This window comes from Malus domestica, chromosome 13 (genome assembly GCF_042453785.1).
Source record: "Malus domestica chromosome 13, GDT2T_hap1".
Taxonomy (NCBI): Eukaryota; Viridiplantae; Streptophyta; class Magnoliopsida; order Rosales; family Rosaceae; genus Malus; species Malus domestica.
Genome location: NC_091673.1, coordinates 13,705,648 through 13,765,484, shown reverse-complemented (window position 1 = coordinate 13,765,484; position 59,837 = coordinate 13,705,648). Strand labels below are relative to the sequence as shown.

At 37.3% G+C, this 59,837-nt stretch overlaps 4 protein-coding genes across 6 annotated transcripts; 2 read left to right on the top strand and 2 right to left on the bottom strand.

Annotated features, from left to right (window-relative positions):
- The first annotated feature begins 22,864 nt into the window (after nt 1-22,864).
- On the top strand, nt 22,865-24,225 carry LOC108175110 (uncharacterized). Of its 2 annotated transcripts, none has more exons than XM_029091393.2 (2): nt 22,865-23,593; nt 23,867-24,225. In XM_029091393.2, exons 1-2 carry the CDS (start codon nt 22,999-23,001, stop codon nt 23,998-24,000), a joined length of 729 nt encoding a protein of 242 aa, XP_028947226.1. In that variant the 5' UTR covers nt 22,865-22,998; the 3' UTR covers nt 24,001-24,225. The 2 variants fall into 2 exon arrangements, with proteins under 2 accessions (XP_028947226.1, XP_017192428.2); XM_017336939.3 differs by having other exon boundaries at nt 23,861-24,225.
- A 519-nt stretch (nt 24,226-24,744) lies between these two features.
- LOC103453028 (lipase-like) lies at nt 24,745-28,998 on the bottom strand. Of its 2 annotated transcripts, none has more exons than XM_008392559.3 (11): nt 28,821-28,998; nt 28,636-28,705; nt 27,868-27,947; nt 27,446-27,511; nt 27,320-27,367; nt 27,167-27,234; nt 26,843-26,915; nt 26,597-26,758; nt 26,051-26,245; nt 25,454-25,542; nt 24,745-25,267 (listed from the first exon to the last, which is right to left on the bottom strand). In XM_008392559.3, exons 2-11 carry the CDS (start codon nt 28,700-28,702, stop codon nt 25,054-25,056), a joined length of 1,062 nt encoding a protein of 353 aa, XP_008390781.2. In that variant the 5' UTR covers nt 28,703-28,705; nt 28,821-28,998; the 3' UTR covers nt 24,745-25,053. The 2 variants fall into 2 exon arrangements, with proteins under 2 accessions (XP_008390781.2, XP_028947225.1); XM_029091392.2 differs by having other exon boundaries at nt 28,793-28,979.
- Nucleotides 28,999-40,110: 11,112 nt separating this feature from the next.
- Nucleotides 40,111-47,011, top strand: LOC103452980 (ISWI chromatin-remodeling complex ATPase CHR11). The gene is made up of 25 exons (XM_008392502.4): nt 40,111-40,515; nt 40,854-40,988; nt 41,096-41,202; nt 41,441-41,553; nt 41,671-41,768; nt 41,887-42,066; nt 42,155-42,376; nt 42,603-42,737; nt 42,831-43,113; nt 43,205-43,278; nt 43,402-43,622; nt 43,726-43,813; nt 43,905-43,998; nt 44,081-44,269; nt 44,384-44,415; nt 44,541-44,614; nt 44,700-44,789; nt 44,900-44,969; nt 45,061-45,115; nt 45,203-45,261; nt 45,338-45,503; nt 45,887-46,065; nt 46,159-46,374; nt 46,511-46,612; nt 46,711-47,011. The coding sequence occupies exons 1-25, from the start codon at nt 40,276-40,278 to the stop codon at nt 46,726-46,728; spliced, it is 3,240 nt and encodes a 1,079-aa protein (XP_008390724.3). The 5' UTR covers nt 40,111-40,275; the 3' UTR covers nt 46,729-47,011.
- Nucleotides 47,012-47,493: 482 nt separating this feature from the next.
- LOC103452981 (serine/threonine-protein kinase PBL27-like) lies at nt 47,494-52,894 on the bottom strand. The gene is made up of 5 exons (XM_008392503.4): nt 52,365-52,894; nt 51,439-51,635; nt 50,975-51,164; nt 48,770-49,161; nt 47,494-48,643 (listed from the first exon to the last, which is right to left on the bottom strand). Exons 1-5 carry the CDS (start codon nt 52,510-52,512, stop codon nt 48,014-48,016), a joined length of 1,557 nt encoding a protein of 518 aa, XP_008390725.1. The 5' UTR covers nt 52,513-52,894; the 3' UTR covers nt 47,494-48,013.
- Between the last annotated feature and the right edge of the window lie 6,943 nt (nt 52,895-59,837).

Here is a 59,837-nt window from a genome sequence, read left to right as displayed (position 1 = left end):
ATTTACATAAGTGGATACCACAAAATCTTATGTTATACTTAATGAAAGTATAAATAAACTCTAAGTGTTAGTGAATCTATCGTTTTGATGGGATACGAATTCTATTAAACTAATTTCAACGATCCAACCATCAATCTTGTTTGTATATGCTTTGAGATCGCATACGCCAAAAATCACAAAAAACAAACATTCAGAGATCAAGTAATGAGACAAAACTTTTCGACGGTTATAAAACAAAAAATCACGATTTAACGGTTATTTTAACTTCGATTTTGATAATTTTTTACAACTACACTTGTTGACCCTATACGAATACAATGAATGAATTCGATCGTCAATTTAAAATATTTACACAAGTGGATACCACAAAATCTTATTTTATACTTAATAAAAGTATAAATAAAGTGTTAGTGAATCTATCGTTTTGATGGGATACAAATTCTATGAAACTAATTTCAACGATCAAACCGTCAAACTTGTTTGTATATGCTTCGAGATCGCATACACCAAAAATCACAAAAAACAAACATTTAGAGATCAAATAATGAGACGAAACTTTTCGACGGTTATAAAACAAAAAATCACTATTTAACGGTTATTTTAACTTCGATTTTGATTATTTTTTACAAGTACACTTTTTGACCCTATACGAATACAATGAATGAATTCGATCGTCAATTTAAAATATTTACACAAGTGGATACCACAAAATCTTATGTTATACTTAATGAAAGTATAAATAAACTCTAAGTGTTAGTGAATCTATCGTTTTGATGGGATACGAATTCTATTAAACTAATTTCAACGATCCAACCATCAATCTTGTTTGTATATGCTTCGAGATCGCATACGCCAAAAATCACAAAAAACAAACATTCAGAGATCAAGTAATGAGACAAAACTTTTCGACGGTTATAAAACAAAAAATCACGATTTAACGGTTATTTTAACTTCGATTTTGATAATTTTTTACAACTACACTTGTTGACCCTATACGAATACAATGAATGAATTCGATCGTCAATTTAAAATATTTACACAAGTGGATACCACAAAATCTTATTTTATACTTAATAAAAGTATAAATAAAGTGTTAGTGAATCTATCGTTTTGATGGGATACAAATTCTATGAAACTAATTTCAACGATCAAACCGTCAAACTTGTTTGTATATGCTTCGAGATCGCATACACCAAAAATCACAAAAAACAAACATTTAGAGATCAAATAATGAGACGAAACTTTTCGACGGTTATAAAACAAAAAATCACTATTTAACGGTTATTTTAACTTCGATTTTGATTATTTTTTACAAGTACACTTTTTGACCCTATACGAATACAATGAATGAATTCGATCGTCAATTTAAAATATTTACACAAGTGGATACCACAAAATCTTATGTTATACTTAATGAAAGTATAAATAAACTCTAAGTGTTAGTGAATCTATCGTTTTGATGGGATACGAATTCTATTAAACTAATTTCAACGATCCAACCATCAATCTTGTTTGTATATGCTTCGAGATCGCATACGCCAAAAATCACAAAAAACAAACATTCAGAGATCAAGTAATGAGACAAAACTTTTCGACGGTTATAAAACAAAAAATCACGATTTAACGGTTATTTTAACTTCGATTTTGATAATTTTTTACAACTACACTTGTTGACCCTATACGAATACAATGAATGAATTCGATCGTCAATTTAAAATATTTACACAAGTGGATACCACAAAATCTTATTTTATACTTAATAAAAGTATAAATAAAGTGTTAGTGAATCTATCGTTTTGATGGGATACAAATTCTATGAAACTAATTTCAACGATCAAACCGTCAAACTTGTTTGTATATGCTTCGAGATCGCATACACCAAAAATCACAAAAAACAAACATTTAGAGATCAAGTAATGAGACGAAACTTTTCGACGGTTATAAAACAAAAAATCACTATTTAACGGTTATTTTAACTTCGATTTTGATTATTTTTTACAAGTACACTTTTTGACCCTATACGAATACAATGAATGAATTCGATCGTCAATTTAAAATATTTACACAAGTGGATACCACAAAATCTTATGTTATACTTGATGAAAGTATAAATAAACTCTAAGTGTTAGTGAATCTATCGTTTTGATGGGATACGAATTCTATGAAACTAATTTCAATGATCCAACCGTCAAACTTGTTTGTATATGCTTCGAGATCGCATACGCCAAAAATCACAAAAAACAAACATTCAGAGATCAATTAATGAAACAAAACTTTTCGACGGTTATAAAACAAAAAATCACGATTTAACGGTTATTTTAATTCCGATTTTGATGATTTTTTACAACTACACTTGTTGACCTTATACGAATACAATGAATGAATTCGATCGTCAATTTAAAATATTTACACAAGTGGATACCACTAAATCTTATGTTATACTTAATGAAAGTATAAATAAACTATAAGTGTTAGTAAATCTATCGTTTTGATGGGATACGAATTCTATGAAACTAATTTCAACGATCCAACCGTCAAACTTATTTGTATATGCTTCGAGATCGCATACGCCAAAAATCACAAAAAACAAACATTCAGAGATAAAGTAATGAGACAAAGTTTTTCGACGGTTATAAAACAAAAAATCACGATTTAACGGTTATTTTAACTCCGATTTTGATGATTTTTTACAACTACACTTGTTGACCCTATACGAATACAATGAATGAATTCGATCGTCAATTTAAAATATTTACACAAGTGGATACCACAAAATCTTATTTTATACTTAATGAAAGTATAAATAAACTCTAAGTGTTAGTGAATCTATCGTTTTGATGGATACAAATTCTATGAAACTAATTTCAACGATCAAACCGTCAAACTTGTTTGTATATGCTTCGAGATCGCATACGCCAAAAATCACAAAAAAAAACATTCAGAGATCAAGTAATGAGACAAAACGTTTCGACGGTTATAAAACAAAAAATCACGATTTAACGGTTATTTTAACTTCGATTTTGATGATTTTTTACAAGTACACTTTTTGACCCTATACGAATACAATGAATGAATTCGATCGTCAATTTAAAATATTTACACAAGTGGATACCACAAAATCTTATGTTATACTTAATGAAAGTATAAATAAAGTTTAAGTATCTATCGTTTGGATGGGATACGAATTCTATGAAACTAATTTCAACGATCCAACCGTCAAACTTGTTTGTATATGCTTCGAGATCGCATATGCCAAAAATCACAAAAAACAAACATTCAGAGATCAAGTAATGAGACAAAACTTTTCGACGGTGATAAAACAAAAAATCACGATTTAACGGTTATTTTAATTCCGATTTTGATGATTTTTTACAACTACACTTGTTGACCTTATACGAATACAATGAATGAATTCGATCGTCAATTTAAAATATTTACACAAGTGGATACCACTAAATCTTATGTTATACTTAATGAAAGTATAAATAAACTCTAAGTGTTAGTGAATTTATCGTTTTGATGTGATACGAATTCTATGAAACTAATTTCAACGATCCAACCGTCAAACTTATTTGTATATGCTTCGAGATCGCATACGCCAAAAATCACAAAAAACAAACATTCAGAGATCAAATAATGAGACAAAGTTTTTCGACGGTTATAAAACAAAAAATCACGATTTAACGGTTATTTTAACTCCGATTTTGATGATTTTTTACAACTACACTTGTTGACCCTATACGAATACAATGAATGAATTCGATCGTCAATTTAAAATATTTACACAAGTAGATACCACAAAATCTTATGTTATACTTAATGAAAGTATAAATAAAGTCTAAGTATCTATGGTTTGGATGAGATACGAATTCTATGAAACTAATTTCAATGATCCAACCGTCAATCTTGTTTGTATAATTTGAATGGTTTTTAATGTTTGGTTTTTCTATACTTAGTTTATGCGGAAGAGAGTTCTGACGTGGAAAACCTTACCGAACATAACTCTTGAAGGCAATTGATCAAGCCAAAGTTCCAATACGATTTCCCTATGATGGTCGATGAAAATTGAGGATTTTGTAAAAGAAATAACATTCAAACTTTGAGTTCTATTGGCAAGGTTTAAACTTTTGAGAAAGACTTCACAACCTTGAAAACAAAAACTCTTTCATTTTGCATATCCTTGCACATTTAATATTTTGTAATAGACTAGTGTATGAATGTTTTTTTATTAGGCTCTTATTTTCAAGTGTAGATGTAGTACTTAAATGACAAATATATTTTAATGTTTTGAAGTAATATTTATGTGGTAATGTGTGGTATATGCAAATTTAAGAAAAAAATATATTTTTCTTAACGGGTCATAACGGGTCATAACCTGTTAAGGACACGTTAAGATAACAGGTGTGACACGACACGACCCGTTAAGATAACAGGTGTTACACGAAAACGACACGAACACGACATACACGACCCGTTTGCCAGGCCTAGTGAGAAAGAGTTGAATGGTTGGAGTTTAAATATTGGGTAAATTACACTTTACCACCTCAGGTTTGAGGTCTATTATAACCTCATATAACATCTTCAAAACATTTTACTTTTATACCACACGTTCTATTTTATTTCAATATAATACATCCTGTTTGTACCATACTTGACCAATCCCGAAACTACTGAGTATCGGTCAACGTTATACCGTCAAGGATCCAGAAGAGTTTCCCTCCAACCAGGAGGCCAATCACAGCGCGACACGTGTCGACATCAGAAGCCAATCATAGCACGACACGTGTCAACATCAGAAGCCAATCACAACACGACACGTGTCAATGTCAGAATGAAACTAGAAACCTCTTCTATAAATAAATATCATTCTCTCACAATATTTCCTAATGTTATTTGTACTAAATCATTCACTAGTACTCACTAAAGGAGAGCTTGAACCTATGTACTTATGTAAACCCTTCACAATTAATGAGAACTCCTCTACTTCGTGGACGTAGCCAATATGGGTGAACCACGTACATCTTGTGTTTGCTTCCTTGTCCCTATCCATTTACTTACTTATCCACACTAGTGACTGGAGCAATCTAGCGAAGGTCACAAACTTGACATTTTCTGTTGTATCAAAGTCCTCGCTGATTTTGTGATCAACATTTGGCGCCGTCTGTGGGAACGACACTTATTCCCACTCTCTTCAGCTTTGCCAAGCTGGTTTCCACCATTCGTACACTCTCTTTTGACCAGGCATCCCTCTCCAACATGGGGAGCAAATGAAGCCACAACACACAGAATAACACCCATCTTGTACCTAGTGCAAAGGAACAAAAGAATGAAGGAAAAAGGGTTGTTCTTCAAGCTAAAGTTGATGAGCTAGAAGCTCAGAACAACAAGATAGCAATGAAGAATGAGGCCCTCCAGGAGCAGTATGAGAAGCTCTTTGAAACGCTCCACGAAACTAGGCGTACTCAAACATGCGAGCTCGTTGCCCTTATGGACATCAACCATCATCTGGATGCCCCCCAACACGGAGGGTCACCTCCCTTTGACATGGGTATCCCTGATGAGGAGCGAACTAATCATCAAAACATTGATCAACAGGAGACTTCTCTCAACCCAGATGCTTCGACCCGAAGTAGAAAAAGTGGAGGAAGACACCTCCTTGCAGAAAGGTTGGAAGGATCGAAAGCCGTTTATCGTGACTACCGAGACTTCCTAAAACAACGTCGAGAGAATCCCCTTCACATATGCTCGAAGATCAATGACCCAAGGGTTTCTGAAAGACTCAATCGCCTCCCATGACCCAGGCCAACTGCCAATCTAGGGAAGGAACGATAGGTCCCAGAGGAACATGAAGGTACGGGGGACTCTGAGGTATTCCGACAAACTCACCTTAGAAATCAGTACGGCGAGTCCAAGAAAAAACCACACGCCCTTGCTCAAACTTTCCTACTTCCAAGAGGCGATGGAGACTTAGGAAAGAAAATTTCAGTGGTACATGACTTCACTCAAGACCCCCTTGTCCTATAGCTCCTTAAGGAAGTAAACAAGTTGAAGGCCGAACGTCAAGCCGAGATACCTGATTGGAACTAATCCAGGCCTGGCCCTCTCACAATAAGGATTTTCGACACCCCATTCAAGCGAAGACAAAACAAAAGCTTGGTTTACAACTCTATACTGGAAGGGATGACCCAATTGAACACCTTAACCTCTTTGAGTCCACCATGGCATATCAGATGCACACCGACGAAGAGCGATGTCTTCTCTTCCCCTCCACCCTCTCTGGTGGAGCTATAAACTGGTATTGCCGTCTTCCACCTGAGACAGTAGACTCATTTGAGGAATTGAAGAAACTGTTTGTCTCTCAACACATCTTCCAGACCGATCACTTGCATTCTGCAGATGACTTATACACTATTTTCCAGAAGCCGGGCGAGTCACTATGAGAGTATGCCGGTTGCTTCAGCCAGGAGTATTCTCGCTGCACTGAGGCAGATGACAAGACCGTCCTCAAGGCCTTAACGGCAGGCCTACATAATTGTTTCTTCAAGTACATGATCAATGCCAACACTTGGAAGACTTACTCTGAAGTGATGGCACAGGCTTACAACCACGCCTCTGCCGAAACAAGGACATACCAAGGGAACCCCCATATGGTTAACCCCTATCAACAAATGGGAAGTGGAAGTCAAGTTTTACCAAGTGAGGAGATATTGGCCATTCAGACACCCATTGCATCATCTCCTGCCTCATTTAACTACACACTAAGTCACCAAACATATCTGTCTCTTGGTAAGAGGAAGGATTTTTACTCTCAGCAAGCCCATTACAACAAGAGGGATAAAAGTTCGTATCAAGACAACCAGGGGTGAACGTACCGTCGACTATTATGACTATAGGGCCAAGCCTCACTCTTTCAAAGTGAAAGACTAGGTACTGAAGGAAAGGCTATTATAAGAAGGCATACACATTACAAATGTTTTGACTCTCAACCGTTTGAGATCTTTTGTCACACAAGCCATTCGGCAAATATTTAAAGAAGAGGGAATTCAGACAACTTCTTCTGAGTCTTTTGCGTTCCTAGCACTGGAACACTTGGTCTACGTTGACCTACCCTTATACTCCAACTCAGAGCTTCAACATGCGTACTTTGACATAAAATATGTGATACTAAGTGTTACAACCAACATGGTTCACATATCAAAAGCATGTATCCCTTCATGCATAGCAAAACATTCATAAGCATCACTCATATCAATCAACATATAAGCATCACTCATATCAATCAACATAAACATTATACATTCCAACACATTCATACATAAACATCATATATTCCAACACATTCATACATAAACATCATACATTCCAACACATTCATACATAAACATTATACCTTCCAACACATCCATACATAAGCCAACTATGCTTCGAAAGGGTTCAACATACTTTGTGTCTTCGACACTTGCTACAATGTGCATCGACAGCTTGCCCTTATTCTCACCAACCAAGTGATGAAATGTGAAGAATGAACTCATCTTCATGCCACCAACCAGGTGATGAAATGTACAACCCATACTCTAATATCATTTGGCAATTTGTCACTCATGTCACCAACCAGGTGAAGAATGAACTCATCTTCATGCCACAAACCAGGTGATGAAATGTATAACCCGTACTCTTCTTCATGCCACCAACCATGTAATGAAATGTACAATCCGTACTCTAATATCATTTGGCAACTTGCCACTCATTCCACCAACCAGGTGAAAAAGGAACTCATCTTCGTGCCACCAACCAGGTGATAAAATGTACAACCCGTACTCTAATATCATTTGGCAACTTGCCACTCATACCACCAACCAGGTGAAGAATGAACTCATCTTCATGCCATTAACCAGGTGATGAAAGGTCTATACGAATACCGGAGTCACTACAATGACATATACGGCACTATACTACTCTCACATAATAGCTGGGCGATAAATCGCTAGTCACCTACAAGTCGGAACCATAGTAAAGGTCTGTACGACAAGACTGTGCACCTAAATTGGATCCAATATGAGCATATGGTGCGGGAGGTGACATTATAAACAGGCATGTGCCATATCTCTGGCTAAATCACAATCACCCTAGGTGCAGTTTTATGAGCTCAATGTTATTCAATCACTTATCACATCATCGATAATTCACATAACCAAACATAACTCACCTGAGCTTACCTGAGCGTCCACAGCACCACAATTATATATAATGCATCATATACCAATTCATATACGAATTATAAACTTATATGCATGGCATTCAAGGCATAATCTCATTTAAACATTTTTTCTGGGAAAATATCAAGTATATAAATATATACTGAAAACCAAAATCCCACTCACTAGTATGTCGAATGATCGTAGCCCCCGAGTCGCCCTTGAACGCGCTTGTCCTTGGGATAAGTCTCACCTATATGCAAATTAACTATAAAAACGTTATTTAAAGCACATAGACAAAACTAGCTAATAACTTCTCGCAATGCTCAAATGGGGTGTTTGAATATACCAATGTGATCTACACAACTCCACGAACATCCCCATATTTTTAGAAAAACTTTATGACCACTCACGCGCCACCCACGCGCGGGCACGTGCCTGGCACACCAACGGCAACAGTGACGCCGTTAGGAATATTTTGTTAAATAGTAACGGAATCCGTTAAAGTTAACTAACGCCGTTGGAATATTCCGTCAAAGTTAACAGAATATTTTGTCATCCCTAACCTCAAACCTTTGGCAACCGTCATCGGCGTCAGAAACTGGGTAAAACTTAAAACCTTGATATCTTGGTTTTTCTTCTCCGAGCTTCGTAGAGATAGTCCGGTACAACAAACGCACCCTAATAGTTTTTCAATGCTATTCACTAGCTAATTTAGCAAAAATTTAAACTCTTGAAGATGATCTGAACATTGTTTTATGTAAAGAAAGAATTAAACATCTCCTTCTACCTTTCTTGCAGATTCACGGTCGAATTTACGTTGTTCCAAGACCTCCGGCTTTGTGCATCAACATTTGGCGCCGTCTGTGGGAATCGACAAGAAAAGTTATGTCGGTTCTCTCTCAATTTTTCACCTCCGCCGTGAATCTGCAAAATCACAAAAACCCAGAAGCATAAAAGATTCAAATCTCAAACACTCCTCACAAGCCCACAGGAAAGATAAAGGTCTTTGCTTTTTGGGTTTTGGGTTCGTATTCAGGAAACCAGATAATCAAATCTCTTTCTCCTCAGCTCTCGGTCCTCTTACTACATTAGTAACTTATCATGTTTCACGGTGCGGCGTCGTCTCATGGCGAAAGAGATCGGAGAGGTTCCACCTCTCACCCCCGTTGACTTCAGAAGAAGCTCATGTGCTCGCCGTCGACAACATCCTCCCGTAAAGTGACAGTTGTTGATAGCGGAAGAAGAACTTTGCAGTCCCTCAGCCATGACACTGAAATATAGGAGAAGAAGATATGGAAGCATCGCTCTCGAACCTGACGGAGGGGACCAATGGGTCCGGTCATGAACCGGGTCTTGGCGACATACCCGAGAGCTGTGTGGCCTGCATGTTCACGTACCTGACTCCTCCTGAGATTTGCAATCTTCCTAGCCTCAACATGGCGTTTCGCGGTGCGGCGTCGTCTGATTCGGCTTGGAAATCTAAGCTACCCCTAAATTACCATGATCTACTCAATTTGGTGCCTCTTCAGAGATACCAAAACCGTTCGAAGAAGGATATCTTTGCTATACTGGAACTGGGCTGTACCGCCATGCCCATGTTCCTCAAATCTCTGAGTACTGCGAAGCTCAAACTGCCCTAAAACTTCAAAACCCTTCGAAACCCTGTAACCCCATCATAGAGCTATGGTGGTTCTTCGCCATCTCTGCCTGCGTAAAGCTACTTCTGATCCCAGCCTACAAAAGCACAGACTTTAAGGTCCACTGCCACTGGTTAGCCAAACTCACTCTCTCCCTCTCTCCCAAAGGTACTCCGACGAGACGAGCATTTGGACCCTCGACTACCCGCCATTCTTTACCTACTTCGAGCGATTCCTTTCCGTTTTCGCAATCTCATTGACCCACAAATCATTCACCTCCAAAAGGGCTTGAACTACAGCTCAAACACAGTTCTTTACTTCCAAAGAATCTCTGTAATCTTATCGGATTTGTGCCTTTTGTATAGGTTTTTCGATTGATTAGGAATTCGAATTCGATGAAGCAAAAGATGATCTGGGTATTGGTGATTTGGTCGCCAATGCTTGTGATTGTGGACCATTTGCATTTCCAATACAATGGGTTTTTGCTTGGGATTTTATTGATCTCGCTTTCATGTTTGGAGGAAGGGTGGGCTTATTTTTGCTGTGCTATTGTGCTTCAAGCATTTGTTTGCGGTCGCGGCGCCTGTTTATTATTACTGGTTGAGGCATTATTGCTAGAGAGTCTTGAAGAAGGGTTTCTAGCCAAGATACTGGTACTTGAAGGTTCAAAAGATATGCCGGTGGGACAGCCTATTGCAATAACGGTTGAAGATGCAGATGATATCCAAAACCTCCCTGCTAATGTGGTAAGTGGCTCTGAGGTCAAAGAGAATATACCAGCACCTCAGAATGTCAAGAATGAAAAGGGGGTACAAGATACAAGTTATGTGGGCATAAACACATCAGAACTTCCTTCTCACATTGTCGTTGAAATGCCAGCTCTATCACCGACAATGAGCCAGGGAAACATTTTTAAGTGGAGAAAGAAAGAAGGAGATAAGATAGAAGTGGGTGATATAATATGTGAGATAGAGACAGACAAAGCAACCATTGAATATGAATTTCTTGAAGAGGGGTGCAGGCAAGCACATATAGGTTGATGACCTCCAAAGAAAGTGGTCGCGGAGCTCATGAGTGATGACATCCAAAAGATGCTCTTTACAAAATGGACAGCAGCGCAGAGACAGAGACAGAAAGATGTGCGGTGGAAAAGAGAAAGCAGAAAGCAAAAGAGAAAGCAAAAGTGAGGAATAAACACCCCACCAGAATGATGTGATTTACTTTTCTTGTTTCAGACTGATGTAAATTATTTTTCTTATCTTTCGGAGACATCTGTATAAACCCCATCAGAGGGTAATAATAAAAAAAATAAAATAAAAAAAACGGCAAAGCCCAAAATAAATGGGCTGGAATGTTGTGTAAATGGCGAAGGCCCATAAGCCCAAAATAGCTCCAACCAGGTGACCAAAAGTACGCCCAGTACTCCAAAATTATTCGGCAACCTGCCGCTATTACCACCAACCAGGTGATGAAATGTACAACCCGTACTCTCCTTCATGCCACCAACCAGGTGATCAAAAGTACGCCCAATACTCCAAATCATACATGAGCATTACTCATGTCATTCATACATAAACATTCATGAGCATCACTCATGACAATCATACATAAACATTCATGACCATCATTCATGTCAACATTCATAAGCATCACTCATGCTAACATTCATGATCATCACTCATGACAACATCCATGAGCATCACTCATATCAATCAACATAAACATTCATGAGCATCACTCATGTCAATCAGCTTCAAAAGCTTCATTTGCAGAGCTCTAGCTTCAAAAGCTTCATTTACAAAAGTTTTAGCTTCGAAAGCCTCATTTACAGAGCTCTAGCTTCAAAGCTTCACTTGCAAAGCTTCAACTATAAAGCTTCAGTGCAGGGTATACAAATACCGCATCCGAACAACCGCCACTTCGGCCTATACATGGATTCAATTTGAAGTCTCCAGCCAACAGACTCTATTGACCGAAGACTTGTAGGACTACATTATGTACCATATATTGGGCCTCAACTGGGCCTCATAAAAAATACTTGGAGGACTCTAGCCCATCATTCATGTATTGAGGAGCAAGCCCTTATTTTATAAAAGGGACTCCCTCACCACCATTAGAGAGCAGCAACTCTAGCCCATATTTATGTATTGATGAGCAAACCCTTATTCTATAAAAGGGACTCCCTCACCATCATTAGAGAACATCGCCGCCTACTGAGCAACCGCATCGCCGTTATCATCAACTCTAGCCCATATTTATGTATTGAGGAGCGAACCCTTATTCTATAAAGGAACTGTCTTACCATCATTAGAGAACATTGCCGCCAACTGAGCAACCGCATCGCCGCGAGTATCAACTCTAGCCCATCATTTATGTATTAAGGAGTGAGCCCTTATTCTATAAAAGGGACTCATTTACCTTCAAACGCCACAAACCGAGCTAACCAAGGCAACATAAGTCACAAACCGAGCAGCCTCGCAACATGTGCTACATCTAGTTGAGCCTCATTTCAGATTGAGCATCGCCTCATATTGAACATCAGTTCAAGATAACATCTAGTTATTTCGGCCCACACATGGACTGAATTTCAAGTCTCCAGCCAAAAGACTTTCTTGACTGAAGACTTGGGGGACTACTATTTATACCATATTCAAGGCCTCGTATTTAGATCTTGTACAAATACTCGGGGGACTTAAATGTAATTATGTAATAAAGGAATGGGCAAATATGTAATAAGTAATGAACCCTTCTTCTATAAAATGACTCTTCACCCTCCTCATTAGGGGAGGCCAATTCCTAGGCCATCAGAGACCTCACTCTCTCCCTCAGAGGCTCTGAATCTCTCTCCCTCACTTCTTAGATAAATACATAATCAGTGTGGACGTAGCCCAAACCTTGGGGTGAACCACGATACATCTTGTGTTATTTACATTTCTTGCAGATTCACGATCGGATTTACGTTGTTCCAAGACCTCCAGTTTTGTACATCAACACACCTAATTTGGATCAAAAGACCAATAGGAATTTCTTCTTGTTCCTCAAAGCAGAAATAGCTCTCTTTTTTCACAAAAATCCCAAATCAAAGTAATAGATTTCTTGGTTTCTGGAGAAGAGCACTGCAGATTTCTGGAGGTTTTTCGTTTTTTGCCTGGGATTTTTGGAGAAGAGCATAGCAACCCAAGGTAATATATTTTTGGATTTATTGCAGATTCTGATATTTTCTATATTTGGGATTTATAAGGTTTAATCTTCTAATTGAAATGTTGTTTATGGTGTGGATTAAGCTTATTGGAAGCTTAACTGAATGAATTCATCGCTAAAGCAAGAAGCGGTTGAGTTCGCAGGACGGAGATTGGCAAGAGCCGTTTCAAATTTGGAGACTGGAGAAAGGGGCGGAAGGCATGATTTGGTGACTGGGTTCGTGGGAAGAAGGAGATCAGAAATGCATGCTTGCAGATGATGCGGGCACTAGAAACGAAATTAGCAATCCACCAGTTTTCCAAGGGACTCGCTAAGAACAGCTAGTGAAACTTTTAGTCAGAGCGAGTTCAACTTAGTCTCATTAAAGGCAGTCTTTGTTTGGGCCAAATACGGGCTAGGACTCCAATCTAAGGCAATGTAATCCAGTGAGACTTAAAAGGCCAAACAAACGTGCCCTTATAGTTAGTGAGTTTAACTTTACATCTTCAACAACAATCTCTATTTTAATAAATTTAATATTTTATGAATTTTCCAAGAGAGTGAGAAAGAGTTGAACGGTGGAGTTTTAATATTTAGCAAATGTTAAAAGGTGATGCTATCCACATATCTCTTTTACCTTTCGCACACTTCTTCTCAATTTTCAGGCGTCAGATCGAATGAATTGGGAATGATTAAACACCATAAATTAATAAGAAGTGTGTAAAAGGTAAAAATAAGTATGTAAATAACAACAAAGGGTGAGGCCACATTCTACATCATATAAATTTTTATCACCATATTAATCAAATTCCAACTAGGATTAAAGGAATCCGGATCCTCTTTGTAATGATCCCAGGAATCCATCAATTTTGTCCATTCATCGTACATCATGCAGTAAAAAAATATTTTAAATATTTTTATTTAAAATTAAACACAAACATTACTTGACAAAAACTGATCGCATGATGTACGATGAACGAACATGATTCACGGATCCCCAGGATCCTCACCAAAATGATCTGGAGATAACCTGTTGGGAATTAAAGGACAAATTTAATTGTGGTGCCAGTCATTTGATGCACAAATTTGATGTGCCTAAAATTGTTCTATATATTTTTAATTTTTTAACTCCATTTATGGACAACGTCATCGTCATCCCAACAACAGTTTCCAATATAATCTATATAAAGCCAATGGAAAAGGTGAATAGTGATTTTGGTATCACCAAGCTTCAACAAAAACACTTGGAGAAAAATGCCCCCAAGACAAAAAACTTCAAAGGCATCCTAAAATAATGCATCAAATAAGCCATGAGCATTTTCATCATTTTAACAGTATTTTTTTTAATAATTAATTTTTTTTGTGCTTTTTTATTTATTTTTAATTTGTGCCTCGTAATAGGCTAGCAATAATGTAATTCAATTTCTTTATTTTTAAATACGTTCAAAACATCTTTAGAGGCGTGTAATGTCGGTTATAAAAAAAAGGTCTTTCGCAGATAATATTGTGATTAAATTTGTCACATCCCGGCCAGGGACGGACCACTTTCCGGGCCCACTCCACCACCGTAGCACGATATTGTCCACTTTGGGCCCCAACGACGCCCTCACGGTTTTGTTTCTGGGAACTCACAAGTAACTTCCTAGTGGGTCACCCATTATGGGAGTGCTCTGGCCACCTTCTCGCTTAACTTCGGAGTTCCGACAGAACCCGAAGCAGTGAGCTCCCAAAAGGCCTTGTGCTAGATAGTGATGGGAATATACATATAAGGCTTACAAGATCCACTTCCTTAGGCGACATGGGATCTTACAATCCACCCCCCTTAAGGGCCCGACGTCCTCATCGGCACACTTCCAGCCAAGGATTGGCTCTGATACCAAATGTCACATCCAGGCCTGGGGCATACCACTTCCCAAGCCCGCTCCACCACCGTAGCACAATATTGTCCGTTTTGGGCCCCGACCACGCCCTCACAGTTTTGTTTCTAAGAACTCACAAGCAAATTTCCAATGGGTCACCCATCATGGGAATGCTCTGGCCACCTTCTCGCTTAACTTCGGAGTTCCGACGGAACCCAAAGCCAATGAGCCCCCAAAAGGCCTCGTGCTAAGTAAGGATGGGAATATACATTTAAGGATCACTCCCATGGGCGATGTGAGATGCTACAATCCACCCCCCTTAGGGGCTCGACATCCTCGTCGACACACTTCCGACAAGAGATTAGCTCTGGTACCATTTGTCACATCCTGACCCGGGGTGGACCACTTCCCGGGCCCGCTCCACCACCGTAGCACGATATTGTTCGCTTTGGGCTCCGACCATGCCCTCATGATTTTGTTTCTGGGAACTCACGAGCAACTTCCTAGTGGGTCACCCATCATATGAGTGCTCTGGCCACCTTCTCGCTTAACTTCGAAGTTCCGACAGAACCTGAAGCCAATGAGCTCCCAAAAGGCCTTGTGCTAGGTAGAGATGGGAATATACATATAAGGCTTACATGATCCACTCCCCTAGGCGATGTGGGATCTTAAAATCCACCCTTCTTAGGGGCCCGATGTCCTCGTCGGCACACTTCCGGCCAAGGATTGGCTCTAGTACCAAATGTCACATCCTGGCCCGGGGCGGACCACTTCCCGAGCCCGCCCTACCACCGTAGGACGATATTATCCACTTTGGGCCCCGACCACGCCCTCACAATTTTGTTTCTAGGAACTCACGAGCAACTTCCTAGTGGGTCACCCATCATAGGAGTGCTCTGGCCACCTTCTTGCTTAACTTCAGAGTTTCGACGAAACGTAAAGCCAGTGAGCTCCCAAAATGCCTCATGCTAGGTAGGGATGGGAATATAACATTTAAAGATCACTCCCCTGGGCGATGTGAGATGTTTCAATTTTAAACTTAGACCATACCACCACATAACTCGATTATATCTCAACATATAAGGGTAATTCAGTAATTTCTACACCATCGATAATTCATTTCTGGACGGGCTGTGACAATTATTGTAACATACCACATCGCCGAGGGGAGTGATACTTAAATGTATATTCTCATCCCTACCTAACACAAGGCCTTTTGGGAGCTCACTAGCTTCGGGTTCCTTCGGAACTCTGAAGTTAAGCGATAAGGTGGCCAAAGGACTCTCATGATGAGTGACCCACTGAGAAGTTGTTCGTGAGTTCCCAGAAACAAAACCGTGAGGGCATGGTCGGGTCCCAAAGCGGACAATATCGTGATACGGTGGTGGAGCGGGCCCGGGAAGTGGTCCACCCTGGGCCGGGATGTGACAAATGGTATCAGAGCCAATCCTTAGCCGGAAGTGTGCCGACGAGGACGTCGGGCCCCTAAGGGGGGTGGATTGTAAGATCCCACATCGCCTAGGGGAGTGATCCTTAAATGTGTATTCTCATCTTTACCTAGCACGAGGCTTTTTGGGAGCTCACTGGCTTCGGGTTCCGTCAAAACTCTGAAGTTAAGCGAGAAGGTGGCCAGAGCACTCTCATGATGGGTGACCCACTGGGAAGTTGCCCGTGAGTTCCCAGAAACAAAACCGTGAGGGCGTGGTAGGGGCCCAAAGCGAACAATATCGTGTTACGGTGGTGGAGCTCCCGAGCGGGGATGTGACAAAATTAGTTGTCAAATAAATTTTTTTTAACAAACGATATTATCTACACTAAGGGAGAGGGGGTGAGCTTAACCTCACAATGGGCTAGCAATAATGTGATTAAATTAGTTGTCAAATGATTTTTTTTTTAACAAACAATATTATCTACACTAAGGGAGAGGGGGTGAGCTTAACCTCACAATGGGCTACCAATAATGTGATTAAATTAGTTGTCAAATGATTTTTTTTTAACAAATGATATTATCTACACTAAGAGGGAGGGGGTGGGCTTAGCACACAATGAGCTAGCAATAATGTGATTCAATCAGTTGTTCGTTCAATATTATTTTCTATTTTTAAACACATTCAAAACATCTTAAGAGGTGTATAATGCCGGTTATAAAAAAGGTCTTTCACATGTGGATAATAATGTGATTAAATTAGTTGTCAAATGATTTTTTTTTTAACAAACGATATTATATACACTAAGGGGAAGGGGGTTGGCTTAGCCTCACAATGGGCTAGTAATAATGTAATTCAATCAATTGTTCATTAAATATTATTTTCTCTATTCTTATTGTAAATTCTATAGAGACCGATTTTATTATGTGAATTCAACTGCTTTAATTGGTTTATGAGGGGTTTCTTCTAACATGATCTAAGATTATTCATTTACTTCAAATATTTGACTTTCATTTTGTCAATTTTCGCATATAAATGCATTTAAAACGTGTAAGTTGTAGCACGCCATGATTCAAAAAATACACACGTATGAAGGCTAGTTACTAATTGGGGTAGTTGTTGCTCACTAATTTTTTTCTTATAGTGCTGCAGTTGCGTTGAGTGTGTGCTGTCATCTTAATTCATCGACAACAAGCAATTTTCCACTAATGTTATTGGAGAATTTCCGTACAATACCTTCAACACCATATCAAATAGCTAACTATACCCATCTAATAATAAGGACATGTTGTCAATATATAAGATGAAATACAACAGTAAATGGTGATTATATTAATTGTTTTATATAAAACAAAATATTAATCCACCTAATATAAGATGTGGTATTGATATATGTTATTTGTCCTACATAGACCGTTTCATTTTCTCCTCCTCATCTAGCTATTATAAATCTTACATCTCGCATTCATCCACATAGAGTATTGGCATCATCTCAATTAGCTCATCTAATTCTCATATGTTACGATTGGAACTAAGAGAGAAAAAGATTACTAGAAGAGTGGAGAGATTTCCTCTCCTCTCTAGAGAATAGAGAATTGTCTCTCTTAGTATGTCTTCTCTCTTCCCCAAAGCCCTCTACATATAGTGGCTAGGAGGGCAAGAGAAAATAAAGCGGTTGATGTGGGACAAAGAACACATATCAATACCACACCCTATGTTGGGTGGATTACTATTGTGTTTGGTCCTTGTGCATTGGCACAAGGTACGTAGGCAATCTAGTTAGGGTAGATACAACTAAATCCTCCTCTAGTGACGTCCTTATTTGTGCTTCGAGCAACGGTTCGTAAAAACGAGACGGTGATCCAAAATTCTTCATTATGCTTGGTATGTCCTATATCGAATTCCTTTATATTATTTGCATATATTCCAACAAAAACAGTATAAATGATGCATGCTATTTGGCGCAATGTAGGTGTTTCCCAAATAGGTCAAACTAAACCAATCCAAACTAATTGTAGTTTGTCTCACCTTAATCCAAGTTTACTCTTTTTTTTTCTTGATACGAAAATATTCTAATCCTTTAGAGATTTGAGATAAGTCACACAATGGACCAACACAATAATTATATGTAAAACTTATCAGTAAAATGTTTCCTTATAATCACTAACCTATAGCTAGCCTAGCTACCACTTTACATTATCTATACACTAAAACTCAGTTCGGTCGGCACTGTTTTTCATTGTTCGTGAACAGTGAAATGGCGGAAATACCCTTTCTTTCTTCTCACTCCCATGTTCTGTTGTCTTGGTACAACAAAATTCCAGTTTTACCCATTTTGGCCACGGGTCACTCATCATTTAACCCTCTGTTTTTGTTCCTTTTCACGATCCTTCTTTCAGTTTTCGTTTCTTTCTTTCTTTCTTGGCCACGCGTCGATCATTGTCGAAGGTTCCCTGGGACTTTCTTCCCGACTTTTCCTTCCGTTTCCATTTTTCTCTCTATGGTCTTCTCTTTTCTCCTTTCCTCATCTGTCACTCTTCCTCTGATTCTTATCCTCCACTGAAACGTCAGAGACCAAAGCTTAAATATGGTTCTTGACACCGTTTGGACCTCGCAAGCTCGCACGTTCTCCTCTCTCTCTCTCTCTCTCTCTCTCTCTCTCTCTCTCTCTCTCTCTCTCTCTCTCTCTCTCTCTCTCTCTCTCCCTTCCTCCACTTCTATTTGGCTTCTGTGGTGGTGGGATATGACGATCAATGGTGAGTTTTTTCATCTGGGTTTTGCCTCATTGTGGATGAATTTTGTCTTTTGCTATGAAATTTGATTCGATTTTTTGAAAAGTTTAATGCTTGATGTAAATCTGCATCTGGGTTTTGTGTGGTAGATTGACTTAACCTCTTATATTGTCAAGGTTTTCTTGGCATTAAAGGTATGGATTTTTCTGTGTAGTAAATTGAACCTGGTTTGTAAAAATTTCAAAAGTTTGATGGATTAGGAATAAATTTTAAATCTTTGTCATGGTTTGATATACAAATGGATGATCATGATTAATTTTTGGGTTTAATTTAGCTGTTGATTATTGTGGATGAGTTGTAAAACTTCTTTTCTATTATGTGATATGTGCCTGTTATGTTTTTCTTATCTTGATTATATTTGATTGAGGTCATGATGATTTATGGGTATTTTTAAATATGATCCAGGTCTGAGCACTCTGGTTAGCAAGCCCACTTAGTTGAATCAGCTAAGTTTCATGTCTGACATCGACGTATAGCTTCCCACTGCCTTTGGTATGTTTTCTATTAATTCATAACTCAATTGAGTGTGTTTGTGCACTTGAATGCATGCATGTGTACCTAGATGCCCGAGAGATCATTTTTTAAATTGAATTCAATTGGATAACGTTTTTTAATCGAAAACATGGGTACCTAGATGCTCTAAAGATCATTTCAGTCATCAATATAGTACTGTTGTAATTTAATAGTTGTGCAGTTTGAGAATTGGTGTGTAGTTGTTTGTGGAATTCAAACAATTTATAGGTTACCACATTCACATCTCATAAGGAGATATTGACATAGATAAATGCAGTAGATTAATGTGACCATCTAAAAATCTGCACTGCATTCTATCACAACTCATTTTAATAACATTTATAATCTCATTTGTCATGCTAAAATTTTGGGCCTTTTTCTTTTAAAATTTTATGCGTACCGAGTGTAAACATTGTTGATAATGTCGTTGTTTACAATTCACAGTCAATGGACAGAACCTAGGGAAATAGTGAAAGAGTATGCAGGTATTTCCTCTGTTTTGGGTGAGTCTCAATTAACCAATGCATATAGTTTGCTTCATTCTATCACTACTCATTCTAATAACATTTATAATCTCATCTGTCATGCTAAAATTTTGGGCCTCTTTCTTTTAATTTTTTTTGCGTACCGAGGGTAAACATTGTTTATAATGTTGTTGTTTACAATTCACAGTCAATAGACAGAACCTAGGGAAAGAGTGAAAGAGTATGCATGTATTTCCTCTATTTTGCATGAGTCTCAATTGCCCAGTGCACCTATATTTGATAATAAAATTTAATACATAATTTGAATGGATCAAAGATTTTTTATTGTTGAAATGTTTGACTAAAGCTTTTAGACTCAATCAAATAACCGTTTATAAGAGATAACACACATGTAGGACCTATTGTAAAAGAAAAATAAACAAGGGTGAAATCATTGCTACAACTATAATTTGGTTTTGTCATTTATAGATGATATTCCTTGATAATTATCTAATAAAACTTAAATTTGAAATGTCTGCCACTTGCATTGTACTGAAATGTCTTTAATCTTTCACTTTTATACCATTACTCCAATATTTTCTAATGTAGATCCATGTGGCGTTTAGGAAACTAGAGTTTATGAGGTTTGAATATTTTCCATTTTTAGCTTAGTTTGGGTAGGGAATTTTGATGAATTTATGTTTTTTTTCCCTCTATTTTTCGATGTTTTCAGGTGGCTGGAGCTGAATATGGAGAAGGTTTTGAGACTTCTAGACCTATTGGACCTCTCAAGGTTTATGTGGTAAGGAATTTATGGAGTTTTATGTATGGTAGTGAAATTGTTTCTTTGTTATGTTGAATTTAATTTAATGGTTATACTTTATGTTGTTATGAATTACTGTTGTTGATTTTTACTCTTGAGTTGGATTTTTTGAACGACAAACTGCAAGGAGATTTTCATAAACTGATACGATATGCCATGAAACTGGATGAAGCTTATGGTCGTATATTCTCTTTTGACAATTTCGTGGTAAGTTTCTATAACACTCATTAGTTATGTGTTCCAGGTTCTGATGGCTAGAGGAATATCGTAGCTATCATGCTTTAACTGTGCAATTATTAAAAGATATCTAAATGCTTATCAGTGAGTTTTTCCGGCAAGTGTTTTCGAGTTTTTCGGTGAATTTTCTATCTTCATTTTATTTTTTAAGTTGCATGTAATAGTTTATGCTCAATGTAATTAGATCATGTAGGAAGACTAGCAAGTAGCAATGATGCTTCTTTTTAAGTTAGTTACTCTTCTTATTGCAGACAAAACCATTGAGATAATAACCTTGCATTTACATTCTTTCGAAGCAATCCATATGTCCATATTGGTAAGCATCATTTTCCTATTTTTCTTTTATTAAATATTTGATCAAATTGTAGTGTTTAAACCAACAATTTGTTACTATAAAGGTATTAGCTTCATTTATTCAAAGCCTAATTAGTTAATTTATAAATTTATCTTTGTAAAGTTTTCATGCTTGGATTTTAAATATCTTAGCAATTACCTCAAAATCTCTAATAAATTTACCCTTTTTTTTCTGTTGGAATTTTTGGAATTTTGGGTCATTGGAGAAAGAGGAAGAGTTTAGAGATCCCAAGAAGGAACATGGAAACTGCATCAGAGACTGTAGCTAAACTGAAACCAAATCCCCACCCAAAAGGTCAATTTTATTTATAGACTTTCAGAGACACTTCCATTGCCCTACCTTTGTCTCAGCTTCCCCCACACTGTTAAGTTTTGTTGCTTCTCCTTATCCTTCATTTATTACTGTAATTTTTCATGTTTTACAAATTATTTGAATTTTGGATATTTGATTTTTGTTTCATTATGTATTGGGGTTTGTTTGATTAATGTGTTCTGTTGTGTTGTGTGAAATTGCATTCTTTGTTTTGATGTGTTTTATTGGATATGTCAGAGTTATACAAATGCATGAACAACATATTACAATTTTGTGTTTAAAAGATATCCAGTTTACGATGTTTTTGAGTTTTTCAGCTACTTTGTTTTTTATTTTCAACCCAAATAATTAACTTGCACCATGTTGTTGCCTCTTTTTTGTATGCATTTTTCTGTGCACGCTTCATGCCGAAAGAAGAACGAGCAAGCCACTTTCTTGGAGGATTTGAAGGATCACATTGATGATTTTGTTAATGCATACTTGCTTCAAGATCACCGTGGAAAAGGTTTGTTCCCCTTTCGCATTTAATACTTATACGGCATGTCTGCAAATGTTTTCATTGTTCAATCGGTTTGCTTAGAATTTTGATTAGGTAATTTTGCATTTGTTTTTAGTTCTTTGGAATGTCCAAGAGTTGTCGCAGAGATGAGCAATGATACCAAGGTAATTGGAGTGAATTACCTTTGTAAAGTAACAAAATAAGAATTTTTTTGCAGCAAATAAAAATCTTTCCTATCATGAGATATTTTTATTTAGATTAATTAATGTTATTCTAACATATATTATTAGCTCAAATTCATATATTGCAGCCGATTTCTAATCCCGCAGCAACGCGGGCATTACTATCTAGTATATATCTAAAAATACACTAAGCCACATTGTTGTGTTAATGATGATGAGCTGCCAAGATATAAACCCATCTCCACCTTCAAAACACAACGACTAAAACGGTTGTATATATAAGCTACGTACACATCACATATGCACGCCACCAAATTACACCCGTGCAAACCACAGCTCCAACACAAACAAATAACAATTTTTTTTTTTTTTAAACAGCTTCCATTTCTTCCATTTGTCACATCTCTCTCCGCCTCATATTATTAAAGGGAGCTCGAGACATTAATTATTCTGTCTCGGTCTCTCTTGATCTGCCAATCTTTACATCTCCGAGACCTAACAACACACAAAATATAGAAAAATGGGTTGCGGGGAATCAAAGCTGGCGGTTGCCACCACCAACACCATCCTCCGCCGCAAGAAATCGAGTGTTGCCGATCCTTCCAAGAAGAGCAAAGACATAGAAATCGTCCTTGAAAACAATGACAGCGCCGCAAACTCATCGGTGCAACACCAACAACAACATGACCAACAAGAAGAACAAGTCAAGGAGGACAATGCGATTGCCAATAATGTTGGTGGTGGCGAGACGTCTGCGGTGGCCGATGATGTGAATGTGAATGTAAAGGACATAAAGGTAAATAACAAGGACGGAGAAGATGGTGGTAAGGAAGTATTGGAAAAAGGTGACAAAGAAGAGCACGACGGGGCCGCGGGGAGATTGATTTCGCATGGTTCTCCGAATCGTTTCTTTTCGTCGAGGAAATTGGATGAGGAGGGAATTGACGCGATTATTTCTGAGGGACGGTCTGGGACGTCGGACTATTATACTCCACGCCATGGAAGTAAGGGAAACTTGCACTTCAAGGTAGATGATGATATTGCAGAGGACGATAACGAATTAGATCTGCCGGCTGCAGAAACAAAAGCTCCAGTGGTGGAGACACAAAATAAGGGTTTGTAAACCTCAATGTTGCTTTATTTCAACATTTTAAAAAAAAACTATACATATTTGCATGCATACATGAACACGTCGAGTAGGTCTTATTTCTGAAAGGAATCATTCTCTTGCCGAACTGTGAATCTGACCTATTGATTGTGTCCAATTTAGCTACAAACGTATCAAGCAAATATGCCTAGTCTGACAATATAAACATACGTTTGGAAACGTGTATATTACCATCTAATGTAATGTCTGCTAATTTAATTTGTTTATTGTGTAGGTACAGAAGAGCCTGTAAACAAACCGGAGGAGAATTCGGTGAAGGAAACAGAAGTGGCAGTTACAATCACTGTTGAAGCCGAAGTGGCTGAAGCCGCTGAACCTGAAGTTTCAATCCCTGCTGAAGAAGTGAAGAATTAATCTGAATCTACAAATGCATGAGTGCAGGAACAATATGTGTGTGATTCCCCAGCCAAGGATGAGAAGACAAGCTAAGTGCGAAGGGCAGTTAAATTAGGAAATCTAAAGCTTCTCACTTAGCTTTTGCGTTTGTAATTGATCAATCACCTAGTTTCTATAGGTTTTCTGCTGTCCTACAAAGCTGATCTTGCTAATATGCATATAACATGTTACTTGAACAGAGAATATGTAGTAGTACGGTCTGTTGTATTCTTGGAATTACTTTCTGTTTCAAAATTTGTTCAATTTCGCTTTTATAGACCAAATTTGACCAAATTCAACCACTATTAATTAATGTAATAGGTAGACATGAATTAGACCGGTTAGCCATGACAGTATGTCAACCTCCTTGCACCTATATACTTGAATCTGCCTCCATGTAAATTAGAGTAATTTATAAAATCGTCTTACAGTAAAAATGAAGAAAATTTGACGGGAAGGCATTTCCTGGTGGTTTCCTATGCTTGAACCAGAAATGACATTTGAATTTTGGACCATCTTACTTGGTTAATTGATTAAGCCGCTTGAATTATAAGGGATGCTCGGTAGGTTAATTGATTAAACCCACTGGAAATGATCAGGTAATGTAGCGTCATTTGAGCAGCGTTACGTCAATGTGGTCTCGTTATAAAACCCGGTTGCACCTAAGATCTTCTCCTGGGTTGACAACCGAGCTAAACCGGTGAGCCCAAAGATCCAAAAGTATTTGATCTAATAAGTAATTGGTATGCTTATTATTACCAGGAGAAGGGGCAAAGTATAGCATTTCTGCGTAGGGAACAACCATTATATACACAACACAATGTCAGCATTCAAATCCCAAAGAATGAAGATGAGCACATTCATATATACACAAGTCATCCGCAGCCCCATCGCAACCCACGATATTCATCAGCTATGGCTTCTGAAAAGCAAGAGCTTTTAGGCATACAACGAAACAGCTTTCCCAGGACATATACCTAGGCTACAACTGACCTCTCTTAGATTTTTCCAAGCAAAAACATGACCAGCAATCTACAGAGGTTTTGCCCCAGTGTCTGGCGCTACGTTCAACTTGAGAACAGAAGTTGCAGGATCTCTGGACAGTATAAAATTTCCTCCAAGATCTGTTCTGCTGTACTCTGCTACACCAGTACCCATCACAATTTTGCACCGTCTCCATGTCTTGGCCATTAAGTCAACACCATAATAAACTAAATGGTCCGAAATGCTGTTCCCACTCACTGACCTGCAAAAGCGTCCCAAGAACTTGTATCATATTTTTGGGATCAGAATATTCTTTTTTACTTCGTTATTTTATTATTATTCTAACCATAGAAGACTGCACCAGCGAGCTACTATGTGCTGAAACATGATGAAAGAACAGAATCAAAGAGACAACTCTCAATGCTATCACAACGAAAAATTGGATTACCTGCTGCACGTTGGGTCCTCGCCTGAATCATCACAGATTTTCTCAACTTCATAAACAAGACTTTCAACTTCAAGGTTATAAAGCCACACCTAGAATCAGAATAAGGCTTTCATTGGTCTGAAGAGAAAGAAACTCCCAAAAAAAAGTCCTAAATATACGAAATTATGATCCAAGTGCCGTGTGCAAGTGTATATCAAGTAGTCGTATTCGATAATATTCATCCACCTATTCAAAATATGACCAGAACAATTTGGATATCGTCTGACAATATTCTCATGACTTACAAATATTTCATATAATCTTAAGCTATTCAGAAATAATTGGTTGTATATAAAGAGCATAAAAATTGAAACCTTAGCCACAAACAGACATTTTACAAGAAACTACTTAATCAGTTTATTTTCTGATTGATCTTAAAGGCTTTGAATTGAATGTGTAACTAATCCACCTCTGTGGGCTAGAAAAACATAAAATACTGAAAATTTGCCACAGATAGATTTGTTAGAAGAAACTAATGAATCAGTTTATTTTCTAATAGATCTTATAGGTTTCAAAGTCAAGGAATAAGTAATCCAGCAATGCCAGCTAAGAGAATACCTCTCGTGGAAAGTGGTGGTATGTCTTCTGAGGAAAATAAGTATAGTATGGAGGTAAATGAGGCACCATATCATGTGCATTTGTTACTCGAATACTATTTGGTACAAGTGTACTATAGTATGATGCAAAAGCTGCATTACCGATACGAGGTTGTCCAAATGTCATAACTTGAACATTTTTCTCTTTCTGATTGACCTGGGAATTAAAAAAAAAAACATTAAATGTTGCAGGTTTGAAGAACATGCTTCCAGAATAGACTATAATTTCAGCAAGCAGTGAATGCAATTAAACTATTCAAACACCCTTCTGGAACAAGTTCAACATTTTATGCCATTCAAGAAATGTTGTTGGCATACTACCATATCTTGATCAGTTAAAATGAAAGGGAAAAAAAACCAATCAAAGCTCAATTGGCAATAACCAAGTTTATAAAACACATGAATCAGGCTCTGACAGGTATACTGAAAACCGAAAACAAGATGAACAATGGTGAAAGAAAAACTCAAACATATCTTGCAAAATGGAGACTGGCTTAATTATGATTACCCTTAGATCAAGAGCACAAAATGAAGCCATTGCCCCTCCCATTGAATGTCCTGTAACTATGATGCCGATATCTCCATAATATTCCCTGGCTCTTTCCACAGCATTTAGAATTCCAGGGCGTATGGTTGTGTTGTGGTAAGCACTATAAAACCCGTGGTGCACCTAAAACAGAAAAAGAATGAGAACTGATACTTTACATTCCAGCAAGCAACAAAGTAGAGAAACTTTACTGCAATACCATATTACCATTGCATCAGGCATGCCAGGGTAATCTAGATCAAGTTGTTTCCAAAATAAGTCTTCAATCCAATTCTGTATGCTGTACACATAAAGTAAATCCACTAATCAACAAATTCTGGGAAAAGGGCAAATCAGATTGCCCATAGAGATACATATAGTTATATTTAAAGGAAAAGCAAACGAATGTAGATATAATTTTCCATTACGTTCTGAATCCACATCCTTATTCATGTATTTTTCAATTTTCTCTTCACCTATGTCATAGTTTAGGCTCAATAAATAATTCAGCAGAAACTTTAATTGAGAATGATAAATACTCTAGCACCGCACCTGTGTTCCTGAGTCCCTCTAAATGCAATTATAATAGCATTGGGATCTTGTGCCACTCCAACAAAAGCCTAGAAAAAGTAATGACTATGTCATACAGAGGCAACAAAGAAATAACTTTAACACATAAAACCAGGCTGAACTATGAAATCGCACCTGTAAGCAATGCTGGACATCAACAATAATCTCTATCATTTCAAACCCCTGTTCCATTGAAATGAGGAATAAGGGCAACGATTTTCAAGCCTAAGAATTTCAAATTAATCAGAAACGCCTCAGTACCTTAATCAAATCATTACAGCATGAGCATGTCCAAGTAAACAGCTCTGACAAATCTGACAAATAAACCTACAAGAGCAGAAATTGATTTCAATTGTTAAGGACCTTATAGCAGGTACATACTAATAATTCAAATCTTGACATATAATCCAGAAAATCTCCATTTGGTTTCCTCATTGTTTAGACGGATTCAATACTTCCCATAAACCAACCTTTTTCTATGTCACAATTACAACATACCATGACTGACAAGTGACAACGCATATGGTAAAGATTTGCAAGGGAAATGGTGAGGCTAAATGTTTCTGTAACATAAATTTCTAAATGTTTCTGTAACATAAATTTCTAAATGTTTCTGTAACATATATTTTTACAAACCAAATCCCCATAAATGGTGACACAAGCAAAAATCTGATGAAACTTACTGTAGAAGCATATCGCACTAGTATAGTGGCAAGCGTATGATTGTATATGGGGCCACAATCGTTGTGCTTAATTTTCAGTTCTGCATTTGTAAGAAGAAATTACTCCCGTTAAAATGGGTCCGAGAAGTTCAAAACAACTAAATTCTGCTTCCAACTATTTTGATCTATAATTCTGCACACCAAAAACAAAACAAAAATACACAAAGAATCTGCAGTACACCACCAGTTTATAATGGTACAGTTCTCATCACATATTATCTTCTCCTAAGTGAATATAGAACCTCTTTAGTCCCTAACAGACTGATACCAAATCATCCTTTAGTAATCTATGAGAAGGTAAAACCAACAAGCACCACATTGTTGCAAAGGCATTCATAGACAGTTTGCAAATTCTTTTCTAAATAGCACTTCTATTCATAAGCGCTTTTACTGAAAGTGCTTCTATTAAATGGATTTCATAAATCACCACTCCAGGAAGCACTTTCACTTTCAAAACTGCGAAGCACTTTTAACTTTCTCTACCAAACCTTGTCATAAGGGTTTTTGGTTTGCTTAGCTATTCTAAAAGCACTTCCAAACTAGAATAATGACTCTAATGACCCATTGAATCCCCTGAACTAATTCTTCTCCAACCATCAAATTCCCTTCAAACCCAATTTACAATTTCGATATACGCAACGAAAAAGCCTCTAATCAACCGCCATGAACTTAAACCTGTTTAATAAAACATAAAAGATAAAACTTTTGATGCAAAAATTGAAATATTACCTCTCCCAGCAGAGAAAACAAACATCCACGTTAATATTACCAATACCAGCCATCTTCTTTTCTCCATGGCCTGATAATTTCACAGCAAAGAAAAACAAATTAGGGCACAATTCAGCAATTATTAGTTTCAAGCAATCCGAAAATTAGAGAAACCGACCAACGCCACGACGTCCCACTCCACTCACCCCAACCCGGCGGCGGCTTCGGAGCTCCGAAGACTATCGAATATAGGCGGATTTTGCGACCGTGCAACCGTGGCGTGCTATGATCGCGACGCACCGTTTCGAAGCTCTTGCGGTGGTGGTTGGCAACGCGGTAAGATTGTAGAGGGAGACCGAAGAAAAGCAGTTGACGAGGCAAAAGAGAAAACTAGTTTGTTTTTTTTGTGTAGACTTCCGAAATTATCCTTTACTTATCTGTTCTTTAGCCGTTGATCTTGTCTCTATGTGTCTTTGAGGGCCACGATTGGAGGGTAATTACGGTAAGTTGCCGGTATTTGAAGCGTGTGGAATTGCACGTGCTGATGTGTAATTTAATTTCGTATAGGATTGGGTTTGGATCACATGAATTTTCACCCTTGCTAATTATTATATCTTTTAATTTGTTGACCAATTTGATCATTTCAACATATCTTTTGATCGTGAAATTATTTTGTTCTTCGATCGAATCGATATTTTATTTTAAAATACAGAAATGAAGTTTTGAACGGGGAAAACACACTTGCTCTAAGTAATGTATTTATGTTTACGCCTCCATATGTAAATCGGATTTGGATCCTCTCCTGAGCTCAACTTGTTGAGCCTCCTGAGTACATCATAAGGGCCGTTGAATTTTGATTCAACAGCTACAAATATGGAGTTCCTTTAAAAGTTATAATAATTGTAGCCGTTTGATCAAAATCCAACGACCCGTGTAATTTGCTCAGACTAAGCTCGAGAGATGATCCAAATCCATTTAAATCAATTAGAAGCAAACGACGTCCAAAATAAGTCTAGATTGTACAGACTACCTATTGGCCTTACGATTCTTAACTTCCCAATATTGAAAAACATCTCTTTAATTCGATTCCTCATTTTATTAAATAAGGAAATAGTTAAGTCAAGATTTTGATAAATGAAACTCAATTGTATCTAAATCAAATTGAGAAGCGTAGCGGTACTATTTTATTAAAGGAATAAATTTTGTATGGATACTTTGGAGAAAGGGAATTTTTTGAAATGTCAAATGAATTTATACACTTTTTTCAATTTGTCATATGAATTAAAATTTTAAATGATCCGTCATATCAACATTCTAAAATATTTAATTTTATATCTTACCTTAACTTCGTTAAGCTTTCCATCTAACACAAAAAGGGGTTGGGATGTGATGATTTGATGGTTTTTTGTTCAAAAAAGGGAACAATATGCACACTTTTTTATGTGTTTCGAATTGAAGATGGCTAAAAAATAGTCATTAAGGACCATCCAATCTATGGTAAAGTTGGATGAAATTTTTCATGTTGCCTTTGTTTGTGACAATGAGATTTTGATTCTTCTGCTTGTGGACTAATATTTTTTTTATTATCGTCGCAATGAAATAAAAGAGATTGCCATGATTGATTATGACCATTTTATGGACATCATGGACCACGTTGAATTCGCAAATCTTTCAATTAACCACAACTCCACATTAGTAAGTCTAATGTGTTGTAGGCATAATTTATTTGAACAATTATAGAGGGCATAGAGAGAAGGGTGCGACAATAGTAGAGAGAAAGAGAGAGGTGTAATTATGAGGTGTGTTCTATTCCACCCCATTGTGCATTTATTTATAGTAGTAGAGAAGGTTAATTCCTTACCCTAATAGGATTACAACTTTAATAGGATAATATATAGTCTAAGAGATATGGTAGAATCCCATAAGGATATCCTATATATGTTAGGATTTACACAATCACATTCCTAATCTAATAGGACTGCAACACTCCCCCTTGAGTGTGTAAATATTCAAACAATGGCGCATTAAGTCTTAAGTGATGAAGTAAGTACAGTTGATGAAGTCGTCCGCACAATGAGCGAATGCGAGTCTCAAAACAACAGAATAATGCATAAAATGTATAACTCACAAAACCTCGCTATGGTAAAACCCAATGTGGGAGAAAAACTCATAGACTAATGAGAAAAGTGAGAAGTTGCATTAAGTTAAAACTATACGTCTTCTGGACACAAGTAGAAGAGTTCACAAAGGTATGATTAGCCTAGGATGGATGCCTCGTCAAAACCTAGATAGATAGCAAAAACCTAGTGTGAAAAATGCTCCTAATTGTAGGGAAAAAAAGTACATTAAGATCAAGTGAGTATACTTCTGGATACCCCTCCTGAGTTTGACAGAACTTCCAAATGACAACTACAAGCATTGCATATGAATAATTAGGCATACCAATTCATCGGACAAGCTTCTGGAAGGTTGACTTCATCAGTGACGTAGTGTAGAGGTCAGCAAGGTTGTCTAGGATCGACTTGCATGACTTCAATATCATGATGCTTTACTGATGTGATGTAGATTTCATTGATATATCATGTCTTGGTCGGGTGGATACATGTGACATAGTCTTTATGGATCGTCGTTGGGACTCAACGATGGATGAAAAACAACAAGTACTTCGAATATGCTCAACAAGAACTCCTAAACATGTCTCACGTGTGGCATAGTGAAGTGAGGTGAGTCTTGGAACGATTCGAAGATTTCGCAACTAAGGTCATATCATAGACCTCCAAGATATTGCGATATCCCTTAATGGTAAAGACATAACCATTTGGGGATTTTGCCTTGTGCATGTTTGATAAGTAACCAGCGTTAGCATAACAAACAAGGCAAGCATCATTTCGATGATCAGGGGGGTTGGATCCGTTTAAGATGCGTTGAGATTTGCCCAAATTCGTTGTACCTTCAGGGTACGTCTTTAATACCAATTCAGTGGTTACGTGTAGGCGCGGTGCTGCATCTTTACCAATAGATCAACAGCGAAATAGATGTCTTGTCTATTACAATGAGCTAAGTACAACAAAGCACAAAGTTGAACTCATACATGGAATTTCGGATTCCATAACCTCTTCAAGGGTCTCATTTGCATATAACGTATGGACGATCACATGTATACTCAAAAGTAACACCTTCAGAGTGTAGTTTGACTGGTAGACCAAAGTACCATCAGAACAATACTTGAACTTCAAGTCAAGGTATAAACAAGTTTTCCCAAGATCCTTCATCTTAAATTTCATCTTCAGGTGCGAGGCAGTTTTCTCAAGCTCTTCTAGAGTCTTAATGATATTCGTGTCGACGACATAAACTGAAACTCTAGCAATTTAAAATAAGACTTCATAGTTTAACACACAAGGGTATTCATTCATATCCCTTACTGATTAAATAATCATTTAGACGGGTATACGACATCCGTCAGATTGTTTCAATCTGTAAGTGAACGCCTCAAACAAGTTATGTTCCGTGGTTTGGAACTATTTGAACTAGTCCATGTAATTATTCGGGAACTTACATGTAAATCTCTATATCTATATCCCCATGGAGAAAACACTAACCACATTCATAATGCTGCTATCAATCACTGGCATTTGAGAGAAACCTTACGTCGTAAGGTGTGCATCATATCACATTATTTCATTCATCTCATTATGCTTCATTTCCCACTTGTAACACAACATGGTTACCTTGGGCAGTGTAGGAACGATAAGTCAAAAACACACTTTGGTAAAGAATTTGATATGGATTGTAATTTCGATTGTCCAATCAGTTCTACATTGTCACTTAATCAACGGAACACGGTTCAATATCGTCGTTTTTCATTTATGTTGGTAGCTACCATATAAGTGAAAACATCATCAGTGGTAATCTCATTTCAATTCCATTAACTCATCCAAACTAGTATACTAGACCAAGAACTTCAAGTCTCGGGAGTAATCCGAATTAATCTCATAAGATGGAAATGATTTGAGACATTGATCAATTATAGATTCATTTTGTGTAGTGTCTTCCTCTTCTAAAGAAGTGAATCCTATGAACTGAGTGATATGTCGTGCTTCAGGCCATGACATATTGATTGGCTATCCGTCGGTGTACCAGACAATCCAATAAGGGCGTCCAAACCGTACAACAGATGCGGCATACCTTCCTGTGATGTTGACTCGACGTCCGTTAAGTACATCTATCCTTCCATACATGTTTGCAGCTGGTATATGATTTCATCACTTTAGCTAGATCAGAGGAATGCATCTGGATCAACATTCTGAAAGTTAAAATTCATCGTACTTGCTTATCCCACTTGTGCGGTATGGGGATCGAGATGAGACATAGTGGACAACATCCACACAAATTCGCGCCGTTCTATAGGAACGTTGACGTTCTTATATCCTCCTAACAGCTGGAAAAATGTCTCATTGAAGTGACAATCCGCAAATGAACTGTAAAGAGATCACATGCAAAGGCTCTGAGAGAGCTAGTGTGAAGGAGAATCTTAATTAACAAAGATTCACATCCTTCTTTTGATGACTCATATTGGTACATTGCGGCGGCACAACTTGACATGTGGAATGCACACCCAAAACGCATAAATATGAAGCATCAAGTTCGTAACCAATAACCAACTGTAATGTTGAATAGGTTGGGTGGCAATGGCTTCAAGGCAAACCAACATAGCTGCGTACAAGATTGCATAACCCTAGGCAGAAACCGAAAACTTGGTATGTTCACCAAGGTCCAGGCGATCATTTAAATTACGCTTTATGATCATTATGCGAGGTTATTTAGGGTGAACATGGGAATTCGATATTCAATTACAAACCCAAAAGACATGTAATACTTTATAAAAAACCATCAATATAAACTCTCCAATATTATCCAATCTCCTACACTTTAAGGGATAAGTAGGGTGGTGAACCCTTAAAATCGGCCTGGAGGTTTAGCAGCAATGTGTGTGGACAAGCATGTGACCAGTTTGTTGATTCATCAACCAAAATCATAAGTATTTATATGGTCTGCATTTTGGTTGGATTAGTCCACATATATTCCCTTGAATCCACTGTGAAAAAGGGTCGTTTCGTATCTTTGCGATGGATGATTTAGAAAATCAATTTCCCTAATGAGCAAGCTTGGTAAAGTGTGCTTGTAGGCACGAGATCTTTATTTCAAGTAAGGAGATGCGTTGTATCATCATTGTTCGACATAAGTGTCCCAAAATGTTGTGCCAAAACAAGTAAACTACTCAAATCACCTGGCTCCAGGCCGGCCACATGTGGTGTGTTCCCAGTTGGGAGGTAGCCTATTAGCCCTAAATCAAAGCTTTAGGCTCATTTTTGGATGTGGTGCAAAGATATTTTACTCTAATTTCTTCAGTGGTTTCATTTATGATCATTGTCATCTCGAATATCCTTTAAAACTCAATGACGTTCTTCCGGAACGGGAAGAATATAAGGTCTCTGACATGGTAATTCAGTATCATTCATATAACGAGGAGCGTGCTAATGCTCTTAACCAGGTTGGATGGACCTGAAGTCATTGTTAAAGATGTGATTTAGGTGTAAAGTTAGTGTGCGTAGTATCGCATTCATCTAAACAACTAACTTTCCCACATTCCTACATAATCACGTGTTTAATTGAATTCGGTCACATGTATACAAGAAACACGATTCAATTAACTCGTATTCGAGGGCAATATCACTAAGATTATCCATAACGAAAAACAAACACCAAACTTGAATCCAAGAATATGGAAAAATGTTCACAAAGTAAATGGTTTACTAAAGGGATTCGGCCAACAAGGTCATCCATGTCAAAATTTTGCTCTTCCAACAGTGTTCGGTGAAGCCAAATTAGTCTCACATATTGACTACGAGAATGGTACTCCTTAACGACATTGGTAGGGGCATAAACAGGTACATAACTAATGATATATTTCATCGAGACGGAAGTAGATTCTGTAGGGTTAAGGTTTGGAAATATTATCCCTTATTCTTCAAGTTTTAGGTCTTAGATGCCGAGTATCATGCTTCGGGCATGATGCCACACCTTGGTAGGCCCTGATTCTACCATAGGTTGTAAAAACAAACTCGAAATTGGATTGTGAGAGAGACATACTCAAAATTGGATTCGGTAGGCTCTAGCCAAAGTTAGAGGGGTCTGTTCGGTAGGCCTCTACCGAAACAGAGTAGTATCGTTTGGTACATCTCTGCCAAAGCAGAGCATGCCATTCGATGCATCCCTACTAAAGCAAGGCACACCATTCAATAGGCTTTGACCGAAATGGGTTCAGCCATTCGGTAAACTCCAGCCGAACTGGGTCTATACCGTTCAGTAGACTCGAGCCGAAGCTGGGTTTATATCTTTCTCTCGTGTTTATGGTAGTAATCAGATCCGAGAATTTGGTAAACTTCCGTTCTTTACACAGCTGCCTCAGGAGCGAATGACAAGAAAAAATATTCTCTAGTCGAAATTCTATCGGATTTATAAATTTTAGAATCGTACTCATTTATGGATGGAATCATGGTGTGCTTCAGGCAATATCTTTCATGATTAGACGGTCCGTAGTAGTAAGCCAAAAAGCCATGGAATCCTCGTTCGGGAGGTATTTTCATTTGTAATGCTTCGGGCATAAGTCTTCGAATGAAGATCATGGTGAAGGCTTATTCAATGGTTTCTCAGCTTCTTAATAGTTAAGTGAAGATTCACGTCTTGTACCACACATAAAGTGGTTTCTCTTAGAAACGTCCAAATCAATGAGATCGAACTTGTGATGGTTCGATAAACCATTGAATGAAGGGAACAAGATTGTGATTGGTGCTATGAGAATGAATCATTCATAAGCATCAAAGTTAGAACATTCGAGTTCTAAGACATGGTTTTCATGAAAAATGTTGAGTTTTCATGGGTGTATTTGTTTTATGAAAACTTTAGGTTTCAAATGCACTAAATTTGAAACTACATGTTCAATTTAGTTTATGAATGTTTAGTTCATAAAAGAGAGGTTCCTGAAAGAACAAAGAATGTAATATGCTAATTTAAGTGTAGTGGATTTGAGTTGCTTCAGGAACTCAAGTGTGAGAGTTTCGGGACTATGAAATGATGTCAATGGTTTAAAGAAGAGAAATAAATTATTGAATCTTTAATGTCCAAAAGTGATCTTTAGGTCAATAATTTTAGATTTCTTGTCAGATTAATGGAATGTTGGGCACTTTTAAATAATTCAATAGATCGGGACCATACGGAGTCAATCGTGGAAGCAAAATAATGGCATTTGGGTCTTATTAGCTTCAATTGGTAGCGAGCTAAGTGACAAGTGAATTATAGCTTAATTAGCATTAACCAATAATGTCCCAAAAATATTTGGGTATGGTTAAAAAGCGGGAGGTGCCAATACTTGGCGTCGGGTCAAAGAAAAAAAAAACATAAAACGACACAGCCCAACATAGTTGGGTTGGCTGCAAAGTCATGGGTCAAGTCCCTACAGTTATTGGGCCTCGAAAACATGGTTGCAAAGCAACCCAACCTGACTGTAGGTCAACTCCATTGATTAAAAAACAAACTCTCTTTAGTGCAACGTCAATAGCGTGCTGTAACGTATTGTAAGCATAATTTACTTGGACAATTATGGAGGTCATAGAGTGAGGGGTGCAACAATAGTAGAGAGAAAGAGAGAGAGGTGTGTAATTGTGAGGTGTGTTCTATTCCACCCCATTGTGCCTTTATTTATAGTAGTAGGGAAGGTTAATTCCTTACTCTAATAGGATTACAACTCTAAAAGGATAATATATAGTCTAAGAGATATGATAGAATCTCATAAGGATATCCTAGATATGTTAGAATTTACACAATCACATTCCTAATTTAATAGGACCGCAACATAATGTATATTTTTGGTAGTTCACAATAAGTTTTTCAAACAAATACAACATGTTTTTTAATTAGTCAAAATTTAAGGGTTTAGAATATAAAGAAGTCAAGAATTTATGAAAAGAAAGTCTGAAAGAACTTTGAACAAATTAATGATTTCAAAAAATTAATATGACAAATCGCTTAAACTTAAGTTCATATGACAAATTGAAAAATGGTGTATAAGTTCATTCGATATTGATGAAATTGAGGTTCCACCATAAAACCAATTGGCAATATGGGGAGTAGCCCAATACCATATAAGCACATAGCAAACCTTGTCCCTCACCGATGTGGGACAACTCTCAACACGCCCCCACACATGTTGCGGATTTTCAAGCCTACTCGTGGACAACAATTGGGTGACGTGGAGCACGTGTGGCCGTTTGGCTTCACACGAGGACAACCCGCTTTGATACCATGATGAAATTGAGGTTCCACCAGAAAACTAATTGGCAATATGAGGAATAGCCCAAAATCATATAAACACGTAACAAATCATATCCCACATCGGTGAGGGACAAAGTTTGCTATGTACTTATATGGTCTTGGGCTACTCCCCATATTGCCAATTGATTTTATGGTGGAACCTCAATTTCATCATGGTATCAGAGCAAGGTTGTCCACGTGTGAAGCTCAATGGCCACACGCGCTCCACGTCACCCAGTTGTTGTCCACGTGTAGGCTTGAAAATTCGCCACAAGTGTGAGGGCATGTTGAAAGTTGTCTCACATCGGTGAGGGACAGAGTTTGCTATGTGCTTATATGATCTTGGGCTACTCCCCATATTCCCAATTGGTTTTATGGTGGAACCTCAATTTCATCAGATATTACAAAATAAAAATCTCATTAAAAAAAGAGAGTTTCTCTCTGTACTCTAGCATTCCAGAATTTTACAAGGTGACTGTTCATGATTCCTTAACCTATCACTTCCGCTGTATCAAGAATTCAGTGCACTAATACCTCACTTGATCACAAGGAAGCTGTAACATCAAATAAAGTTGATCGATTACCGTCGACTGTTGTTGTAACTTGTAAATGTAACAATGGAAGGTATAGATGCACGTTTGACTCACAACGCGATACAAGTTTTAGGTGTTGGTGTGAATGTGCAAAATTTCTTATGGTACCGCAGTTGGGAAATGGTTCGGGGCATCACTTTGCTAATTAATTACAGATGCATGTCCACTTCGATTGATCGATCCCAAATCGGCTGATGAGGGAAAGGAAATAAAGCCTATATAATTTCGATGCTCAAGGTGTGGGCTGTGTGTTCAGTATTGGTTTTATAACTTTTATTTCATCATTCTCCCCTTTTGTTGTCTCTTCTAATTAGGATTGGTTTTCTTTCTCCGTTTCTACTTAGTTTTCTATTGTAGTCTATTTTAACCAACTTAATGGAGTTGGTATAGTGGAAAACGAGTAACGATTTGGAACTCCAATCCAAGTTTCAATCCTTACGAATGCATTTTTTCAGGATTACGAACTCTGTTTTGATGTATCATTTGCCTCGGGGACAAAATATATTACCTTCTGATGTGGTATTAGAACTGTATAGAAAGGACATTGGTGTATTATCTATGGGTAATGGAATACCTCCTATATTTTTTTTCTTTTTTATATTATTTTAAAAACCATATATAAATCATATATATTGCTTTCATATGAAGAATAAGACATGACTGAGAATTTGTATAATTTGTTAACTTGGTATCAAAGCAATTACGCACCTGTGATGTATATGTTTAGCATTTGAATTGTCAACACTAATTAATTTTTGTAGACAATTGTTTAGATGTTATAAGAAAGTAAACTCAATAATTTGAATCGACAAATCACTGCCTCCTAAAATAGAATAACGTTTCTAATAAGAAGAATAAACTCTAAATTTTGAGTTGACAGATCGTCGCTTCCTAGTATTAAAAAAATGGTTAATCTTAGTTTACTATCATAAAGTTTCTTAGTTTTCAACATTTGGTACATGAAGTTTTTTTTCATCTCAGAGTGGTACGTAAAGTTATAATTTTGGGATACTTTCATACATCCGTTAAGGTTGCTGTTAAATTTGCCATTAACTGACGACGTGGCATCCACTTGGACAATGACTGGGCGGCACGTGGATATTAAAAAGTAAAAAAATAAATTAATAAAATAATAAAAACTAAAAATAAAATTAAAAAAATAAAATAAAATTTGGGCGCCTTCTCCCTCACCCCTTCCAACCCCCCTCCCTTCTCTCTTCTGCACCTATCCTTCCCCCTCCATCTTTGACTCCACCCACTCCATTTATCTCTCTCTCTCCCTCCCACATCTCTCTCCGTCAATGGCCTCCAAGTCCACTTTACTAATCACCACCTCATTCTTCTTCTTCTTCTTCTTCTTCTCTCCCACAACCACCACCATTTGATTAAGCTCGGCCCAAGTCCCCATACCCTTTCTCCCTTCTCTCATTTGCACCCACCCTCCCCCTTCATCTTTGACTCCACCCACCCAACCCCACTATCCTTTTCGACGGCCCCATGAGCTTGAACCTCTGAACCCTATTTACCATATTTGATGACGGTGGAGATACTGATATTTTGATTCCATGAATTTGGGTCGTCTTGAGTCAAAAACTCAAACAAATTGAGGCCATGCTCAGAGCAGGAATTCTAATCGAGGTCGTAAAGGTAGCGGAGGGAATCGATGCTGGTGTAGTAGAGGAGGTAGACGACGTTAGCGAGAGTCGTCGAATAGAGGGTAGCCGAAGCAGTTGGAGAAAAGATTAAAGTTGAAGGCTGACAGGAATTGTCGGATGTGGATCCAATGATTAGTGCATTTGAAATCCGACGATGGTTGAGATTGTTTTTGGGGACTTGGGCCGAGCTTAATTGGATGGTGGTGGTTGTGGAAGAGAAAAAAAAAAGAGGAGGAATTAGGTGGTGATTAGTAAAGTAGACTTGGAGGAGGCCATTGACGGAGAGAGATGTGGAAGGGAGAGAAAGAGAGAAATGGAGTGGGTGGAGTCGAAGCGGGAAGGGGGAAGGGTGGGTGTAGAGGAGAGAAGGGAAGTTTTTTTATTTTTATTTTATTTTAAATTTTTTTAGTTTTTATTTTTTAATATTCATGTGACGCCCAATCATTGTCTACGTGGATGCCACGTCATCAGTTAACGGCAAATTTAACAGCAATCATAACGGATATATAAAAGTGTCCCAAAATTAGAACTTTATATACCACTCTGAGATGGAAAAAAATTCATGTATCAGATGATGAAAATAAAAAAACTTTAAAGTAATAAATTGAGTTAATCCTAGAAAATATTGAGCCCGTAAACCCAAAAGGGCACCCAAACAAAAAAAAAAAGAAGTTTTTTGAGCAGATGATCCGGGAACCCGTTCCATGAGGAACAGAACCAACGACCCAATTACACAGGAGCGGGAAATCACACTTTCCAATTGGCGGGAAATTCTGATGTTTCCCACCGAACGCTTTTCTAAACCGCACATCTCAGTTTCCAAATCGGACGGCTGTAAACGCATCTATTTAATAACCTCCTCCGCCCCGAAGCACCCCCACTCTCGCTAAATTTTCAAAGTTTTCAAGTTTTCATTATTTTCGCCCAGGGGCTTCAAAAATCCAAAATTTAAAGCCACCCCCCTCTCTCTCTCTTCTCTTTTTATCTCTCACTCTTCTCCTCTTTCATTACGAAACCCTCGATCTGAGAAATTAACAACCGCCATGGCGAGAGCTTCGAAGCCTCAGGTTTCGTCCGACGAAGCCCTATCCAACGGCTCCAATTCGTCCGACGAAGAGCCGATCAACGACCAGGAGGAGGACGAGGTCGATGAGGAGGAGCTCGAAGCCGTGGCTCGCCCCGCTGACTCCGACGACGACGAGGTCGCCGCCGACGAGAACTCCCCTGGCTCCGACGATGACGTGCCGGTCGATGAGAACGATGATGGTTTGGATGGAGAAGAGGTATAACATTTATGATTTTGCCATCGCGGTAGTGTCTACGGTTTTGCTTTGTTCGTTCTTTTCACCGGATCTGAGCTGTGAGGTGTTACTGCGCTTGGGTTGTTGCAAATTGAAATTTGGGAATTTGTTGAGCTAGGGTTTTGGCGGTCTAGGGATCGGTTACTCCTACTCTTTTTTGGGATAGAAGAATCATAACTTCTCAAAATTATTTATTTTTTGGTGGATAATAGTTGTCAATTGCATATTGTACTTGGGTTTGAGCCTTTAAGATTTGCTGGTTTAAGTGCCAAAGCATTTCGGCACACCTTTTCTGACCAAAGGTTCTGTTTTTCATGCAGGATGATGAAGCTAATTTAAGTAATGCTGAAATTGGAAAACGTGAGAAGGCGAGGCTCAGAGACATGCAAAATATGAAGAGACAAAAGGTTCAGGAAATATTGGATGCACAAAATGCAGCCATTGAGGCTGACATGGTGAGTGCATTGGAAAGGTTAATACAGTGCTGCGTTTGTACTTGTTATTGGATATATAGTCCTTTTTATAAGGTAGCTGATTTTTTTTGGTGTTGGTTTAATTGCAGAACAATAAGGGGAAGGGACGGTTGAAGTATCTTCTGCAGCAAACAGAGTTATTTGCCCATTTTGCTAAAGGTGACCCATCTGCATCTCAGAAGAAAGTGAAGGGAAAGTAAGTTCAATAATCATTGAAGAGTCTTGCGTATTCAATCTAAACTATCATGTCATTGATTATTGTCTTCGGAAATTTATTTGCCTTGAAGAGATAAATAGGAATTGAATTTTTGAGCTAGAATTTCTTTTGTTTAAAAAAGTAGGATGAATGCCTATGATTGGTTATGATATTTGCAATAGTGAAGTAAGATTTTTAAAGTTCTTACTGGTGCTTACATGTTTAATCACAAATTTAGAGGTCGCCATGCTTCCAAAATAACTGAAGAGGAAGAGGATGAAGAATGCCTTAAGGAGGAAGAAGATGGTTTGGCTGGGGCTGGAACCACACGGCTTTTGACACAACCTTCTTGTGAGAGATTTTTCTTCAATCTAGTTGATTTTCTCTAACTTTTAGAAGGCTGTATTCAAATGATGTACTTCACAGTTTAAAGTTTAAGACTTGCCTTTCCTTTTTCCCTTTGTGCAGGTATTCAGGGGAAGATGAGGGATTACCAACTGGCTGGATTGAACTGGCTCATACGACTCTATGAAAATGGTATAAATGGAATCCTTGCAGATGAAATGGTAAGCATCGATTTGCGGCTAATAGGGTTAAATCTTTCCTTTCTTCCATATATTGAATTGTGTATTTACTTTGTGTGAGCTGTCTTAATGATGAATATGTTTTGTTCTCTTCCATCAGGGGCTTGGTAAAACATTGCAAACCATCTCCTTATTGGGATACCTGCATGAGTTTAGAGGAATAACTGGCCCTCATATGGTAGTTGCTCCAAAGTCTACTCTTGGAAACTGGATGAATGAGATTCGGCGTTTCTGCCCCATCTTGCGTGCTGTGAAGTTTCTTGGTAATCCTGATGAAAGAGTAAGTCATTCTGGTGTGATTTGTATGGGTGAGTTATTTATGTTTTGGATACTCTGTTCAAGATTTCATTACTTTCTATATCTTGCAGAAGCATATACGTGAGGACCTGCTGGTTGCCGGGAATTTTGATGTATGTGTTACAAGTTTTGAAATGGCCATCAAAGAGAAGACCTGCTTACGCCGTTTTAGCTGGCGTTATATAATAATTGATGAAGCTCATCGTATCAAGAATGAGAATTCACTGCTTTCAAAAACAATGAGGCTGTATAATACTAACTTCCGCCTCCTAATTACGGGTACACCACTTCAGGTATGAATTCTGATCTTTCTTTGATTTTTGGGACATGCTACATGCTGGATTAATTTTGTTTGATGATGTTTTATTTATGCTTATCTAGCATGACACTTGAAAGTTTACAATCTTTTCTGCCTGGATGTAATTTTTGGAGGGTAACCTATGTTAAATTTAATTTTAAAGTAGCAAGAATATTCCTTTTAAGCATGCTTGATTTTTTTTTTCCGCGGTTTACTTGCAGAATAATCTTCACGAACTATGGTCTCTGCTTAACTTTCTCCTGCCAGAGATATTTAGTTCTGCTGAAACTTTTGATGAATGGTTTCAAATATCTGGTGAGAACGACCAGCAAGAGGTTGTTCAACAGCTTCACAAGGTAGGCTTAACGGCATCTCAACTGTTGAGTACAGTATTTGGTCCTCCCTGCTTTATGATTGCAATATCTCACTTTGATTTATTCTTCTTTAAGGTCCTCCGGCCATTTCTTCTTAGAAGGTTGAAGTCAGATGTTGAGAAAGGTTTGCCTCCGAAAAAAGAAACAATACTCAAAGTAGGCATGTCACAAATGCAGAAACAGTACTACAGGGCTTTATTACAAAAAGATCTTGAAGTTGTTAATGCTGGTGGAGAACGTAAGCGCCTTCTGAACATAGCAATGCAGCTTCGTAAGTGCTGTAATCATCCTTATCTTTTTCAAGGTGCTGAGCCCGGGCCTCCTTATACGACTGGAGACCATCTCATCACAAATGCTGGTAAGCTTGACATTTTAAAATTCACTGACTTCGTTGATGCATATTGTTTGTTTGATCATCGAACTCATCCTTGTTAAATTTTCAATTGTAGGTAAAATGGTTCTTTTGGATAAGTTGCTTCCAAAGTTAAAGGAGCGTGATTCTAGGGTCCTAATATTTTCACAGGTTAGTTCTGTTCTGTGAAATCATTATACTTTCATTTGAGTGTAAGCAAATACGTTGCAAGTTGCAATGCATGCCCAGAGATGTATCTCAATTGTGTTATATGGTCCTTGGTTTAAATGTCAGATGACTAGGCTGCTAGATATCCTGGAAGATTATTTAATGTTACGGGGGTACCTGTATTGTCGGATTGATGGCAATACTGGTGGAGAAGATCGTGATGCTTCTATTGATGCCTTCAACAAGCCTGGAAGTGAGAAATTTGTATTTTTGCTATCAACCAGAGCTGGAGGACTTGGTATTAATCTTGCCACTGCAGATGTTGTCATCCTTTATGACAGTGATTGGTGAGCATCTTTATCATTTTCTTTATACTGATAGTCATTGTTGTTCTGTCTGCATGTCTATGCCTCAGCTGTTTGATATGCTTTAATATGTGATGTGTTGTAGGAACCCTCAAGTTGATTTGCAAGCACAAGATCGTGCTCACAGGATTGGTCAAAAGAAAGAAGTTCAAGTGTTCCGGTTCTGCACCGAGGTATGAATGTGTTCTGATCTGAAACATTTCAAACCAAGTAATTTTGGTATATGGGTAGTTCCTCACTGTGAATCGTTTACATTTGAAACAGTATACTATTGAAGAAAAAGTTATTGAGAGGGCTTATAAAAAGCTTGCTCTTGATGCTTTGGTGATTCAACAAGGGCGCTTAGCAGAGCAAAAAAGTAAGCAACACAATTTTTTCTAAGATCTTTAAAATAAGCGTATACACAAATTTATTCCCTTTAATTTTGTTATTGTATGCAGCTGTTAATAAAGATGAGTTACTTCAAATGGTGAGGTTTGGTGCTGAAATGGTCTTCAGTTCCAAGGATAGCACCATTACAGATGAGGACATAGATAGGATTATTGCTAAAGGAGAAGAGACAACTGCTGAGCTTGATGCAAAGATGAAGAAATTTACTGAAGATGCTATCAAATTTAAGATGGATGATAGTATGTTTGTCAACTTATTGTTATTGTCCTTTATCCATTTGATTATATTTTTGTTATTGCAATCGATGTTAAAATGGAAATTGCAATTTTCTAATGTTGGTGCTGTTTCTGCAGCTGCTGAATTGTATGACTTTGATGATGAAAAGGTTGGCATTATTCTTTTAATTTTCTTTTTCTATCAAGTTTTTATTGATATGGTATATTTCATTTGGCTTACCTTCATCTTTGTGATTTATAACTCATTTTATGTGTATCTTTTTACCTGATGAAGGATGACAAGCTTGATTTCAAGAAAATTGTTAGCGATAACTGGATTGAACCACCAAAAAGAGAGCGGAAGCGCAAGTATGGAATTTACCTGTCTGCCTCTTTACTTTGCATTTACTTGCTCCTAGTTTCTAAATCTGAATTTTTGTGCTTTCGTTATTAGTTACTCAGAGTCCGAATACTTTAAGCAAACAATGCGCCAAGGTGCTCCAGCAAAACCGAAAGAGCCTCGAATTCCACGCATGCCTCAATTGTAAGTGCCTCCTTATCCTAGCTGTTGACTGATTCTCATCTGTGTTGTGTTCTTTGACCTTTTAAAATGCTCAATAATATTTATGGTCTATTCTGCCTTTTTGTCTCCAGACATGATTTCCAATTTTTCAACACACAGAGGTTGAATGAGCTGTATGAGAAGGAAGTACGGTTCCTCATGGTATGTATAAGTGAACTCTTATTTTTTATGGCTTGAGATGTATGCCTTTGCACCCTATTTATCTATCTTAATTCTATTGAAAAATTCACAGCAAACTCATCAGAAGAATCAGTTGAAAGATACAATAGAGGTGGAGGAACCAGAAGGTATTTATTGTTTTTCATAAGAATCGAGTCCATGTGCTTTTGTGTTTTCTGCTATTCCATCTGCTAACTGCATGTACAAATGTTTAGAAGTTGGAGATCCTTTGACTGCTGAGGAGGTGGAAGAAAAGGAAAGCCTGTTAGAAGAGGCAAGTATAATGTATGCTGCAAATGAGGTTCTCGTATAGGTTTTATTTATTGAGCTTTTTAATTGGTCAATTTCAGGGTTTCTCTACTTGGAGTAGAAGAGATTTTAATACCTTCATTAGGGGCTGTGAGAAGTATGGCCGTAATGACATAAAAAGCATTGCTGCTGAGATGGAAGGGAAAACAGAGGAGGAAGTTGAAAGATACGCAAAGGTTTTTAAAGAAAGATACAAGGAGTTAAATGGTAAGTGGTATCCAACAGTTGTGTGTTGTAGGGTTAGGTAGACAATGTCGTTGGTTAAGGTCTAAGGCTCTATTTGGAAATGTTGAAAGGCAGGATTTGGAATTGGTATCCTTAAAACACACTATCTACATGCAACATGAATTGGTTTTAAATCTAAATAATTTACCAAAAAACATGATTTTATTCCCGGTCGTCCAGGTATGAATTTCATATCATTTGACTGGCAAATCAGAAAAAAAACCATACTTTGTAATTGAGCTGACTTGGGACGCTTATGTTTATATACGTACATTATACATACAATGTCCTTTGGTTTTGTTTAGTGAGCTGTTATGATTTTGGAACCTTAGATTCCAAATTGTTGACTCTATTGGTGCTTTCAGATTATGACAGGATCATTAAGAACATTGAAAGAGGTGAGGCCAGAATTTCCCGCAAAGATGAGATCATGAAAGCCATTGGGAAGAAGTTGGATCGTTACAAGAATCCATGGCTGGAATTGAAAATCCAGTATGGTCAAAACAAGGGGAAGTTGTACAATGAAGAATGCGATCGTTTCATGGTACAGTTTGAGACTCTATAGCTTCTGTTCTATGCAAACTTCTGATTTTTGATGTTTCATCTCTAGTGGTTTTTCGTGTCTATTATACTACAGATATGCATGGTTCACAAACTTGGGTATGGGAATTGGGACGAATTGAAGGCAGAATTCCGCACATCACCCTTGTTTCGTTTTGATTGGTTTGTGAAGTCTCGCACAACTCAGGAACTTGCTAGGAGGTGTGATACATTAATTAGATTGGTGGAGAAAGAGAACCAAGAATACGATGAGAGGGAGAGACAGGCCCGCAAAGAGAAGAAGCTTGCTAAGGTTTGAAGGCACCAAATGCACACATTTGTTCTGTGCTTTATTTTTTGTTTTTCGTTCCTGGTCTAGTGCCAAGCTTGTTCTAAAGCAAATGTCCCAAATTAGCGAATGCGTTATCATGTATCGTGTTTTGTTTCAGAGCATGACACCATCAAAGCGGGCCTTGGGTAGACAGCCAACTGAGAGCCCAAATACTGGAAAGAAGAGGAAGCAATTAACCATGGATGATTATGTCAGCTCGGTATGTTTCTTTTGTCGAGTTGCAGAATTTGTTGATGTGTAATCTCCTTTTAAATGTTGGCTGATGGCTTAAATAATTGAAATTACTAATTTTTGCAGGGAAAAAGGAGGAAATGATCATACATTAAGATCCTGGATGTTCTTGGGTGCTGGGACATCCAGATAATTCGACATCGAAAAGCATGGAGCATTGAGTTTAGGCTGTTTTAGTTTCATTTTCACCCGATGTTTTTGGGATCACGGGCAGGCTTCAACATAACCTGTGTCTTGGTAGCGCCCGTGATATTGTTACGGAAGGGTTGGCTGAATTATAAAGATGTATAAACAAGTAGACTAGTTCTGATTTACACAATGTTTTGAACGCCATGGATGTCATTCAATGAGATGTATCTTTGGTTAATTCCTTTCCGTTTGCACTTGCAGTAAATATTTCTTTTCCAGAGGGCCGGAAATTTGATTTATTACTATTATCGTGTGATTGCTGTCTTGCACTCAAGTTTGAGTTTTTGCCGTAGTTTACAATATTATTATGCAACTTATCTTTACCCTAGTTTTTAATGGCGTAGGCTTTTAAGGGGACAAAACCTCAATTGTTTGATAATACTAGCAGACATGAGTTTAGTCAAGTTGGCTGCTGACCTTGAGGACCTCTCTCGTCGATGGTTTTCTAGCAAGGGTTTGGTGGTCTAATTAGAATGTTGTCAAGTAGTAACCATAGAGGTTGCGATAACTTCACCAAAAGCAGAGCATGAAAACCAATATTCTGCAGTAGCATTTTTGTAAATTGAACGATGAAGACGATGAAGAAACACGAAGGGAAGATAACTTCACAAAAGGAGGAATTTTACATGGGATCAGACGTTTCTGTATAGGCTGAAAACATGACTCAGAAATCCATTCATACATGAGATTGTATGAGAGTACAAACATGTAACAGCATCATCAAAACCAAACTCACTAATTCCCCAAAATCTACAGGCTACACATCATAAGGGGCAAAAATTACACATCATTCCGACAAATTTCCCTCCTGTCCTGTAATACGAGCATCGGAAAATTAATACAAAGACCAAAATGTTGCATACAACCATTCTGTTGTCGGGCGCTACCCGAAAATCATTAAACTACCCCCCTTCCTCCAATCCCTTTCTCTTACCGTGTTTCTTCCTTTATCGCAATACCCGAGCATTCAGTTTCCATACTCAACTACAAGAATGATATCACAAGCAAACAATAGCCAAAGCCGGAGGATGACACAGCACGTATTCCCTCAGTGAGCATGGACACCAATATGTAAAGGATGAATGTAGCTCTCGCAATTTCTCTTTCATCGCAATGTTCCCCCAGTAACTTTCAACACATTTTTCCTCGGAAGAAAATTTTACTTGCCTTGTTGCTGCATTCACTCATTTGTTCCGTCAAAGCTACCCATCGCATTTGCTCGCTTCTTTTCTCTCCAATTTTCGCCCCAAACCTTTGCCTCAGCAACTGCACGTTCTCTATCTAGATCACGGTTTCTTGGAGTTTCCCGTGCTCTCCCAGCACTTTGTGGGCTGTCTCTCTGAGACTCTTGTCGTTCCAACCCATCTAAACCCCATCTTCTCCCAGACCCAGTGCCAGTTTCAATCCTCCCTAATTCTACGCCGGTATTCAAGTCCCTATTGGGGTCTCTTCTTCTGAAATCAGGTGAGTTTTTATGCGTAGCCGGAGAACCATGTCGCCCACCACGTACATACTCATCTGGGCTATCTAGCCCATCTCCCATGTTCCTTCGTTCATCCCTGTGCCTAGGAGTAGATGAACCACCTCTGTTGCTAGGAGTAGTGGCTGCATTTGGATCATATGTTTGGGAGGCTAAGTACGTGAGAGCAGTCACAACATCCCCTATTAGAGGCCTTGTAGCCGCTTGTTCCTGCAAACACATGGCTGCAACAGCAAGAGCTTGGTAAAGCCCTCGCATTGGGTAACGGCCTTGCAATAGTGGATCGGCCATTTTCGGGAACTTCCTACGATCCTTGAAAAGTGGCCGTGCCTGTAAACCGAAGATCCACAAAATGAAAAGGCGAAAACAAAAGGAAAGCGCTTCAAGTGAATTCGTGGAGTCATACTAAAGAAATATTGCCAACTAAAATTCTAATAATGACAAATGCATACTTACCCATGCAACAAGATTATGCTCTCCAGGACCTCGGGTATTATCAATGGCTTTTCTCCCTGTAATAAGTTCAAGGAAGACGACTCCAAAACTGTAGACATCAGACTTCAGAGTGAGTTGGCCAGTCATAGCATATTCTGGAGCACAGTAGCCATATGTTCCCATCACACGGGTGGACACGTGCGTCTTGTCACCAACGGGACCTAGTTTTGCAAGCCCAAAATCAGATAACTTTGGGTGAAAGCCCTCGTCAAGAAGGATGTTTGACGACTTCAAGTCTCTGTATATGACGGGAGGGTTTGCTCTATCATGCAAGTATTCCAAACCCTTAGCTGCACCAGCTGCAATCTTCATTCTTGTATTCCAGTCCAGGGGCTCCTTGTCTGATGGAAGATCTGAACAAGTAAAAGAGAAGCAATCTGGATGATTTAAAGAAATTTTACGCACAGAAAACAAACTTCAGATTTGTAAGTAATAAAGAGATTTGAAGGGAGAAGAAATTGTTGAAGAAAAAAAGGGATAATGATACTGCAAAATTAGGGTTTAGGGTTTTGGTGATATGACTGAGCACAATATTTGCTTCTCGGTGCACTTAATTAAGTAGTACTTAGATCTCCAGATATTCAGGGTATGGCATCAAACACAAAAACTTCCCTCTATTTCTAGAACCCTAGCGGTTGTACAAGAGACAGGTAATGAATGGTTGACTTGTAGTAGAATCAAATAATAATGACCTGACACATGTGTCAATGAAGTGATTTGTACATGTGAAATGTAGGAATAGCGGCATATGTATGCACATTCTTCCATGCATCGTTGAATCATATACTCTCTTCGAATGTTAGATGTTAGAAAAGTACTCAGTTTGCAGAAAAGGCCAATAACCGTCAATTAACATATTCTTTCTTTAACATAGAAGTATTTAGTCGTTCACTTGTTTGTACCGTGAAAGGTTTCCTAGGGATCCTTGGTAAACTTGAACCCGGGTCTTCATAGTTGACCATCAGAAAAGCAGTTCATATCATTGGAGCTATTAACTTGACGAAAACCTTTTTGCTACATAGCTTCACTTAGGACCTTTTACACACTTTTTTTTTTTTTCTGTTCCAACAATTTTTTGAAGGTCCTTTTTTGATACCTTGACCTTGAATCCAATCAACAATGGGAAAACCATTTTGGAAAATTACCCTCAACTGTAACTTTGACAGGTATAACCCTCAACTTATCAGAAAAGCAAACAATCCTAATAATCCAAATTGTCTATTCCTTTATTTCCATGCATTTATCTTACTGACCTTATTTTGGTTTCATACATTCAGTAAATAAGACGCTTCTGGCATCAGCCACTAAATATACAGTAAAAATATCCCTTATGTCTTCTACGACAAAGTGGTGATCAGATTAAAGGTTTCCTCTATGTTGAATCCACATTCACTACCATGTCAGCCTTACGTATAGGATTCTGTACATATCCCATGTGCATCACAGTGCGCCTTTCTTAGCCTACTAGTATCCTAAATGTACACATTCCATGGACTGACAAATATGAAAAATATGAAATTTGGAACTTTCACTACTCAAAACAAGCCTAGAACTACAACAGAAACACAACGCCACGCCAACGCAATAAACCCAAAGAGCTATTCCAGAAGTCATAAGCCAATGAGGAGCTAGATGGCTAGATTACAGAACTTAGAATTATAAAGCATTACCATATCTTCTTCAATAAATTTTTTTATCAAAGCTTTTCTGATTTGAATCCCACAACTCACTATGGAAAGCATAATCAAATATGAAAGAAGTGCACAACACTATGACTTTGACCAAAAAAGGAACTCATGCAGTGTAACCAAGGGATTATGCTAGCAGTTGAGTGCAGACCCGAAGACAGAATGGTAAAATAAATAGCAGGAATGACTAATTAAGTAATTAATCATCACTCACCAGCATTCCCATCTACTTCAGTGACGGTAATCTATTATAGCTGAATCCCTGATTAACTCTTGTTTCATGTGAGAAATGTTGCCATAAAAGAATCCCTAAAATCCTAGTGCAAGATCATAAGATCACCTTAAGGAAACTAACATTCGAGGACTAACACAGGCAGAACAAGTTATCAAGAATAGGTAATTAATATAAGATGCATCGCCACTAAAAAATGAAGAGTCATTATCTTTTTCTATGGTAAAAAGAGAAAATCAATCTGACCGTGTAAATGATCCTCCAAGGATCCCAAAGGCATAAACTCATAAACAAGGAGGCGTTGATCCCCATCAGCGCAATAGCCTATCAAGTTGACAAGGTTTGGGTGATGCAGAAGGCTGAGCATAAGAACCTCCACCAAAAACTCTCGATTTCCTTGAAGGCCATTCCGGTCAAGTTGTTTCACGGCAACTACCTGGCAACAAATAATTCCATAGGGGACATCTATCATGGACTAGATATAAAATCAGCAATTGATGTTACAAATAAACTCTGCACATCATGGACTAGATATAAAATCAGCAATTGATGTTACAAATAAACTCTGCACATCATCTTTGGAAAATGGAAAATGTGCTAAAATGCTTAATAAGTTCCTAAATTATACAGATTGTATAAATGACTCAGAAAAACACTTAAAACATGCTTTGATGATGTTTCTTCATTTAATTCCAAACCAATCAACCTACCTGTCCTGTGCTCTCCAAGCGACCTTTGTAGACATGTCCAAAACCACCTTCACCCAACAAACATTCTGGCCTAAAATTCTTCGTTGCAGCTGCGAGCTCTCGGAAGGTAAATGTCTGTGCAGCAATGTGTGCTGTCGAGCCATCTTTTGGAATAGGTGGTTCCTTCTTGGGATCAGAACCATTCCGAGACTTTTTGTCTGCAAAAGGAGCAAAGAAGTTAGAAAGGCCTTTGGTTAACAATGAAACTACGATACACAGAGCCAAGATAACATCTTCCTGAAGTTATAGAAACTATTTAGTAGCCTAACGGTCATTCATAAATATGGGAAGAAAGAAAGAAAAACGAGGAAGGATAATGGTTGAACCGGCCTATATGTTACTTCAATGCAAATGCAGAAGCAAACACCTCAGAATCAAATTACTAACAATGACAATTACTCCATGCTGTTGCACACATAAAATGTCATAACAGTTATTCCATGAACATGTCAACTTAAAGCTTAAAACATGAAATCTAAATTTTTGTTACTTTAACTTATCAGAATCTCTCTCTCACTCACATTTGAAGGTTAAAGAATGAACACAAAACGCTATAAACCGAAAGAAAAATGCTCGAAACTTCAGGAACTAATCGTAGATCTCCATCAAGTTCAAATTCAAACAACACATACGAGAAAATCAACAAACAAGGAATTACTCCAACAGAGAAACCATAAAAACCCCAATTACCAAACCAACCAAAACCATCCAACAACAACCACAGATGCATCAGATCAACCCAATTACAAATTCTACCAGCAACCCATGATTACAAAACACCATAAAACCCAAAAAAAAAAAAATCACAAAATTCAGCACAACCACAATCCACCAATCAAAAACCAAAGAAACCCAGAAAAAATAAAAAATTGGAGAGAAAATTTCACCAGAGCTAACTCTTGTAACACGGTGAGACTGAGCAGCTGAGCCTTCTTTAACTGATGAGTCCTTCTTGGTCACTTCCTTGACACCACCACCACCACCACTGCCCTCTTTGTTTTTGGATGACCCAAAACAAGGAAAGCACCCACCCATATCAAAACTCCAAGCAAAAAATCAAAAGCCCCCCAACAAAAAGTTCAAAACTTTTTCAACAATCACTTATCAGTCATCACCTACCTTCTTCCCCACAGTCCACACACACAATCCCATCTCACAATTCCAATCAAAATTTCAAAATTCACCCACTTTCTACCTCTCTCTCTCCCTCTCCCTCTCTCTCTCTCTCTCTAGGATTCCAAGTGGCCATTTAAGGGGAAGATCGAGACCAACATATCTGAAGAAGCAGATCAACAAATCGAAGAAAAAAAGCTGGTGTGGTCCTGTGGTGTAAGAAGAGAAGGTAAAGAAAAAGAAGACCCCCACGAAAAATATAATACAAGTTAAAAATATATGTTAAATAAGCGGACCAACAATAATGAAATAATATATCTCAAAACAAACAATAATAAATAATAAGAGGGGTGATTAACTTTTTAATTAATTATGAAATTATGTAGTCATCTGGAGCTAAATACTCATACGTAATGTTAATCTCATGGAAGAATAAGAAGATGCCCTGATGCCACCAAGAAAAAAGAAATTAACCTTTTTGCTCTGCTTTTTTATTTTTTTATTTTTTATTTTTTTATTTACTTTGTGATTTTTTGGTATAGATAATTTTAATAAATACTAAGAACTCATGTAACATATTATTTTATTTAATGTATATAATAAAGCTTGATGAAAATTAATATGCCTCTCTCAAGGGTGCCTATAGAGCTGTTGCTCTGACTGAAATTCTGTTTAGAGAAAAAATTCACGATGCTTACAGTACTTTAATTGATTAGTTGAAAATTTTAAATAATATAATAAGCTTTTATCAAGAAAAAATATGTAGAAATTGGCTTAACAAATTTGAGTAAAAAAAAAAAAACCATGAAACTATAGAAGAAATTCTAATCATAACTTTTTTTTTGTCTCTCAAATATAAGTGGAGATTAATGCCCTTTAACTAAGGAAAATTTTGAGCTCTGCCCTGGCCTCCTTTGAGAGTGAACTTGATAAATTTAAATTCATATATGATAATTTTTTATGGTCAAATATGGAATTGTTATTGACACTTCAAAAATCTCATTTTACATTCTAAACTTTCTATATTTGGAAGAAAAAAAATACACTTATCAAGAGTGTAGAATGAGATTTTTGAAATACCAATAACTATTCTCAGTCAAATATATACACACTAATATTCATATAATATATAATTTTTTACATGCCTAACTTTTTTAAAAATTAATTAAAAATATGTAAATACAATATATTATTATATATTCTTGTCAATAAATATATTATAATTTAAATAAAATAATAATAATACTTCATCGAATTCCGACTGCATTGAAAAACGGTACTTGGACGGACGTCAAAATTAACCAATGTACTAATAATAATCATAATCACGGTCGGGAAAGTGGGACCCACCTTCCCGATGGATGTGCATCCACACGATTCTTAACACATGTATTATAATTAGTTACGCAGAGACTTTGAGTAGGGAAGAGAGCTGGACTGGAGGCAGATTGCCTGCCTTCCCAATATCATATCTTTCTCATTCATTTTTATTTGTGCTGTTACAATTAAATCACGTGAATATTTTATATTCTTATTGTATTTTATTTTATTATATCTATAAAAAAATTAATATAAAATATTGACGTGATTTAACCGTGACCGCACAACACAGGAGATGATGCGAAATGTATGACAAAAGTAGGGCAGACAATCTGCCTCCAAGAGGGCTGCTATCCGGTGCGGTAGGGACTATCTGATTGTTCGTGATGTTGGGGTTTGAGCCTTTGGATGGAGAGATGGGTCAATGGGCTACTCCTCTCTAGTGGATAAAAGGTGTGCCGTCATGGTGTCTGATCCAACCTTATGGGGGAGAGATCACAGTAGCAGTACATTTCTGACAATTTTTAAAATTTGAAAAACCAAATATAATTAATGTTATTCATATGTTTTTGTACCACATTTTATATCACCTTAGGTGGTATTTGATGTGAACAGCCACATCATTTGAATTAATCAAAATTTTAAATTTAGTTCATTATTTAATAAACTAATAATTAAGAAAAACTAGTTAGTTAAATTATGATTGTAATATACGATGAGTCTTGCTCCTTCATTTCCTTGGGTTTTGCAAATTTTTCAAATAATGTGGGTGTCAACATCAGATGCCACCTAAGGTGATATATAAATATAGTATAAAAACATGGTATGAATAATATTACTGTATAAGTTATGAGAAATGTTAAAGAAACTTTTTGGAAAGTAAGGCTCTCCATTAACTCTGAGTTGATGGCCTAAGTCTTGGCGTGCTCTCGCTTCAACAATTTTTTACTGCGAAATCGGATTCTGATCGACGCCGCTCCAATAAGCAGGGTTGGCCCTGAGTATTGAGGGGCCTTGTGCAAAACTTAGATGAAGGCCCTTCATTTTTTTTAATGTTATATTTATTTATTATTATTTATTTTTTAATTTTTTCATCTATAAAACTAAAATATTATAAGTTATTGCAACAAAAATAAGTTGTTTGTGTTTTTCCTTACCTTCAAAAGTCCTGAGTTTGATACACGTTGAATGCCTTTTTGTTATCTTCTATTTACACATTTGCAAAAGCTTAAAATATAACAAAATAATATCACTGGGATTCAAACCCAGTACATGGGCTATAAGAAAGAAGAGTTAAACCGCTTGTGCTAGAACCACAAATAAGATTGTTTTTTGCATCTAATTATTTTATATGTATTTGTATACATGTAATGAAAATTTATGGGCTCTTCCGAATCGGGGGTTCCTTACTGTGGCACCTGTTGCACACCCTCAGATCGGCTCTGCCAAGAAGATACAAAATAGGAAAGCCAAAAGAGATAGAGGGAGACCTACCAAACCAAAAACAAAAATTGTGGGAATTGGGCTCGCAGTTTTAGGTGGTGGTTTGCAGTGCGCCTGGTTTGTTGGGTTGCAGGCAGAGAGTGTCGGCGCGTGGGGTTTGCAGTGGTGGCGGCCTTGCGCGGAATGGAATGTGTGATCCACGTTTATCGCATCATTACTTAACAGTCAAATTGACAGTTTAACTAACGAAAGTATTAAATTGTAGAGAAATAAAAGTAAATGTATGAAATTAAAATATTATAAAGATATTGTATGAAATTGCAACTGTATCCAAACTTAGGAGGATAAAATGTAATTGGCCCTTTTATTTAATAAAGATGAACTGATTAGTGTCTGCTGTAACTTGGAATGGCCCAGTAAAATTATTAATGTCTTTTTTAATTTTTTTTTTCTGGTCAAATAAACCAACAACTATTGCCTAACATCCCTGCCGCAACCCAATTAGTCTGACTCAAAATTAATAAAATTATTTGGTAAGAGAAGAAAAATTATGAGTTCACAAATTGAGGGTGACGAATTCAAATGTGAGTAAAAAGGTCAAAAGGAAGACATTTTGTCTATTGCTTTTAGGAGCTGGAATTTGAATTGTTTACCATTTAATTAAATTGTCATTTCATGATATTATATAGACGCTGATTGGTAACGTCATTTTATTACACAATTTTTTGTACATGTTTTTATAGAATTTACTTCGTAATATATTTTAACGATTCATATCGTTTGCATTTTAGAGCATTATTTACAGATCATTCTACAAAAAATTAGACAAATCTGAAATCATAAAGACATTCATTTATAGTGAAAAAAACGAACAAATACGATTATATAACCCAATGGTCATATGGTTTTAGATTTTAGTGGGTAGACATGATCTTTGAGAAAATACCTTTAAAATAGTCAGTTCGTATCATGGAAATACATTACGAAGTGGGTCCCATAAAAACATGTGTCAAAAGTTGTGAAAAAAAATGGTGCCACAAATCCATCCTCTATTATATATAGTTTAATCTAAAAAATAAAATTAAAAAAAAAAATTGTCTAGCCCACTAACCTAACTTTTGAGCATTTAGCAATTCCCATGATACAAAATGGATAAATTTTTGTTTGTGTAGATAATACGGTCACGTGATATTAAATGTTACATATTATAATTTGAGTGGAATGAAAATACCACGTTGCCAAAGATATAAATACAATAAAAATTCCTCCACCGATCGAACAAGCACGCTTCATAATCTGCTAAATTAGGGTATACAAAAAATAGTTTTTGAACATGTAGACAAAATGTTTGCTTCGTTCTTTCTCTACTTCAAGTTCAATTCAACTCATATAAATATCCCACCTAACCCAATATGCACCCATAGACCTCAATCCTCGTAGCCATTAGCTAAAAGCTGAATGTATTGGCACTACCTACGGCTGTGAGGGTGTGAGCCTCTGCAGACTTAACAAGGACGCACCAAACTGCATGTGCTGATGTTCAGCAATAACCAAGAAGCTTAGTTGATCACCCAACAATCATACAGAGTCACACTGCTAATGTCAAATACACTACACGATTTGCCCCAATGAGTACCGACCAATCTAGGTACCTTTCCAGACTTCTACTGATAATACAAAACTTCATATGCACTAATGTATGGGTTGCAATGTTGGACGATTAGATTGGCATAGAGTATGTTATGAAAAACTCTGAGTAGACTCTGGAGCCTTAAATTTTTCTTTTGAAAATTACTACAATATAGTAGACAATTATATATGAAGCGTTCTTACCAGTAAGAATACATTCTTGAGCTAAAAATTTACAAAGGTTATTACTGGTAAGAAAACTTGTAATTTGCAGCTTCACTAATGAACATGTTCTTATCGGTAAAAACACATATAAATTTTCAGCTTTACTAATGAACATGTTCTTACTGGTATGTTCATATATGATAGCGTTTTGTTTTGTACTAATTTCTAAAAAAATAATTTTAGACCCCAAGGTCTACTTTTTCCTATCATTTTTTAAAATTATTTCGAAATAGTACGCAAAGTGTTAGAAAAATGCATGTCATAACAAGCCTTGCGAGTTGTTGCCATAATGCAGGGCATCACATGTCTTGACAAGCCATGACTTGTCTTGACACGCTAACCCTCATATTGTGGCACACCATAACAAGCATTGCGAATTGTCGACATAATGCATGGCGTGTCATGACATGCATTCTGCCAACAATTTGCGAAACTTGTCATGTCGAGGCCAACAACGATGTTTTGGCATGCCACGATGCGAGGGCATGCATCGTAGGCCACTTTTGTTAAAATAAAATAAGCTTTTTAACCAAAATGGTTCTTGAGATTTACATAATTCCTCACTTTGGTCCCTCTTAAGATTTAAAATTAGTAAAAGTGCTTCCTAAGATTATCCACCGTCAATTCATTTTGGTCATCCCGTGAAAAATCTCTGTTAAACCGAGGGTATTTTGTCAAATCAATCCCTCTAATTGAAGTAGTGATTTCTTCAATTAAATGAAGATTTTTCACAAAAGAACTAAAATGATTTGATGGTGGACAAAAGTGAGAAGTTATGACAATCTCAGGGACCACTTCTATCGATCTTAAATCTCATGGACCAAAGTGAGAAGTTATGACAATCTTAAGAACTATTTTGGCTAAAAAAATTAATTAAAAAAAAGAAAAGAGAAATGCTTATGAGACTCTCCATGGACTCTTAGCCACCTTATATTTTTTGCATAATATTTTATAATATTGTTACGAAAATTAACGTTAATCCTGAGGTGATACAGAATTCACAAAGAATCTCACTTCTTAAAAAAATTTCTTGGCATTTCTTAAATAAAAATAATAGGCCAATGATAATTCTCAAGGACAATAGAAGCCAGCACAATTATATAGGTTTTAGCGTCATCACGTCCTAATTTTATTTGTTAGCCTTGGGAAAATCAATCTAATAATACAAAGTGAAAGTAGATGGGATTGGAATCTTCACTATTACTTGTACGATTTCGGCAACGAGAGAATTCTTTTGCTTTTGGTGCGTTAATGCCGATTATATCGGCTAATCTTTGTATTAATACAAGGGTTTAGAGGTAGTTTTGGAGCTTGTAAATTGGGAATTTACCTCTTTATTACAAACAGTAATTGGCCGCTTACATCAAGTCATGAATTAGTGACCCTTCTAATCATCTTTTTATCAACCTTTTTCAAGTTCTTGAATATATATGCATACATGCATCGAACTCTCCAGAGTTTAGATCGATATATCTATATCGATATATATCGATGACATGGATGAAAAGCAGGACAAGTACTTGTCTGATGAAATGTACATGCTTGCGATAGCTTTCTCTCCGTTGTATAGCTTTTTATCCTGACAAAAGCTAATTAACTTGAAGTGGGGATGAAGCAACCAAAGCCACGCCAATGAAACACACAAACAGAATATACATCTTTAGTTGCATGCGGAGTAGTCTATACCAGCAAGAATATCCGTGCTCCGCTACGGGATTTGAAATTGTAACTACAGTTCAACTCATCTATATCTAAATAATTCATAAACCAATCAAAACAGCTGAATCCACATGGTAAAATAAGTCTTTCAATTTGCATTCTATGTACAACCAAAATGGCGGATTTCTAAATCCAAGCTATATACATTTTGCATGAATTTGAGAATGATGGTGATGTGGCTAAAATGCACTTGCACATATATCCAAAATTGAGTCCAAAATGGCGGACTGTTAAAATTTGATCCAACGGCTACACTTATTATAACTTTTAAAAGGGCCCCCTGTATGTAGCCGTTGAATTAAATTTCAACGGTCCGATGAATTTGCTTAGGGGGTGGGTTTACTCATGAGGCCTCCTAAGCTCAGGAGAGGATCCTGATCCGCTTCACAATTTCCAATTTCAATTCCTTACCAACCTTAGTGAGCATTTCACCAATTTCAATCTCTTCTCGAGTTTCAAATGAATTACCATCCTTCTTTTTCTATTTCTTAGCTTTCTTTGACTTACCTACAGTAAAAAGAAAGCCTCAATGAGCACTTGACCTTATAACTATATACTGCAGCAAAAGTTCCATCCAATGACTTTGCACTCAGATCAAACTCCTAATTTCCAATTTCAATTCCTTACCTGCTTCAATGAGCATTCCCCAATTTCAATCTCTTCTTGAGTTTCAAATGGGCTCTGATCAGCTACTCCATCATTTAATCGAAAGAAAATTAGATTAATTAAGTTAAAAGAAGGAAAGGATTCTATTGTCGACACTTCAAAAGCACCCAAGCATTTTCATGCAACTTGAGTTGAAGATTACCGCAGACGATAACGAACTCCAGCTGCATCACAAAAGGTATATAGTCTTCCTCTCAACTTGTATTTGCAGTTATTACTGTAATATCTGCAGATAGCATACATAA

Excerpts from the sequence above, each read along its gene's own strand:
- LOC108175110 (XM_017336939.3), top strand. The coding sequence starts at position 22,999 with ATGGGTTGCGGGGAATCAAAGCTGGCGGTTGCCACCACCAACACCATC. Across the intron at positions 23,594-23,860 it reads GGTGGAGACACAAAATAAGG|GTACAGAAGAGCCTGTAAAC; the intron begins GTTTGTAAACCT and ends TTTATTGTGTAG.
- LOC103453028 (XM_008392559.3), bottom strand. The coding sequence starts at position 28,702 with ATGGAGAAAAGAAGATGGCTGGTATTGGTAATATTAACGTGGATGTTT. Across the intron at positions 27,235-27,319 it reads ATGTCCAGCATTGCTTACAG|GCTTTTGTTGGAGTGGCACA; the intron begins GTGCGATTTCAT and ends TACTTTTTCTAG. Across the intron at positions 26,916-27,166 it reads AGAGGGACTCAGGAACACAG|CATACAGAATTGGATTGAAG; the intron begins GTGCGGTGCTAG and ends TTATGTGTACAG.
- LOC103452980 (XM_008392502.4), top strand. The coding sequence starts at position 40,276 with ATGGCGAGAGCTTCGAAGCCTCAGGTTTCGTCCGACGAAGCCCTATCC. Across the intron at positions 41,554-41,670 it reads GCTTTTGACACAACCTTCTT|GTATTCAGGGGAAGATGAGG; the intron begins GTGAGAGATTTT and ends CCCTTTGTGCAG. Across the intron at positions 45,504-45,886 it reads AAGATACAAGGAGTTAAATG|ATTATGACAGGATCATTAAG; the intron begins GTAAGTGGTATC and ends TGGTGCTTTCAG.
- LOC103452981 (XM_008392503.4), bottom strand. The coding sequence starts at position 52,512 with ATGGGTGGGTGCTTTCCTTGTTTTGGGTCATCCAAAAACAAAGAGGGC. Across the intron at positions 51,165-51,438 it reads GCTTGGAGAGCACAGGACAG|GTAGTTGCCGTGAAACAACT; the intron begins GTAGGTTGATTG and ends ATTTGTTGCCAG. Across the intron at positions 48,644-48,769 it reads AGCATAATCTTGTTGCATGG|GCACGGCCACTTTTCAAGGA; the intron begins GTAAGTATGCAT and ends TTCGGTTTACAG.